At 34.2% G+C, this 56,784-nt stretch overlaps 4 protein-coding genes across 4 annotated transcripts; all 4 read right to left on the reverse strand.

Annotated features, from left to right (window-relative positions):
- Positions 1-1,871: 1,871 nt before the first annotated feature.
- Positions 1,872-10,468, reverse strand: LOC110370486 (proton-coupled folate transporter). The gene is made up of 7 exons (XM_049847384.2): positions 9,242-10,468; positions 8,354-8,516; positions 7,449-7,550; positions 6,310-6,447; positions 3,024-3,107; positions 2,503-2,659; positions 1,872-2,084 (listed from the first exon to the last, which is right to left on the reverse strand). Exons 1-7 carry the CDS (start codon positions 10,088-10,090, stop codon positions 1,994-1,996), a joined length of 1,584 nt encoding a protein of 527 aa, XP_049703341.2. The 5' UTR covers positions 10,091-10,468; the 3' UTR covers positions 1,872-1,993.
- Positions 10,469-13,553: 3,085 nt separating this feature from the next.
- LOC110370511 (lysosomal proton-coupled steroid conjugate and bile acid symporter SLC46A3) lies at positions 13,554-22,440 on the reverse strand. The gene is made up of 7 exons (XM_064034146.1): positions 21,423-22,440; positions 21,039-21,198; positions 20,541-20,642; positions 19,318-19,455; positions 17,028-17,111; positions 14,390-14,546; positions 13,554-13,781 (listed from the first exon to the last, which is right to left on the reverse strand). The coding sequence occupies exons 1-7, from the start codon at positions 22,242-22,244 to the stop codon at positions 13,715-13,717; spliced, it is 1,530 nt and encodes a 509-aa protein (XP_063890216.1). The 5' UTR covers positions 22,245-22,440; the 3' UTR covers positions 13,554-13,714.
- Positions 22,441-27,590: 5,150 nt separating this feature from the next.
- On the reverse strand, positions 27,591-45,030 carry LOC110370477 (proton-coupled folate transporter). The gene is made up of 7 exons (XM_049846774.2): positions 43,899-45,030; positions 34,802-34,955; positions 34,355-34,456; positions 31,091-31,228; positions 29,985-30,068; positions 29,423-29,579; positions 27,591-29,084 (listed from the first exon to the last, which is right to left on the reverse strand). Exons 1-7 carry the CDS (start codon positions 44,703-44,705, stop codon positions 28,916-28,918), a joined length of 1,611 nt encoding a protein of 536 aa, XP_049702731.1. The 5' UTR covers positions 44,706-45,030; the 3' UTR covers positions 27,591-28,915.
- Positions 45,031-51,323: 6,293 nt separating this feature from the next.
- On the reverse strand, positions 51,324-56,365 carry LOC110370513 (proton-coupled folate transporter). Its single transcript, XM_049846866.2, has 7 exons — positions 55,518-56,365; positions 55,279-55,420; positions 55,017-55,118; positions 53,856-53,993; positions 53,584-53,667; positions 53,048-53,204; positions 51,324-51,447 (listed from the first exon to the last, which is right to left on the reverse strand). Exons 1-7 carry the CDS (start codon positions 56,316-56,318, stop codon positions 51,339-51,341), a joined length of 1,533 nt encoding a protein of 510 aa, XP_049702823.2. The 5' UTR covers positions 56,319-56,365; the 3' UTR covers positions 51,324-51,338.
- Positions 56,366-56,784: the final 419 nt, after the last annotated feature.

Raw genomic sequence — 56,784 nt, forward strand, 5'->3', positions numbered from 1 at the left:
GTTGACGTTTGTTTTTTTATTGATTTTTAACTACTGGTCCGATTTGAAAAATTGTTTCAGTGTTAGATAGCCCTTGAGGCTACTTTCTTTGCTGAGGAAGTCTGTAGGATACTTTCTAGTCGTGTGCACGGAGTAGTTCCCATAAAATCATGTTTTCTGAAGCTGTAACATTGCACACATAGACACACAACGTGAGATAAAAACAATAATTTTCCGTCACAGCCATTCACTAATTCTTACCAAAACAAAACAATAACTAGAGTATTAATGGCGTTATATTCTTAGCTACTCAATAAAACAGATGTTTATTCAGAGGCAGAGTATTATAAGGAATTATGAGGATCAAGTGAGCATTTTCTCTATTATTCCTCTTATCATATTTGCATCTTAATATTCATGGTTATCTAATAATACAGTAATTATGTTATTAAGGCCAGTGGATCGTAAAGCAAGATAATGTTATTAATAGATAGTAACTCAATTTACTTAATGTCTAAATAGGATTTGATGAAATGGTCTGTAGCGTGGTAAATCCTGCAGTAATCTTGGTAGCAGGTAAACTAAGGTTGGTTAAAATAGTTGTTAATAGGGTCTTTGTCAAGCGTTTAAATAAGAAAGATGTATTCAAAAACTCTGTTCAGTGAACTAATTTGATAGTTGCTAGAATGTATTGATGTCTGACTTTCAACAAAAGAAAATTCGACGAAAAACCCACAAAACTGTCTATATGTAATATGTATGTTATGTGTATTATGTACATACACTGGATTTGATAATTTTTAACTTCATAGGTTGTATTGTGAATCTGAAAACGCTTAATTCCAAAAATATCTAAGTACGGCCTCTTTATTAAACTTCAATTCATAATGTAAACCCAAAAAGATATAAAATTAAATTAAGAAATACCTTTGACAAGCAAATCTTTTTATACAAAAATAAATCAATTCGGCGACCGTTAATTGGATAAAGTGGCAACGCCACGTCTAGGTTGAAAATATAACCTTTGTAATGACGAACTTTTTAGGCTATAGATAGGTGTAGAACTGCCTATAACCTTTGCAATGACGAACTTTTTAGGCTATAGATAGGTGTAGAACTGCCTATAACCTTTGCAATGACGAACTTTTTAGGCTATAGATAGGTGTAGAACTGCCTATAACCTTTGTAATGACGAACTTTTTAGGCTATAGATAGGTGTAGAACTGCCTATAACCTTTGCAATGACGAACTTTTTAGGCTATAGATAGGTGTAGCCCTGCGTCAAGTGAATGTGTACTTTATGACTTGGTAGCAGGGTGCAATTTTGAGAGAAATGCTTTACAAGTAGGCGAAGTTGAGATTTTAAAACATAATAATGAAAAGTTTTATCAACTGTAAAAAATCAAGCAATGATTTCGTAACTAAAGAAATTTTTTGCAACAAAAAAATACGACCTTGTAAACGAAATTAGGTATTCGATTTTTCAGTCAAGAAAACTTCAAGTACCCTAATCCCTCCTAACTAATTAATCATGAACCCCGAATAACGAGTGTCAAGGATTTATAATATTAGAAAAATATTTTGAGATCTATTTATTATTTATTGTTAAGTTTTGCAAATAAAGATTAAGTATTAAAACATAATAATTATAAACAGGCTATTTTTCAGTTCTATCATTAATTTACCATTTGACCAGCCCTGATGATGGATTTTTGTAATCATTCGAACGCGAACTTATAAATCAGTATAAGACACGAAAATACTTGCATAAACGACCTCTTACATTTCGAGCTTTCTATAAATGTGCACAAGTTCACACTGTAGCCCTTCAGATATGTAAATTTTATTTTTCACCCACCAAACTATCGCAACAAAAAAGAAAACAAACACCATATAAGTACATAATGTATTAACCATCGATGCGATTGATCAATCAATTCACTCCGGCTTACATAAAGCCTATGGAACCCAATACATCTTGCACCGTATATTTTTAAGCCATTTCCATTAAAATTTACTTTAATTGCTCAGCTTGTTGCTTTTCACTATCCTCGGCTAACGCGGCGTTTCTTAATATATCTTTTTTGTGCTCGAAATACAGCCATCTGGAAATAAATAGAAGGTTTTAATCTCTAGAGGGAATTTTTGAATTATTAGGTATAGAAAATTAAAATTATAATAGAAGTGTGATTTGGATATAAACGGAGCAATAGCCCAATGATTAACGCATCAGCAGTTAAAAGTTCATGAGTTCACATTGACATGAATCTTCTCTAGATGTAAGCATATTTAACTTAATTGAAAGATTAACAAATCAACTAAAAAACGTACAATCTACATTAGTAGCAAGCTTTAAATAAAATAGAGAGAGGAGAAGGATCTTAATTCGAATGTTTCTGTAGACACGGTCTTAACAGTCTAACTTTGTTAGGGGAAATCTAGAAAAAATGGTATCAAAAATATACTGATAGAACCAAATTTTGTACGGGACCTTAAAATTTGTCATAAACAAAGAACTCTTACCCAAATATAGCAATAGCAGGAAGCGTCAGTCCCGCTCCCAGTAAGAACACGGCTCCTGGTAGCACTTCTAGTGTAGCCATGTACGTCCTGGAGTACAGGGGGCCGTAGATCAGTGGCATTGTCGCTTCTGCTAGACCGAAGAGGGAGTTCACTTTACCTGGAAATTGAAATGGTATAGGATAAGTAATAATTATATGTATTTCTATAAATAAGACCTCCTGCCTCCGGTGTCAAATACTGTCAGACACACGGTTGTGTTTCGAGGTCTACTCGCTCTAGCAAACAGTAACAAGTTATGTCGAACATTTCTTAATGACCATAAAATTGCAACTTTTCTGCGCGAACATATGACAGCTGTGGCATGACTGACTACGCCGACGCGTATTAATTATTAGTTGGCAAATAAATGTGCGTGAACAATTTCGATGGGATCTCGCTATTAGCCTGAGAAAAATAAAAAAAACAACAAATACGCTAAATCTATATGAACAAACAACAGTTTTTTGTCAATGAATACTTACCAAATTCTTCTCCTTTCACCAGCTTGGTAGCAATAGACCGCATCGCAATGAAGGAGGTGCCGTTCAATATTTCCAACAGAGGTGCTGTGAACAGGAAACAAGTAGTATTATTATATTTTACCAAATGCACCTACTTCATATAATCTTCATCTACATACACATAATGCATTTCATAGACATGGTTCTGATATCAGTGATAGAAAAGCATACTAAGCTACTGCAGAGTAAACTGTCGGCCGATAGTTCGCTGGCGGTTTATTTTGAAGGTAATTGACAATCCATACAAACTTTTTAATAAATCCGGTTGAATACCTGATTATTGTAATGTGCGCAATACCATTCATCTCCATACTGATTTACGAGCCCAGACAAACTATCGGCTGACAAAAACTTAACCGTATTAAGAAAAAGAAATCTTGAAATATTTAAGCAAATAAAGCTCGCTATTGATTACACAAACGATTTTTATCCCCCTTATCAATGAAGGGAATGACACTTGTATTGTTAATTGTTGCCACTTTGATAACAAACTGTTTAATTGCTGATAACCTTCCCATCTTATCGAGAAACAAATAAAGCATGCAAATACTGGAAGATAATAATATCATATAAGAGGCTTCTTAGTTTTATAAGGTATACATTCTTTAGTTGGTACAAGATGTTGCATAAGTGACGTATAAGATTATGTACATAATATGTAGGTAAATGAATGAGCAAGTTTTTTTATTACGTAATATGGAATAACAAGGTAGACAGACGATCTTATAAAGGAGACGCTGGATGCAGGTCGCCTCCAGGTATCTATGGAGATCTAAGGGGGAGCCCTATGTTCAGCAGTGGACGTCCTATGGCTGAGATGATGTTGATGATGATGATATGGAATATTATGGTATAGTTTACTTTTAACATTCTAACATTTTAGCCGTCTTTTGGAACTCATTCTAAAAGATGATCCTTACACAGATAATGTACATACACTGTGAAATCTATTCCCTCTTAAAGTAACATATTATGCATCCTTTTTTTATTTCAGGTATTTTTAAGTTAAAAGACAAAATACAATAATGAATAACTATTGTTTTAAAATTACGACACAAAATAAACGTTGGCAATCTTTTGTGGGACAGTAAGCATCTTAGACATACTAAATTGACTTAGTTTTTTATTAATTAGTAATTATTATATTGACACTATTTCTCACGTCACTTCATTATCAATGTAAATAAATATATCACAATCAAAAAACTATAAAATCTCAACACACGTGTTTCAACATAATAACAAAATGATTCGTTAAAATTCACTGCAGTGCTATTAAACTGGGTAAATATAAAGACGGAGGCATTTACTTTATCTTAAATAAATTAATAGTTAAACAACACTAAAAAGGCTTGCAAAACGCACATAAAAAAACAAACCCGGCTTCATCATTAGATTTTAAAACCTATTCGTGGTTAAAGTTCATTAAATGACTTTTCTAAAAAGTCCAAACACAGTTATAATACGATGTTCCATGTTATTGTACAGTCTTCAAAACTACATACAGCTGTAAATTTTCTTGACGCTACGATCCTTGGAAAATGGTCAAATTAGTTGCCTTACCTCCCCACTCAGAGACATTTAATGAAGCCATTACTTAGTAAAGGATTTGTATGACATTCCATTACTAAGGAGTGACTGAAGTAATCATTAAATGTCTCTGAGTGGGGAGGTTAGATTCCATTACATATGTAGTTAGTTAAATAGAGGTCGATCTAAAAAAAGCGTGTTAAAAACAACTGAAAATGGATTACTTCTACATCATTACGGAGTAAATAAAGTGAATGCATATCTTTTACGAATTGTAAGTCATCAATCAATTGAAGCTGACATTAAGGATTCGCAGTCAATATCGAAATGGATTACATGAAAAAACTTACAGCCATTTATCCTTTAATGGAATGTATTGTAGTGTAATGCAAGATTCTTGTAATGTATTTTTTACGAGACCTATATGGGCTTCATTTGTTTTGTAACTTTAAGAGTACACAGACTAAAGTAAGTCGCCGACAGTTGACCCGATGTTTGGTCCTATGATTGACCGACTGAAAACTTTGACTGGAAAATCAAATAATTCATCATCATACTGATTTATAAGCCTAAATAAACTATGAGCCGACTAAAAGCTTGCAAGGGGGTACACCTTTAAGGTCCACCTTTAAGGTGGATTGCACTATATAACCATTTGACTAATTGCCGACAACTGGTTATGGTTTGGTTATCGTTATAGATACACGCAGTGTAGATACTTAGTTACATTTTATTTCATATTAACATATACCGTTAAATAATTCCACGCAACCTTAATTTCCTTTCAAGTGATTTTAAAATCTTGTTACTATCCCACATTATGTAATTAATGTCTGTAACACGATTCAACAGACGTTCTACATGTCTAAGAATAAAAAACACTCTCAAACGCCGTGGTATTTCCCATACGAAAAGTTAAACAAATGAACAATAAAAACTACAAAAAAGGTGTTAGATATAAAATAAAACAATTTACATATAAACTAAGCCTCGTAAAACAATATAAACTATGAATCGTTTACAAAGCCGTTACTGAGAGTAATTCATTTAACATAAAGCTGAATGCTGTTAAACTTATAACTGCCATTTAAAAGTTACGAGTCAGGGTTTACGAGTTCAGTTTTGTACATAATCCGGTTATGTACTTCTATGTTATATTACTTATATGTGGACCGTAGTTAATACCACTGGGACTGGGATGCAAGATACAAAGCGTAGAATATTACCTGAGTATAAAGGTACAAATCATTTAATTTCTCAGTTCTGTGTACAAGTATTTGTGGTAAAATGCAACTGTTACCACTGTGTCATTATGAAACTTTCAATTTTATAAAAACATTCGTGCTAAACTGACTTTCGTCACAAGAAATAGGTATTTTTTTTATTTACAAACCATCCTAAAAAAGCCGAATAAGAAATTGATAAGCAGTCCCAAAGGTAAATATAGTCTACCTTACAGTTTCTATGCTTTCTAGAATCTAGAAACTCATTGCATATCTAGCAAGTTCTTCATCAGTCTTCATTCGTCATCATCAACCTCTTGCCATCATCCCAATTCATATTATAGTTTAAGTGATCAGCGTAGCTTTTTTTTCCATACTTCTCTATTTGGCGTCTGATTAAAATAAGTTCCATCTACATCGTCTTTTACACAATCCATCCATCGTTTAGGTCCTTTGCTCATAAGTCCTAACTCCTTAAAAAAACATGTGCTTACCTAAATAGATTTCCAGGTCATTCCTAGCGAAGGCATAGGCGAAGGAAGCTATGATCTTGCTGGTGTTAGAAATTATGCCCAGGATCGTGTCATCCAGCTTCATATAGTTGCTGAACAGGGTGATTGAGAAGAAGGTTCCTGGAAAACAAAGTGTATATCAAATATTTTTCTACAGATAACTATGTGGTACACTGGATTCTTCGGAATACTCATCATCTGCCTTTTCCTAGCTATGTTGGGGTCGGCTTCCAGTGTAACCAGGTACAGCTGATTTTCAGTGCTTTACAATGTGCGACTGGCTATCTGACCTCCTCAACCCAGTTAACTGGGTTCTGACAAGATGTATATTCTTACCCATCTACGAACCGAACGTGCCACACGTTGTTTAACCTTATAATTTATCGGTCGTATTATATATGGGGGAATATTTTGGCGTCCTAGGTAGATAAATAATAAGAAAGTATCTACAAAATCGTGTCTATGTTCAATCTAGAACTTATTCACTTGAACTAATGAAGGGAATCTAGCTAACACGTCGTTAAATGACCAGTAGTTAATATAACAACCGGATTCCGTTTATTGCCTGCTTAGACCTAATAGTAATAAGGAAGTTGGAACCGTTTAGAGCTCCAAGACACATTAGCCATGACCTCAGGCTGCAAAATTTAGGAAGATCTAAATACTAACACAACCGAATAAAAAGTAAAACTAAATCCAAGTTCAATTTTTGAGTAATTGGTTGGTTAGTTTTTGAGTAAGTGACGATAACATAATTGTAACGCAAATTATTTATAAATATAAATGTTTTTAGAAGTTTCATCCATTTCCTGTTAAAACTGCATCCCCCGATAACATATGTATAGCCTATGTCGCCCGGAAATAGTATAGCTTTCATAGCTAGTACAGCTTCAACTTTTATTCAATTCGGTTTAGTAGTTACGAAGCCTTTAGGTGCAAACCAATAAACAATGTATAGTATTATACGTAGACGACCTTATAAAGGTCGCCGGAAGACGCTGGATGCAGGTCGCCTCCAACAGGTATCTGTGGAGATCAAAGGGGGAGGCCTATGTTCAGCAGTGGACGTCCTATGGCTGAGATGATGATGATGATGATGATTATACGTATGTTCTACTCACCAAATAAGTTTGTGACAATAGAGTAAGTAGACCACATGCTGTACTGGACCTCATCCCAATTGAACCTATACCTGGTAAATAGGTACATCACACTGAATTCACCTGAAATAAAGCATGTGACTAAGTATTGTATTTCCGTAGTAAAATCCAGGTTAATATATCAATCTAGGCTAACAATTTGGACGTGCTGTATCAATGCGGAATTTCGTTGATGACCGAGATATAGTAGAAGGAAAAATAAATACTATTGTGACGTTAGATTTTTCATTATCGTTTACGTATCATTATCAAATTACACACAGTATTGTTAGCATTGGACGAAAATTGTCTTCTTCTGGTAATTTAACACCATTTTTGTAATAGCGATGGAAATATAGGGTGATGATCTACTTTCCACTATTCCCATATTACTAACGAGCTTTCGCCCGCAGTTGTACCTGCGTCCTGAGGAAACTATTTTCCGCAAATATAAACGAAGTAGCTTCTATAATTCATCGCCTACCTAGATAACAATTTTTCCGACAGTTACCCTGGACGTCATTATAATAAATAAGTATTTTCTTAAACTTTCACAAAGCAGCCCGTAGTGTGGAAGTTGGTGATTGATTCACCCGTGCATCGGATCTCTTACCGGTCGTGTCGGATTGCCGTCCCATCGGGTTATGAGAGTGAAGGAATAGGGAGTGCACCTGTGTCTGCGCAAATGCTCGTGCACTATAATAAGTCCTGCGCAGCTGGCTTATCTCCTTGAATGGGAACAACCGCCGTGGCCGAAATCGGCCGTGGACGCCATTAAATAAGAATAGGCAATCCGATTTTCACTTGTTTTTGAAGCAGCAACTATCGTATAATTTTCTCCGGAGTCCCTTCAAAATGCTAGTTTCTCAAAAGCCTATGGTACTTACCATGAGTAGGTCCAAATACCACGCATACAACTATGAGCAGTAGGCAAACTCTCAGTCTTCTGTTCCCAGGGCCCTTCTTGAAGGCAACCCTGAAAGTTTCCATCACCAGCCCCAAGTCAAAGAACTCTCGGAGAAAGCTTTTCTTTTTGTGCTTTTTATTTTCCTGAAATTGTATGTAATTTTATCCATCTACAAAACAAGTATATGTAGTTTTAGTACACAAATGTGGGTAAGCCATACCTGTGTTTGCATGTACATGCCATTGTCTTTGTGTGTGTGAGCTACGGAACGTTCAGTAGTTGCCGAGTCACCGAGTCTTACAAAAAGAATGTGCATGAATTTACACACACACGTATGCCTCACCCGCTTTCGGCAGCTAAATATTATGAGTGCATTTGTGAAAAAAAAATGCTAACATGATGATTTTCTTCGAAAATAATATTTCTACGAAAAGCTTAGCTAGCAATATGGATGTTTCTTTGTATTTATTTTGCAGCTTTGTTGTATTAAAACCTTTTGATATTTTACAGTCATTTTGAAATTCTAATTCTCGGAATTATATTGTGTTTGACGTTCATGATGATACCGTAAATGTAATTCAGCTATTTTTACAAAAAATACCCTTGTAAATTATTTAAACCCTATATTAAGACTAAAAATGATTAAAACTATAAATAAACAATAAATCAGTCATCGACTGATAAGATAAAGGAAAATTACAACTGCGCTAAATCACAAATAAATCAATACGTTAACACAGTTCTTTCAGATTATCTATTGTCTTTATACCTAACGACATCTTTTGTTTAAAACAACAAAGCATTTCAAATGAATGCGATCTCTATTTACTATCTGCTAATAAATTTACTAATCATACAAGGTACTTACAAGTTTCTTTATAGCCCTTTGCTTCGGATCTTCCAAATATACGAAACCATAAACCAAACTGAAGATATAAAGACAAGAAGACACTGTGAATACTCCGTAGTACCCCACCCAGGATAGCATCACACCGCTCAACGCACTCCCGATGGGATAGCCCAAAGACATGAACATATTCACCAAACCCACCCTGTAGGTCCTATTCTCCTCCGTAGTAATATCCCCAATGTAACTAAACACACCGATGAAATTCGTGAACCAACCCCCAGTTATCGCCGGAAATATAGCCTCCGTAAACACAGTCACTTCCACAGGTAGCATAAAGAAATATGTATTCACGATGAACCCGAGGCAAGCAACAAATTCCCCAACTATTGGCAGCATGATACATATTTTTCTCTTCCCAGTCTTATCACTCCATGCTCCAACGAAAAGAATAAGTAACACAGGAATCGATGTTTGCACCACGTTCTTCCATACCCCTATACTTGCAATAAGCTTCTGCACTTCTTGTTCTTCGTAAGTGTAATTTTCCGTCTGTCTTAGGTTTAGGGCATCACACACTTCTGAACTGTAATTTAGATTGACTCTGCAGGCCTTTTCTAAATTTAAATTTGATATAGCTAACGATGCGAGTACACTGGGCATGACATAGCAAGCCATAATAGGCTCCACTGTAGTGTTTTCTTTAATTATTTTGAGCCGTTCTCTAAAAGTTATCTTTTTTTCTTCTTCATGTTTTTCATCTTTTACTTTTTCTTCTGGGTTTGGTTTCAAAGGAGAAGATTCATCACTATCATCTTTTCTGTCTTCGATTTCTACTTTAGTTTTCACAGGTTCACTGTCGGGAGTCATTCTTGCTACTTTGTGTTCACGCACATGTCAATGTAGTGTCTTTGTCGTCCGTGCTGTGATGAGTTTGTTCGACAACAATACTCCCGTGTTGCGTCTGTTTGTACATCAACTGTTTGTTGTGGTTCTTATAATATATAATATTTTATCCGATTCAATATTTATAATGTCTCGACTTGATACTGATAAGGAATATTACACGGGCCAATTGCGTACATCTCTTTTTATCAACGTTTTCTAATACCTGTCATAAAACAATTCCAGGTTTACAATAGTAAATATTCTTAGAATTCCCTCGGCGTGATTGTGGTTTTGTAAACACAGATAAATCTATTTTAGTTTGAGTTGAAAACAATGTGTTTCCTCGTTGCGATGTTAATAAAAATATGTGGAAAAGATGTTAATGAGGGAGTATTCAGTTACTTGAAGAGACCGTCACACGACTTGCCTCTCAGGGAGGTCTGAATGAACGCCGGGTCGGCTAAGTGACTGTATGAACATACGCCAGTGACGCGAACGCGACAGTTTCTGTCCTCATTAGTGTAAATCGAGTGTTCGTCTGCTTAAGGATTATTCTTATCAGTACTAACACTCATTTGAATGATGATCCGTCAAAGAATTGATGTTTGTTTCCATTATTAGGTCGTTTAGTTTGTTTGATGTTGTTTCCTAGAAATGTATGTTAAATTCCTACAAATTTTGCTTCTATTCGAACTGCGAACCGTGACATGCATTTTTTTACTATAAGTGAAAATCTTCTTAATACCTAACAATAACCTATACATTTATGCCGTAGTCAACGAAAATATTAAGCAACTATATTATGGTAGGTTAGGTGCCTTAGGCATAGATTCTTTCTTCTTTCTTTTAGCTTTCTACGATAAGAGGGCTTATGTAATGACGAAATAATTTTTCAAATCTGACAACATTCTTTTGTTTCTGATATTAGCTCATAACAAAGTCTTAACGTTTTAATGTTAGTATAGATATTAAAGATATTTCGTACCTACAACTAAATTATGAAATGCATATAGGACTTGTTGCAAAATCAAGTTACTACAAGTCTAACAAGACTTACATATTGTAAACAGTCGGAAAAATTGAAAAGAACAGTTATGTACAATAGCTTTTTGTAAACAGTGTGGAAAATCCGAAAGAAAATATGTAATTAGTTTATTACATAAACTATGTATATTAAGGAAAACGTTGTTCCATGTGCTGATAACGTGACATTTTTTATCATTATTTATTATTTTGCTAAAAACCCAAAACATTTGCTCATTAGTTTATCTCCGCAATTTTACAGCTTCTTTGTCGAACGTTACTGAAGCTTTATAGTAGCAAAGCTTTCACACTAGCTTATTTCTAACCGACTGCAAAAATGGAGGAGGTTTTCAATTCGTCGGGACCTTTTTCACTTAACTTTAGTTAGTTTTTAGTACCTATAGTATGGCTCACCCGCTTTAACGTAATAGAACATCTACAGCCTTAGGTAACTTAAACATCTATTGAACACATGTTTTAAAAAATGTGGCTGGAAAACGGACATTATTTCAACGTCATAATCTGCCATTTTTTAGACAAGTGTTCAACAGACCTTTAAAAGTTTATTTGGTACGACGGCTAAGTGTTAGTCCTAACCTATAATTACACACTGATAAACCTACTACAAAGACTAACTCCTATAGATGTATCCAGCCTTGCGGTCAGTCTAACATTACATTATGACGTGGAAGATATAGTTACTAAAATTAAACTAATTACGTCAATTAATGTTCGAGTTATACAATAAGTACATTATACCTTGTGGCGTAATAAATAGGCCGTTGTTGTTATTTCTATAATTATCTAGGTTTGGAACTACGCAAGCAGTGATACACGTGTAAAATATATTCAAAACAAATATATTAAATCCATTATTTTACGAAAATCATCGAAAAGTACCTACTATTACTATTTTAACCCACTTCCAAAAAAGGGAGGACTATTTTTGGCTATATAGGTATAGCTTTAGAGATCGTACAAAGTAGAAAACAATTGACAAGTATCGGTTCAATCGATGACACGTGAAACCGCACAATACTTTTTCTGTCGATCGTAGTCTGACGTGCGTGTAAAAAACGGACCGGAAAATCCGCTAGTATGAAGGTACGATCTATTTTTAAGCACCGTATGACATTGTCCGGTCTAGGTAATGAATGTCCTTAATTGGAGGCTAATTTTGTAATTACGACTGTATTGATCCAAATTGTGCTTTTCTAGGCCAAGTGGAATCATCAAATGTAAGAATATGGTCATCATTGTTTCTTGAAGACTAGCTGTGCCACACAAGTTCACTCGTGCAAACTTCTTTATGTAATACTAGACGTTTTCCGCGGTTTCACCCGCGTCCCGTGGGAGCTACTGGCCGCACCGGGATAAAATATAGCCTATGTTACTCGTGGATAATGTAGCTTTCGAATAGTGAAAGTATTTTTAAAAACGGCCCAGTAGTTTTTGAGCCTATTCATTACATCCAAACAAAGTTTTCCTTTTTATAATATTAGTATAGATTTGAATGCCAGTAACTGGATAGTTTCTGTATTTAATCTATATTAATGTCATAAAGCTGAAGAGTTTGTTTGTCTGTATTTTTAACCCTATTGATAATAAGCAATGTTTATCCCGATATGCTAAGTAGTGCCCATGGGACGCTGGTGATAACTAGATCCATAGTGTATTTTTCCCTGTCTACGACAGTAGTAGCAGTAGAGATCAGTATTCATATATAGAATTGACTCAAGTGATTAACGAACTCATACGTACATACGTTAGCTGAACATCTCGTAGATATTAAAAACTAAAAGTGTTCCCTATCAACACACACTACATAGAGTTAAAATCGTCTCCACACGTGAAGATTGGCCTCAAGGCTGGCCCACATTCAGGTAAAGAATCAGCAATCAACGCAGCAATACAGCCTGCCTTTTGGACACGACACCCGTTTAAAGAAATACGGGCGAAAATCTTGATGCTCAACTTTTTATTTGGAATGCTCGTAATATTCTACTTATTTTTTGTTTTACATCAGGTATTAGAACTAACTTTGAAAGGGAGTGTTTTTCTCTTTACATATTGAGGTGAAAAATTGCCAATCTAATAAACCTACTCTCAATAAATGATCTTGACTTTGACATTTCTGAAAAACTACCACTTAAAGATACTACTACTGTTAAATAATACTGCGAATTAATTAATGATGTTTCAATAGTACAATTATTCAATAGTACAAGGTTTCAGATCTGCTATGAATATTTTCTTAAATCTTTAGTTCTGGACTAACTGTAAAGAAACCCACGAAAAAAACAGAGTTTTGCTGAAAAAAGCTGCATCTTTGCTCAAAAGGTACGCCATTTAGGACCAGTAGCTCCTTACAGCTAAAAGCTAAAGTTTCCAGAAATAGTTGTACCTAAATAAAAGACAAGCATTATTTAAAAAAGTATAATTTAAATTCCAAAATTAAGGTACAGGCGCAACTTTATATACCTACTTATAACACAACAATTTAAATCTATTAATATCTAGATTGACTACCTAGACTATATTTATACTTAATTTATTCACTAACTACAAGATAATAATTCTTCATTAATCCGGATACTTCGCCATTTTCTTTTCTTTCCTGACATTTTTCCTGTGTTCGTAGAATAACCAGCTGAAAAATAAATGAAAGACATATTAAATAAATAATAAAAGAAATAAACATAACATATCTTTTCCTCGAATATAATTACATACACCTCATATGCCTAGTAGGTACAAGCACATTCATACCTATTATTATTGTCTTCTGTTTTAGGCCCTCAAAGTCAAACCACATAAAAAGTTACCACTCAATCTGGGAATCGAACCCAGGACCATATCGTATATCCATAAATATTTTACAGATTGTTTCAATAACCTATCTAAGTAGTTATTATTCATAATTTATTATTATTTGATGTCATAAGGTGTCAGGGGCATGTAAGACATTCAAACCTGAAATCCGTGAGATAAGAAGAAGTAGAAGATGTTTTGTAACTGATTATTATTTTAAGGACAGAGTAAGAGGTTTTTATTTAACCTTTTACAGGTGTTTACGAAAGGTATCTCTTACTTATATAGTTACCATTCGTCAAAATGTTTTTTTCACGGATGACAGCTTCTACCATTTATTCTGGGATATATAGGGGTCTATGTAAAAACCTTCTTATGTACGCTCGTAAGCTTAACTAATGTTTTTCTATACATTGGAACCGGGTATTAAGAAGTATTTATACTCACAAGAGTACAACCACAGCTGGGAGCGTCATACTGGCTCCTAAGAGGAACACAGCACCAGGCAGTACCTCCATGGTAGCAGCATATACCCTGGTATATAGAGGCACGTAGATCAGAGGCATCAGGGTTTCCACCATACCCACTAGCGAATTCACTTTACCTGGAACGTTAAAAAGTTGGTTAAAAGGGGCTGCGAGATTGTTCGAAAGAGTTACCGTGGTCTTGATACATAGAGGGTTTTAGAAGGAACAAAGCTTAAGTCTGCAAAAATCTGTCATTGTCTCCCACTGCACTCGCAGCGGGATGTGTCATTTGGTGAATTTCCACAAAAAAGGTTGATTAGGGGGCCTATGTTCAGAAATGGATGGCTAACAGTCATTTGTTTAGCCTTTTAAACTATCTTGGAATTCTCTTCTATTTCTTAAGAGAAGTATTCGTTATGGTACCAGTAGATATTATCATTTCCAGCAAAATATACACTCTTTTGCAAAAAAAGCGGGCACCTATGCGAAAACTTGGTTTAAGGACTTTACGTGTATTTCAAAGGGTTTTAATAACTGTAGGATGTTACTAGCATCAAAAGGGTTAGACAAGCATGCGTGAGAGTGTATTCTAAATTTGAATTTTGGAGAAATGTTAAGAAAATGGTTAAACCTTGCTTTGGACTAGTTCCTGGTAGAAAGTTCGTCGGCGTTTTGAAAAGTTTTTGACGTGAATTTCAGAAAACTGATAATGCAGTTTTAATTAATGATTAATGGACTTTTCTTTTACATTAAAACATTTTTTAAGAACTATGCGTTTTTGATAAAATGTTCACCTGCTCTAAATGATCTATAGTGATGATTGATGGCAATGTCAAGAGTTTCGGTATTTTTGTGTAAAGTGTTCTATTGTTTAGATATTGTACCCACGCGGTTTAAAATATCCCTTTCTCATAAATAAACACAATTTAGAGTAGTCTCAGTACTTCGGGCTGCGACAAAACCAATTTAAAGTTAGCAGTGCCGATCACAACTCGTCTCCTATCAGGCTTTGACATTTAAAAAATACCGAATTTTGTGATAAATGTTAAATTAACCATATGAAAAATTATGAGGAGGGTTAAAGCTATCCAAACAGTCAAATTATTGCCGCGTTGAAGCTCTGGATGTCGACTCCATAGATGTCGGGTTACTAAACGATGATTTAGCTGAAAGGGAGTCATGAGTTCAAAATTATTGGCCAAAGGTATGTTTCTTAAGAAATGAGCAGGTAGCCAATTATTGTTATGATCTAAGCAGGAAAGTACTGTAGATATACGAAAACCTCGGCGCAGGCAAGTTTATTTAACAAAATGTCCGTTTGATGAAAACACGTTATTTGAACGTTCAGACTCATAGATCTTCAGAGGTATACGGGGTTTCCCCAGAGGCGAGGTTGTTTAAAAATTAGTGATTACGAGACATTAAGACCTTACGCTTACAGTCTATCGGTTATTTTCTGTATTTTGTAGAATTTCAAGATTTTTCAAAATTTCAAAGTCTGATAGGAGACGAGTTGTGATCGGCACTGCTAACTTTAAATTGGTTTTGTCGCAGCCCGAAGTACTGAGACTACTCTAAATTGTGTTTATTTATGAGAAAGGGATATTTTAAACCGCGTGAGTACAATATCTAAACAATAGAACACTTTACACAAAAATACCGAAACTCTTGACATTGCCATCAATCATCACTATAGATCATTTAGAGCAGGTAAAATTTTTATTAAAAACGAATAGTTCTTGAAAAATGTTTTGATGTAAAAGAAAAGTCCATTAATCATTAATTAAAACTGCATTATCAGTTTTCTGAAATTCATGTCAAAAACTTTTCAAAACGTCGACGAACTTTCTACCAGGAACTGGTCCACAGCAAGGTTTAACCATTTTTTTAACATTTCTCCAAAATTCAAATTTAGAATACACTCTCACGCATACTTGTCTAACCCTTTTGATGCTAGTAACATCCTACAGTTATTAAAACCCTTTGAAATACATATAAAGTCCTTAAAACCAAGATTTCGCATAGGTGCCCGCTTTTTTTGCAAAAGAGTTTATATTATTCGATTATTTAATTGAAATGGTTTTTAAATTTCAATATAAAAAAAAAGTTATAATTTAAATCTATGTTATTTCGAATGAGAGACATTAGTCTATACAACTCAAACATGTGTGAAATATTAAACTTATCTTTATAGGTACTTCAAAAACACGAGTGCTTAACGTTCAGAAAAAAAAACGAAAACGAAAATTCATTATATTGTACCTATACTTTCTTGATATAATGTCTTGTTTACTACTTAATTGAATTCATCAATAGATTAATGACTAAAACCGCTTACTAGCAGTTGCTACCTACTTGAGTTTATTTTACTTGCATGACACAGGATTATTCGCTGATTATTTTCTGATAACCTTGAATTCGTTGCAAAATTTCCTGTATCAAGAACTTAAAATATAAGAATTGAGAATTTTATTTAGTCTTAATTTTATATTATAGTTATTCGGTTATAAACGTCCCCCGCACACCAGCGAGGGCCAAGGGACTGTCACTAACGAGCTTTGAACAACTGCCATTATGTTAATGTTTTTTTTTTAAGTATATTAAAATTAAAAACTTACCTAATTCATCAGGTTCAACCAATTTGGAGATTATTGACCTCATAGCCAGCAGAGAAGTTCCATTCAGAATTTCAACTAACGGTGCTGAAAAGAAAATGTTTGAGCATTTTTTGTTTATTCAGTCAATATCATTGTCATTGCGAATGGAAAAATGCATTAATACATAATAGTAATAATATCGATCCTAAAGAAAATATGTACGTATATGGAAAAACCAAATACAAAATCACATAGTCATCAATCAGTACCTATAGGTACCTAAATATTGATAAAACACGAGGATAACAGATCTAAACTATTTTGACAAAAAGGCGTGCCGTGTGTCAAACATCATATCTTGACTTACAATCTTCAAAAAATATGTAAAAAATTCGAAATAAAACTGACATCAATAATGAAATCTAATTAGGTCATGCTCGCGCGATTATTTTTATTTTCGTTCATAAAACCAATAGAAACTATTTAACCATAATCATAAAATTGCGAAGATATTATAGATTAGAACGGAATGGCCAAGTCGTTATCCGTTGTACTATATAAAATACTATCTATACTAACAATATAATAAAGAGAAAACATTTTTGTTTGTTTGTTTGTACCCTAAAGGCACCGAAACTACTAAACCGATTTGAAAAATTCTTCCACTGTTGGAAAGCTACACTCTTCCCGATTAACATAGGCTATATTAAATTATATCTCGGTACGGGCAGTAGTTCGCACGGGACGCGGGTGAAACCACGGGAAAATGACTAGTTATCGATACCGTTAAAAGGTTATCGAATTATCGATATGTAATCATTCGAGTATAGTGTATTTCGTATCGAGTATTATCGATACAATGATAACGATTGTTAGATGTCACGTCACTTTGAGATAAGTTAATAATAATTACAACGTGTTTAGAACCACTGTTAGAACACATACAGTTTATTAGTTTACTTAAGCAGGCAGTTTCTGAGATAAGTGATCTCAGATACAACCAGATGGATCTGGAAAATTGTTCCTTTTGATAATGAAGTTCACTATAAAGAGAAAAATTACATATATGTCCTAAGAACCCTAAAAGAAACTGCCAGACATCGTATTGTGTAGGCCTTGACCATGGTCTAGCCTTGACTACGTCCATCTTCGGCATTCTTAGAGGAGTCTCATACACTTCTAACTTTTTACTATAGTAAATTATGGAAGGTGAAAGAAAACATCTACCGCTATAAAGTCTAAAATCACCAACTGGCACTGAGCTTTCGTGGTGATTACTGCACCATCCTTCTTTGCATGGAGGCAGCTCTAAATCTTTTGTAAGACGAAGTAACCTAACGTTAATATAATATATTCTCATGTTTGCAACGATTGCAAAGAATTGACATAAAATAACGACCACTCCCACCCAAAATCGTAATGATTTATTATTATATAAAGTTTTAGATTATAAAAATCCTTCAATGTCATAAAGATTATCCTTTAACTTGAAGGGCAGATATTTTCATGTCATATTTCCGCTTACTCATAAATTATTTCTTTGAAAAAACTGATAACCTTATTTTTTGTACGATAAGTCAATAATTCAATGGGTACGTCATATCCAAAAAATGCATTATTTTAACACAACTTTGATTAGTAAAATAATATCCAATCAAAGAAAATATTCTTAATTTAAATTAAAAAAAAGAGTCATATACCTACGTGTGAATGTAATATTGCAAAATATCCACCACTATTAAGATAAAAATAACCCTTAGTAGATCAATATGAGCTTAAAAGGGTCCTACGATCCTTCAATGTCAGTATTGTAGGCTGCGTTTGGACAAAAACCCAAAAAAATGGTATTCGTTTTCGTATTTATAGTTCCTAGCAGCCTTGTTGAAAAGCTTTTACCTCCATGATAACTATTTTTTGCATTTTCATTAAAACTTTGAGATTCAATATCATCCTGTATGCTTATACAGACGGAAGGAGTTTGGAAACCACAGGCATAGCATCGTCCAGCGGAGCCCAGCAGGGCCAAGGCCTGCCGGGGCTGCGGGTTGTTCGAAAGAGATACCGCGGCCCTGGTACATGAAAGGCCTATGACGGAACACGACGGTTTTTAGTCAGTACGAGTCTGACACTCCCTCACCGCTGCTAACCCACAGCGGGAGGGGTCATTTGATGATTTTTGACGTCGGTAAAAAAAGGCATAGCATCGTGGAAGTTCTTCTTAATACAATTATCCCCTTGCTTTTAAGGGTTCCAGGTTTCACACACAACATCTGTCTATCACTTAGAATTGCTCTAGTCAAGAACTACTTACCAAGATAAAATATTTTCTCATTCGGTGCAAAACAGTAGACGAAGGACGAGGCGATCTTGCTCAAAGTTGACACGATACCCAGCAAGGAGTCGTGCCATTGCAGGTACTTGGACAGCACTAGTATGGAGAATATTGTACCTGGAAATAGTAATTTACGACATAAATAAAAGACATGGTCATAATAGACCGTCGCTGGTCTTGCTGGGGAGTTTGTTTTCTTCTTCTTCCCAGCAAAAACACATAGGAAGCGGTGAAGGGTGGGCGTTTTGGTGGCTGTCTTTTGTAAACATCTGACGTTCGAAAAGTGCTGATTTGCAGCCTAATTTGAATAAAAGACTTTTGATTTTGATTTTGACCGTGGAGAACCAAATTACGAGTACTACTGTGGCAAGAGTCAAGAGTCATTTGTTTTAATTTTCAAGTCAGCTTTCAATTGCTTTTAAATATAATAGGTAGTCGCAAAAGCTTATTACAGAAAAAGCGCTTTACAGATTTCTCATCAAAGGATACAATTAACGTAATAAATCCTCTTTTGAAATCTGTATGACCTCTTCAAGAGCACTCGAAGAGGTGCAGTCAAATTAATGCAAGTGACTACTTTCAAGTATCGATAAAATCAAAATTGATAAATTTAAATGCTGAGGTGTGGCTAGGTTTAATAACGTCATCAAAATGCACCTTGAAAAAGTTCAGCGAACTCGTAAAGAGGATTAGCTAAGTATGTCATTATATAATATATCAGTAACATCCGATTTGTCATTCGATTCGATAGAGTACGCGATGGATCGATAATTATCATACTTGTAGTATACCTAATAGTGTTTTCCTACAATCACGGGAAGTGACTAATTAGAAGTTTACACATTCATTAGTGTAATGACATATTTGAATAGTTAAATGACAAATAATATGTATTTTGCAAGTCATTACAAAAATAAAACTGGTTTTCTTGCAAGTTTGTTGAAAACAACAGAAGTGTTTTAAAAGCTATTTAAAATCTTTCGATTAAAGTGTATGACAGGCCTTCACTCTAAGATTTGATGAAAAATAATTATATTCTCTGTTGACCTTTATAAGGCCCACGTGAACAAAACTAAGCAGATTACTTATTCTTAGAAAATGTATCGTTTAAAAGGACCTGATATATTTTTTTTAATAATTAGATACTTCCAAGTGGTGATTGGGTTTCCAAAAAACTAGTAGAATGAAAAAGATGATCTTACCAATAGTGTGGGTGATAAAGTTGTAAGTCTGGAAAATGCTGAACTTCACTTCATCCCAATTGAATCTGTACCTCGTGTTCATGTACATAACTGATATTTCACCTGAAAGAAAAAACATAAACTCGTTTAGATTTCGACGCTTGAAGAGGCTGACAGACACGTGTAAACCAACCACGCTAAACTTTGCTTAACCTTATGATCCATTGTTCCGCATGATTGTCATAGAAGTTCCATCTCACAAAAACGGGAGAGCCATCCTGATACCAGAATGGCACATTTAGATGCTGATTATTGTCATAGCAATTGGTAACGACTAATGGTAGTTGGTAGTAATAAGGTAGCAACACTCTTAATGTATTTCGACGGGATCGGTGAGTAGCGACCGATTCTGAAGGTCACCTTGCTTGTTCAAATGTGGATAAAACATTTATCTATGACATCCTCAGTTCTTCAAACCTCCTACTTCTTTAAGCTTAAATAAAAAGTGTTATTACTAACCATACATAGGTCCAAAAAGAACGCTGACGACTCCAAGAAGAACACAAAGGCGTACTCTTCTGTTCTTAGGAGCCTTTTTAAACAGCACGCTCAGGGTGTCCCTGACATTCCTGAAGTCGAATAGAACTCGGAAGAAGTGGCAGCAGTTTTGACGATCATGCTGAAAGAAGTAAATAAAGTTTTAATGGAAAATAATCTGAGAGAGTCGATTTGAAATGACAGAGAAGAAGTAGAGGATACTTCTTTTACAATTAACTTCGTTTCTTCTGAAAATGTTTTAGTTAATAGGTATACCATAATTTATATGTAACCTATAATGATAAAAGAATTTAACACAAAGGTTCGTTTGCAATTATACATCGGAAAATAAATGTCTGCACTTACCTTTTTCTGTTCAGGATTTCTCTTCGGATCCTTTACTACCAAAATGATATACAACAAGTTGATCAATTGTAAGCACGTCGTCAAACCGTAGCATCCGTAGTAACCAAAGTTCTTTAAGAGAACACCACTAACACCCATTCCTATAGGGAAAGCCACCGTCACACTAAAGCTAACCAGTCCTAACCTAAAAGTCCTGTTCTCATCCGTTGTAATAGAACTGATAAATGCAAAAGCCGTCAAGAAGCAAATACACCATCCGCCAGATAACCCCTCAATAATGGCTTCAGAGAAAACCAGGACCTCCAATGTCAGTTCACGAAAGAAATACACATTGATCATATTGTTGATACCGATGAGCAATTGACCAATGATGGATATGGCAATGAAAAACTTTCTGTGACCAGTTTTGTCGGAGAATGATCCCACAAAAAGAGCTAAAATGCATGGAATTGTAGCTGAAAGGTAAGTCTTCCATGACATGGCTCTTGATAGTAACTTCTGTGTTTCTCTTTCATACTCGTTTTGGCTTTCAATGTTTTGTGACTTCAGCGAATCACAGATTTCGTCTGTAAAGTTGAGGTTTACACGACATGCCTTTTCAAGGTTGAGATTTTGTGAGGCAGTCACTATGATCATCGCCGATACCACGAATAACAATAAGCTTGGCTCTAAGGTTATATTTTTGAATACGTCAACCAATTTTTCACTAAAACTGAGCGTAGGTGCTTTTGCTTCATTTTGCTGTAGAGGTTCCTCTTCAGTCGGTTCCCTCGTTGTTTCTTCACGATACCTCTCTTCATCGTTTGGATTTACTGCAGCCATTTTAAAATCACTTTTTTTAACTAACCTAACATTTAACTCTTCTGCTTCAATTTCACTTCTAGATCTAACAACAGCTGATTATGAACTGTTTGTTACAACACATTTGTTCTCAATAAAATTACAATTGTTTGCGATACAAATATAGGGAGCGTACAGCGATACGGACACATAAATAATACCCGCCTACATTGTGACTATCTTAATAGACTAATCCAATTTTATCTACTGCGTTGATTGTAAATTCGTAATCATTATCGGGGTGATTACTCTAAACGCCAGTATATTCAAGTATATTAGGTATATTTTCCATAACCTACTTCTCATCATTATTATTATTACATATTAAGTTACGTTTATCATTAATTGTAAGTTTACTTGTTTTCGATGAAATAAAAGATGTTATCACCCTCCGGTGATTGGTAACGTAGATTATTTAAATCCTTTAGTCAATATCGTTGTCTGAGGTGATATATTTTGACTTTGGACTACATTCCAGAGGTTGAAACACTTAATTGAAGCTCACTCAAATTACTTTCACTCTAAGCTCATTACTTACACATTTAACTTTGCCCATACCTTTCTTATTTCTGAAGGGAATTCCTTTCCAAAAGTTAAAAATCTAAAATGAACAAGAAAACTTAACAAACCAACAAACAAATCAACTTTCTAGCTTATTATATAAATAATTAGGATATGCATGTATCATATTACTTCATATCTATTCCGGTGAACAGTTTTTTGTTTTCCTAGTAAAGTTAAATCGTCACCATTATTTTAGTGACAACTAAGGACGGTTGCACACGACACTTTTTGAGAGACATCGTGGCACTGGCATTTCGTTAACTATAATTGAAATAAACGATTAAGAATATAATATGACACATTGTAGCATAGGCCTTTTTTTTAGTTGGAAATCATCAAATTAACTTGAGGTAAAGTAAGGTGAGGGAGTGTCAGATTCTTAATTACTCAAAAGAAATAATAAACAATTTCAAAGTCATGATCATCATCATCTCAGCCATAAGATCTCTAGTGCTGAAAATTGATTAAAAAAAGATTGAATATGTTTTTTTTTGAGTGGTCTTTGTTACTTGAGAATAAGTGTTGATTTATCATCCTGGTTGAAATGAACGATTTTGAATTTGAAATTGGATGCGACTGAGAGCTAATTAAATTAATAAAACCTTTAGGATATAAAGCCTTTGGAAGAGTTAAATAAGGCCCCGGCTGTCATTGAACATCCTGGGCAGTCGTTACGGGTAGTCAGAAGCCAGTAATTCTGACACCAGTCTAACCAAGGGTATCGGGTTGCCCGGGTAACTGGGTTGAGGAGGTCAGATAAGCAGTCGCTTCTTGTAAAGCACTGGTACTCAGCTGAATCCGGTTAGACTGGAAGCCGACCCCAACATAGTTGGGAAAAAGGCTCGGAGGATGATGATGGAACAGTTAAATAAGGTCACACAGTTGATTTTTTATTTGGAACAAATAATTAATCAATGGAATATTTAGTGAAGGTTGCCTTAACTGACTGTAAAAATATTAAGTGCCCTAATCACTGATAAGGAATATCCACGCGATGATATAATTGCTGAACTATTTTCAATAAATAGATGGTCTAAACAAGGTTATGATATCATTACTTTTTTCGAAAATATTAAAAGTCATTCGATTTTCAGAATTCGTTAAGGTACTAGTCATCTTTTGGGTGGAAGGAAGTAATAAATTTGATTTTAACGAAAATGTCGTTAGTTATCAATATCGATTATTGTATCTCTAGTATTGTAAGGAATGTGACGACATTTTTATTGTTTTTACATCATCAATTTCCAATTAACACAGCTGAAAAGAGACCTCCGTAGATATTTAAAAAAAACACCACTAAGGTAAATTGGAAATAGTTACTCTTTCTTAATTTACGTTATATGAAGATTTTTCTAAACACATCATTTGCCTACTTTTCTCAACTATTTTGGTGTCGGCTTCAAAGTCTTAACTTTTTCAGCGCTTTACATGGACGACTGTCTACTATTAAAATTTACATTATGTACAAGGATGTCCTTTATTGACACGTACTATTGGCGCGCGCGTGTAAACAATATTTATGTAATATCGAATGATATTTTATTACATAAGATAATCATAATCTTAAGTCTCTGCCACGGTGCATTACGGCACGAAATTGGTCAACTATAAACCAAAGGGTTTTATTTTCCTTTTCTTCTATTTTTCTCCCTTATCACAGTTAAAACTTTTATTTTATTTGTGACCCAAATATGCATAATTACCAGGTTTCAAAGTCACGTATTTACCGCTGGACTTTTGAGGCGCGATCCTGTCATTGAATGATTTCACGTGACATTCGTCGCGTGTAGGCAATACCCGCTTGGAAAATCCGCTGGTTTGAAATTGCTGTTTATATGTTCGTTTTCAATTACCTACTTTACCAAAAAAATACAATCCACATACAACTTGCATAATGATTTTACTGTTTCTTTAAAATTACCACTTTCACGCGTCATTATTTTAAGCGGTTTAAACCGATACTTCCTGGCAGAAAGGGTAGTTCCCATTTACTCCAACCCATTGTTTTCTCTTAGTAAAGTTTTCATACATTTCTTCCACTTGGGTCCAATACCTTCAAATTCCGTTCACATAGCTCCAAAAAAAATTGTGCATCGTCAGGAAAATATCAAAATTACGTACGTACTTAAAATCTTTTGGAGACCGAGGGAAGGCTTTTATTATTTTTAAAGTATTTTTTTTCGCTTTGGACCCGTTGAGAAGGAATTTGTGGAGCAGATGGGAACGAGCCGACTAGGGGCTTACCCTTGTGACGCCCGAAGTTTAAATTAAATAATTGTTCTGAATATTTACATTAAGTATAAAGATATTATCCTTACGAAATATTGTGCAATCGGTTTACTGCAAAGGTTTCCGCCATTCAAAAAGTTGAAGATAGGCGCCGCTCTGGATATCTTCATTCTCGATATACATTTACGCTTAAGTATAATACAAAAGTAGTTCGTCCGCGCACGTGATAGCTAGACCTATTAAAGAATAGACAGGGCAGTATTTGAAAAGCTACGAACTCGAAGAAGATGTTCAGGACAGAGCGAAATTGAAGAAAAGGATAGAAAACGGACCTTGTCACGAGACAGATCATGGGCTAGAAAGATGAAGTAGAACAAGAAGAATAGACAGTGCAATATTTTAATGAAGATTTTTTGAAAATGTAACCAATATTTAAAAAGTGGTTTATTTGATCCTGAACACTCTTTCCTAGTTTTTGAGCATTACATTTTAAGAATATTCAGTTTCTAAATAAAAATAAAACTTTATTTGGTCATTTGTAAAATTAATTTTGTTTTTAAACCTTTCTCGTATAGGAATATACAAGAGAAAAAGATATAACCTATGTAGACCCTACGAAACTAACGACTAAATGAACTAAAAACGTATTTTTAATAGGTAAAACTTATACTTCAAACTATTTTTATTAGTATCACATTTCACTTGATTCTTACAATACACTTCATGTCATCGCGGCGCCGTTACATCCTAAATTAAAAGCAGTTTATTTACTTTTAAGAGCTGATTGCATTGTTCGCTGATTACAAGCTCATAAAAGGATGTTAATAAGTGACGTATATTTATTTATATGTGATGCTAGTTGATAACCTTTGGGTCTAGACCTGTTAAGTTAAAACTATAAAGCGTCGGTTTTCAGACAGAAGATATTTATGACTTTTTCCACTTGCGCTATATTCAATTAAGGAAATTATGGAAAAAACAAAAATCAGTTTTAAAGGTATTTTATCAACCAACGTGCACAAAATATATTTCCAGGTAACAAAATGACAGTGTTTTTTTCAGTTATTTACTATTAATAGATAATTACTTCTAATGACTTGCAATTTAAACTAATTAACTACAACGCCATATTTTTATCATAATATACTTTATTACTTAAAGGTATCAATGTCGGCTCGGAATTAGATAGATTATAACCACGATTTATTTATGTTTTCATTGTCAATGTATGCTTGTTATTAGTCTAGTGATAACCGGAAAAACCTCATCACGATGAGCTTAGTAAAATTGATACTTTAACAGGAAAATAGCATATAGTGTATCCTGAAAAATATCAAGCCTGTGGCTCCATTGCTGTGGACAATTTATCTCAGATACAACTACATATTAACTCGTTGGGTTCGATAAATGCATTTAGTATTAGATAGCCCGAGCATCGAACTAGGTTATGTATTCCTTATAAAATCTATACTTAATACTCATCATCATCAAGAAACATTTAATTAAGACAATAAACAAAGTTAAGTTTATCGAGGAATTATGTAGGCTATATTTTATCCAGGTGTTGTTTCTTCACGGTGCGGATGAAACTGCAGGCGAAAGCTAGTTTTTATGGTTCCGTACCCAAAGGGTAAAACGGGACCCTATTCTTTTCGCTGCTCTGTCCGTCCGTCCGTCCGTCCCTCTGTCACCAGGCTGTATCTCGTGAACCGTGATAGTTAGGAAATTTTCACAGATGATGTATTTCTGTTGCCGCTATAACAACAAATACTGAAAACTAGAATAAAATAAATGTTTTGGTCAAGAAAAAACGTGCTTTTTTGCTCATTTTTGCTCGATAGTGGTAACGGCAAATGGTACGGAACCCTTCCTTTGGTCCGACTCGCACTTGGCCTGTTTTTCTGATATGATACCTGAAATTTTCCTTGCCTTGGCTGCACTCGAGGTGTCAACAACCTTGTGACATTGATAATATCAGTATTGCAATGATTATTGCATACAACACCCGAGTGATATTGCATTTAATCGATTAAATATCTATTAAAAATGACTAATTGATAAAAATAGCGTTATCGAAATAAGTAGAGCGCCGGACTTTTCTTATATAACATCATATTTATTTCGTATATTATTTCTAGAAAAACCCCGTAAACTCGCTCTATGTCAACGATGGATGGTGATAAAATATGAACCTTTAAAAGCCGCTGAAGGTCAAAGTTTTCCAAAACACTGTCACACAGTCGCAGTTTTGCACTCAAGAAGGAGCCTCTTTAAGAACCCGTAACTCTACGAGTTATTTGATTGTTTGAACGCGCTTACCTTAGGAACTGGATTTTTTAATATTTTTCTGTGTTGAATAGGCTGTTTTACTTTAATCCAGGTGCGTGAAGTTGGTCCCATGGATGGGACCGCTAGTAGGAGCCAGTATAATTATTAATTTGGGGAATGTAAAATGAAACCTTATGTCTCATTTAACATATGATTTTTTTTTTTTTTTAATTTTGGCGATGGAAGTTTAAAAAAAACAAGCCCTAATAAAAGTTACAATTTTATTGTTAATTTATTATACTACATTCATTCTGTACATTTATCACAGCACTTTTTCTATGCAAGACGTTTTGGCTCGAACATTCACACACTACTTACTAAATAATTGTTAAAATTAACTACAAACTACATATACAGGCTTTCAAAACATATCTCATTTCATAGATTTTACAAATCTCACGATTTTACGAAATATACACATGTATAAGTATGACATTATAACCATTTCTAGCAATAGTATAAGAACGTACAGTACATTATATACTAGAAGTCACGTATATGAATCAATTTGGTCCCAAAAGCTTAGTCAAAAATTTTAATTTATACTTAAAAAGTACCGGTTAAGTAGTGTGCTTGGTTTAAACGTAGCACTCAATCGTAGTTTTTAATGTACAGAAAAAAACTCAAACTAAAGTTTTAATAATTCTTGCTTAATGTGAATAACTTACATACATCAAGCCCTTTTGACACTATAACAGAAAAAAAATGAAGCTCGTACTCGTGCAAGTAAACTAAGCACAAAATTAGAGACAAGCTAAATTAAATCTTGTAACAGCTGCAATAAAGCTCATATTACAAAGATACCAAATTAGACCGGAAAATATGAAGCTAATCATAGCCTTTGGGAATAGCAATTAGCCTTAATAAATTATTACGATCTGTAGTTACAGTCCATTTCTACGAAATATCCTGTTATATGCATGTTATTTACGTCAATTTATTACTGTTATATTTACAAATATATTTAAAAAAAAACACTCAAAAATGTGTTAACATTTTTCGTAGAATTCGTCAAAATATGCGTTTTCAGTTACAGTTATGTATAAAACTAAAAAAAAAACCTATGAATAAAAAATGTTAAAGTGTATTATTTGACAAAATAGCAAGTTCTTTAATATTATTTACAAGAAGATTTATATTTTTTGTCGAATCAATGCATTCATACTATAAAAATATATATTATATACTAAAAATCTTATAAAATATACATTATGAAAATATGCCTAAAAAAACTTAAATAACGGTGTGCGTATTAATTCGATTTTATTCTTACCTTAACTAATTACAAATTTTGTACAACCAAAATTAAAAACAAAATTTTACAGCAGTACTTTCAAATCCATTTGGAAAACCATTTCATCCAGTTTCAAAGAACCTAACCGTCGATTGATTTCAATATGCTAGCTATCTATAGATTTGCTTAATCAGGATAGAATTTCGACATCAGTCCCATACAAGGCACGTCATAACCTTCTCTTGCAAGCAAATCAACGGATCTCTAGTCATTGCAATCCAGTTATTTCACCTAAATGCTAACTTTTTTTATTCATTTCAATTCTTTCTATTTCAGCTGGCGATGGTATGAACTGTAGAGGATCATTCTTCTTAGCTTCGGCCTCCTTCGCGTCTTTCTTCTCTTCTGCTTCTAGCGCCTTCTTTCTTGTACTCTTTACGCTTGCTCTGTGCTGGGCGTAGAAGAACCTAGAAGAAATCAAAGTGGTATTAGCAGGTAAATTCTAAAAAGGCTGTGTTTCGACTTAAACGTGACTGAAAACTTGATTGCGAAATTAAAACGTAAGTATTTAGACTTCAATAAAGATTTGCTGGACCAATAATCTTGTTCTAATATTTTAGAGCATTATATTTCTTTACACAATACCCTACTATGGCTCTGGAACACAAAGAACTTCAAAAGGAACATAGGAATGCATATAAGACTATTACACTCCATTCCATTCAACTAACAGTAGAAGTAATATGAGTATTTCAAATCAATTTTCTCACAAAAAAAAATATAAATCTAAAATAAAGTTACTTACATCAATATAATAGACGGTGGTATAGCAATAGCGGCACTGGTCAGGAACACAGCTCCAGGCAACACGTGTAATGTCTTCATATACATCCAAGAGTAGAAGGGGTGGAACACCAGAGCTGCCACAGTCTCAGTCAGGGAGAACATCGAGTTGACTTTAGCTGGAAGTGGTAATTGGGAGTTATAACTTGTAGTATCTATTCCGATGTTTGAGGTGGTAAGTGAGTTTGAGTGGTATGTGACAGATCTCATGATTTTTAACGCATTGTAGTAATAAAATTGGTATGTACAATTCCCTGGAACTAGACTTACTAAGTTACTGTCTAGTTTCTTAACTAAAGTTAATCACCGGTTTTTTTATGAAAACCTAATTTATGTGATACAACATTTTTAAATACTACACACAACAACATTTCTTCGTAAAACTTTGAAGGGTAAAGGCCAGAAGAGATTTTATTAGAAAAAAAACAGTACTTTTGCACTTTTTATTATATTACTTCTACTTTCTTGTATTTACTTTCTACATAAATAGTTAAATAAATAAAAAAAAGCTTCCTGCAACCAACCTGTTTCCTGCTTCTCCACCAGCTTCGAAATGATGGATCGCAGTGACGTAAACGTGGTAGCATTCAGCAGCTCAGCAACGGGCACTGCAATTGTGAACGCAATCAAATTAATAGCCGCCATTGAACCAACCTTTATTCAAATGCACATTATCATAATAAAACTGGAGTATGAAGAGCCGTCAGGGTTTTGTATAGCAATGGTAATTGAGGATCCATTTCAGTTTTGTAATTGCAATTCTGTGTTTTACATGTTCTATGATAGGAAAATATCGAGTGTTGACAGTGTGATAAATGTCGATGAAACGAAACATAAAGTTAAACTTTAAAGGTGTTACAATTCATTAAGAGAAGGTCTAAAGGATAGTCTCATATTGAAAATACTGGTAGAAACTTCGTGTTTGTTGGTAAAGACAATTTTATAGGTAAAATCCTAATAACTGTGGGTCCGTCTTAGAGGCTAGCCCAGAGTTTTTTAGAATTACAGAATAATAAAGTAAAAATATCGGATTTAAAGATTTTCATGATCAATCATGAAAATGACAATTTTATACTCAAAAAACGGCGGTCAACAAAATAAGATACACTAAATGGTAAAAGATTAACTAGACATATAACATGCTAGTTAGTTTATCTAACTAAAACATTAGACCAAGGACAAGATAGATGGAACTTAGACTTCTAATAGTTGTGACAAGCTGTGGTTTGCGGCGAGTCTATCGAGTATCGACCACCGCTTGCTCTCACTTGCTTTGATTATTGCGTGTGACCTGTCTAAGAGTGCTTTCAATCTGTCAGATATGGTAAAGCATATGTGTGGCATATTCCTCGTGGCAATACATATTAAGCATGTGCATATTAACCATTGTCAATGAACGTTGCCAAAAAAACCGAGCATATAGTCTACAAGTTCGCTAGTAAAGCGCTCTCATGTTCAAAAAGATAATACCTACCTAGTAAAGTAGGGGTAGGTTTCACAAATGTCACTCGTGATAACCGATGCGAGAGAGAATGGTTAGATGCCACTATTTGGCTACCGTATACCATATACACCTTCAAGCAATCGTGATAGCTTATCAGACTATAGTGACAATTTCTAAGACACTCACCAAGGTACATTTCGATGTCAGTAGTGACGAAAGCAGTCCATATGGAGCCAACGAACTTGCTGACGACAGACACAAGGCACAGCACGGAATCGTCAATCTGCATGCGCTTGCTCAGCACTGTTATTGAGAACATTGCACCTGGAAGCAAGAAAGTAATTGTCACTATTTGGTAAATCCAAAGAATGGTGATTGCGAGACTGAGAACTCAGACGACTGCGAGAATTCAGAAAACTTCAGATGACTACAATCAAACTCCAAAATTTCAAAGAAAAATCCACGAAATTCTTAAAAGCCATTTTAAAATGCAATGTGGTTAAATTATCAGAGTACTGCTTATACTTACTAGTAGCAGTAATTATACTTTTAATATTGGAGATTAAGTACCCCAATTCTTATTGTGAATGTATATAATAAATACGCCTTTTCATCATCGTCAATAACTGTTAAATAATTTGAATAAAAAGTCGCTCACTGCAATTTATACCCAGACATCATATTTTACAAAACCCAACGTAAGCGATTTTTCACTATAATTCATTTTGCTCTTGTTACACCGAAAACCTTTGTCATTACCTCTTAATGTAATAAAATTGAGAGGCTTTTTTCAAATCTTTCGACGTTGCACGAAGTTTATAGGATTAACGTTTAAAGTCCCTTTGAAAATCAGGGGAAGTTGTCGGCACTCCTGGGTGATTCTTCGAGACCGAGTGTTTTTGACTCATTGATCTGGCTCAATTTTTTTTTGCTCTTAGACCTAAATTGACGTAATAGTTTGACCCAGTGCCTTATGTGCAATATCATATATCGAAGGCATCGAATTGCATCACGTAGATTAGGATTTAAAAGGTGCTGATTAATTGCTGGGCCAGATTAATTGTGACAGTACAGATTAATGATACTTCCTTTATTTTTCCAATGATCTTTATCATAAAACTAGCCGTTTCCCCGCGGTTTCACCCGCATCCCGTGGGAGCTATTGCCCGCACCGGGATTAAATATAGCCTATGTTACTCGCAGATAATATAGCTTTCTAATGGTGAAAGAATATTTAAAATCGGTCCAGTCGTTTTTGAGTTTATCCATTACAACCAAACAAACAAACAAACAAAGTTTTCCACTTTATAATATTAGTATAGATAGTATAGATTTTACCAAATATTGAAATAATTACTCCTATTACTACTTAATTTATCACTTTTTTTGGCTGACACAAGAAAATAATTATGAATTAATTAAACAGTAACGCTTTCATTCAAATTAATCATTTATTAAACCTCTTACGGTTGTTAAATCACACTAGCTTCAACGCTATAATAATTATATGAAATGGTAAACTTATCTTAATAACACAAAACAAAAACGAATCTTAGCTTAAAACAAAAATAAAATTCACCGAAATCAGACTTAATTTTTCAGTACGATAGGAACTCTAAGCTTGAGATAGTAGAAAACTAATTAATATCCTACCTAAATTAATAAAAAATATTAAATTTTTCATTGGATTTATATTTTCTAAATCGACACTAAAATGTTTACTTCCATCTCTTAAAAAAGTATCTATTGATCGAAAATCAGGTTAGATCTCCCAAACTTGCAGAACGCTGAAGAATTAAATTTGAGTTTTTCAGGAACTTTTTATGAAAATGAATCAGACGTTGAGATTAATTTCTCCTATCAGTAGTTTTTTGTTTTCTTCTTTCCTGCGTATATAGTTTTGTCTATTCCTTCTTGTTTTTCTTTCCATAATGCTTCATTATTATTTATTCTGTCATATCTTCTCTTATCCGCTAGTCTTTTTTCTTAGTATTTCTTCTCTTGTTTATAATTTTCGTTATGAAATTTTGAAATTATGGATCTAAAAAAATATAAAGCTATTCTAGCGACAGAAATTGAACTTCAGAATAAAAACCAACAGCTTTATTTTTTTGTATTCCTTACTTAAGTAATCTTATTGAAATTAAAAAATAAGTATAATTATTTCCACGGTATTTGAACAAAAAACAATGCACTAGAAGCCAACACAAATTAACAAATAAGTATACAAACTACAATTAAGAAATGTCTTCAGACATACCTGTAACATATGCCCGAATTTGAATGAAATCTAATTCATATGTCCCGCTCAAATTCATCTGGCTTTAAGAGCCAGATGAATCCAGACTAATGGGGGACAGAAAAATGAGGAATTCGCATATTATCAAATCCTGCTCCTTTATTTATAAACGTAAAGCATCAAACATGCAATTAATGTTAGCAAAACCATCTCATAAGACACTTTGCCTTGGCAACAAAACGATAGCAGATACACACTATCAGTTAATTAAGACAGATTGATATGACTACTTGCCTTACAAACACCAGATGACAACTTGCAATCGTATTTTTTTGGAAAAATACGTCCGCTCTGAGCACTCACTGTCACCGTTCGGTGCTGACCGGTGCGATCACTTACAAGTAAATATTACTTTTTCAAATATTTTTTATTTACGTATAGATAATGATTGAACAAATCGAGCCAGCTTAATGATGAATTTAGTCGGGGACAATTTTTAAATTTATGTAATTATGAAAATACACCATTTTCTTTTATTTAAATGTTAAAATATTAAGAAACACATATTTAAAGATCATTTGGATTCATTAGTTTTATTGTAACGCGACCGTAGCTCGCAGAAAGTTAAATAATGCAGCAAAAACCGGCGTTGGGACACACCAGATTAATTAGGTTTTACTGTTTTCTGCTAACTTAATTATAGTTTTTTTTTATAAATTCTAATTAGTTACATGAGGCGTCGATAGACCTTTACCTTTTACATAAAACCTGAAACTTTCATTCCAATCGAATGATATTTTCATATGTTCTTCGGTCAAAAACACGTAAAAACTGTGTTTCGAAGAATCACCCTCCTGGCTTCTCATTAAAGGGAAAAGGTATATCATCGTCATCGTAGGCGTTATTAAAGGCTTTTATGAATTTCAAATGTGCTAAAGAAACTATTAGTGATCTCTACCTAGGTAACTTTAAACAAGAAAAAAAAAGATTTACATGGGTATTATAAGAAGTAAAAATAGGAGAAATTGCCGACTGTCTATGCTAAATGTTAAGGTCAGCAGCCTATGTTATTAACTTTACTAGCAGAATTATTTACGGCCAGTGTTTTTTTGTTATAGATTTATTTTAGACCCACAGTTTGGTGATAGGTTTTGTACCAAAAAGGCGAATTAATTCCTTCTTAATATAGTTTTCTTTGTAGATAAACTTACCGAATGAATGTAGCACGATGGAGTAGCTGAGGTAGACGCTGAACTTCACCATGTCCCAGTTCAGCCGGTTCCTCACGAACAAGTAGAAAACTGTGTGTTCCGCTGTAATAGACAAATTGTACCATTTAGTTTTTGTTGCAGTTCCATCATTAGGAGATCAGGTCAGCATGACATATGACTAGAATTCTGACAAACTGCCTTCTGCCCGTGGTTTCACCCGCGTCCCGAGGCAACTAAATCCCATACTCGGATAGCGCAAAAATATTGTACCCTATTCTTCTCCCGGATCTAAGCTACCTCCCCACATTGATTCAGAGAAATTTTGAAAAGTATCTACTGCACATAGTGGCACTAACACCACACTACTGCCACGTATAAATATTTATTTATTTAAATCAGGCATCCAAGGCCCATAGAAATATAGGCAGATATATAGGTTATACTCACATGAAGTAGGTCCAAACAGTAAGAACACCATGAGCAGAGTGAGGATGACCTTGACCTTCCTGTCAAAAGGTCGCGGCCTGAACGCCACCGACACAGTTTCCACCACATGCGAGAGGTCGAAGAATGATACATTTGAGTTGCCAGCTCTTTCAATCTGAAAGAAAAAAGTATTTGAATTTAGAATAGGCTGAAGATTGCCATTGTTTTTCTTTTTTAGAAAAATTGCATGGCATCCAATTAGCAATTTCTTCTTCTTTAAATAAATGAATTGGATACCTATTTTTTTAAACAATGGGTCTCTAATGCTATTGTTCACCAATTGTTTTTTTATTACTTTTTCCGGAGCGGTTATCGAGTTGAGCATGTATAGGTATGTCGCCTCGAACAGTGTGACAGATTTACTGCGACAAAATACGTTCATGTGTCTAACAATGTGTCCGAATCATTATTTTAGCTTCATTTTGAAATTCTGAAGAATACAATAGAATCATAATTGTAATTTACAATCGATAACTACATTACAATCACCGAAAATCCAAAACCTATTCAATATCTATCAAAATTAAAACATTTTTAAAAATCATTTGCTATTTCACAAAAAGGTCAAAAATTCCTAACTCTATTCAATATCTACTTATAGACAATAATGCATATTCACAATGGATGGACGAAACTCGGCCACTACGTAAAGGAGCTAATACGGACGTGTCTCCTCCCACGAAAGTTTATATCAGTAGCTATAAGTAGTCGTAAAGAATAGACTGTATCCTGTTGTTTGACCTTTGACCTTCGACTTCCTTAGTCTTGAAATTCTATACTAAAATGTAATAAGCAGACATGTTTTGTTTGCTTAAATTGGCTTATCTAAGGAATTTCTTCACCAATTTGAAACATTCTATCAGTGAGCTAATTTACCGAGTTTCATTTTTCAAATTGGACCAGTAGTTTCTGAGATGAACAAGTTCAAGCAAACAACTCTTTAGCTTTATATAATACTAGCGACCCGCCCCGACTTCGCACGGGTTATCAATATTTCCCCATAATTTAATGGATGTTATCATACATATAAACCTTCCACTTTAATCACTCTATCTATTTAAAAAACCGCATGAAAACGGGTTGCGTAGTTTTGAAATTTAAGCGTACAAAGGGACAAAGGGACAGAAAAAGCGACTTTGTTTTATACTATGTAGTGATTAGTATGATGCAAGAAGAATAATTTAAATCTTATTCTTTCATAGACTAACTTTGAGTTTCTATAGGAAACCTATCTATGAAGTTGTTGCGATTAGGGATTGATTTTTTAAAACTAGCTCCAAATACATAAATTATGTATGTAGTTTTGAAAATAAATAAAATATAATAACTAGGTATCAATTATTATATCAGTGTTTCTCATCTATCGTTGAATACTAGCAAACAGAACCTAATTCAAATATTTGTAAGTATCTCTTAGAAAACTATTATATTATATCGTACAATTGCGTTAAACACATACCTGAGACTTGTATCAAACAAATAATGTTGTAAAACAAAGCGCATTGTATTGTATCAGGTATTGTAAATTATTATATCAGGTTAAATCCCTGTTGTATTTACGTGAGATATTTTCGATATTATAGTTAAGTCTAGTAATGAAACGTCACGAATGTTTTTTTTTTTATCTTAACTTGCGGACTTTATAGAAAAACGTATTTTTCAACCGACTCCCCATAAGCAGGAGGTCCTCAATTCGGATGTTCGATTTTTTGCCTTCGTTAAACTTGTATAAATTAAAATTGGCAATCAAAGGCTCTTAAGCCAATATTTTTATTTGTTTTTTTATTTAAATAATAATCTGAAGGCAATTTCCAGGTTTATTTATGTCAGAACAATTCAGGAATTTCTTTTTACTTACCTATGTACTACAATTGTTTATTTATGTATAATTTTACAATTTATATATGTTTATGTCAATGTCAATAAAGATCCATAATTCAAATTGTTTTCGCCTTTCTATAGTAAAATTCATCTGTGGAAAATTACTGGTCACCATCATCGTCATCAAATAACAATCCACAAAATCCGGCGTTTATCTTAAAAAAAAACTGTGTAACTGTCTAAGCTTAACACATATTTACAAAAGAAAACAATTGAAAAATTGTCTTATTCAAATAGAAGTAACTGGTCAAAGCTAACATTAGAACTATCTTATCTGGTATTAACAATTATCTCTTTAATTTAGGCAAGGAAAACCGAAATTAAAAATATACTACTTAGCCTAGATAATAGACATTAGTCATTCGCTAAACTATCTGTATTATAAAAGTTATATATTATCACGAAATACGAGAAAATGTATATATAAAAGTTATATATACATTTTCTCGTATTTCGTGTATGTAAAAATGTTCAAATGTACCACGTAAAGGCAAAACTAATATATCAGATTGCCGTGGTCAGACAGGCAGTCGCTCCTTGTAAAGCACTGGTACTCAGCTACATTCTGTTAGACTGGGAGCCGATTCCAACGTAGTTAGGAAAAGGCTGGCCAACGATGATATGTATAATATGTACACTATTCTACGCAAACTGAGCGGAAATATGAAACCGATAATTTATAGAATTTTAATGCTATTTTCCGCCACAGCTTAATTATAATGGACGGCATTTTTTTGCCAAGTCATAATGACAAACAATTTAACTCGTTTAAGCTTACGCGCATACTAAACACTAAAATGTCGGCCGACTGTTGGCCAGGTTATTGAGAAAAAATCTGAGGGCACGGCAGTGCCCCAGCCAAGACTCGAGCAAAACGGGCACGGCCGAACTATCTTTTCTCGAAGCGTTTCGCGGCTATTTCAGCCCCCTGTATCTTCCATGTGAACAAAGCTAAGAGTTTAAGTTTTCGACGACCAAGAGTAAGTATTAAAACAAGCTCAGTCTCAAAATTACAAGACATTTGAATAAATAGTTTACGAGTTATGAGCGATCAAAGTTACACCATTTTGTCACTGACTCACTCACTGACCGATCATCAAAAGTCTAAGGTACTTCTAGCAAACTTAGAACCTTCAAATTTGGCACCAAGATAGGTTATTAGCTACATATAAAGGGAAAATTATAAAAACCTTAAAACTTAAAAAAAAATAGGAAACAAATTTATATTTGCGGTTTTTCAAGAACATTGTGTATGTATTTTGACTGCATTGATAACTTTGTTATTTATTTATGTACAAAATTTTACTATTTGTTTTATTGTTACGTAATAAAATATACCACTATTGTTATTATGTATTAAATATACATACATATGAATAAAAAAGCTAGGTTAAAATGAAATGAATAATCATAAAATCCAGATAAAATCTTTCATATTAATGCAGTGCAATAAATACTGCATGCTCGCTCGATAGATGGCGTTGTTCTGGTCTAAATCGCGCTATGGTTTCGTTACATAGCTTAGTATAAGTAGTACCTACTTAAAAAAAAAACAAATAATTGCATGTCAATGTGATAGCGCCATTTACCTCTGAAATAGATCTCTTTTATTCTAAAAGATATTCGATTCAAGAATTCGAAATGTTTTAGTTAAAAAAAATGTTGTTTACGTGCTACTTTAGGTGTAAATATTTAGTTTGTTATATATTTAGGTACTTGCATGTAAGTTAATTTAATTTGTTATATACTTAGAGAAGAAAGAGACCTACAAAAAATAAATTAGATCCCACCAAAAACATTGAATGTAAAAAAAAGCCAATCCTCTACGCAATTCCTCCACCGTAAAAAGTTTTGAGATCGCATAGAAGCCAAGTCCTGTCCAACATTATTTGTAATAATAAATCAATATTTTTGACTATAATATCAATAGTTTTGTTCACATTACAATAATATTGTCTTGGCCATGAGCACAAGTTAAAAGTCGCTCCTTGAAATAATGTGTTGAATTGATAAATATATATTATGGACATGATTTTACGATTGGACTGATTGGAATTTGAGATCACCATGGACTAAACATGCGCCATAGTACATGTGCAGTTCATTGATGTTGGATGATACTCACTGTCGGTCATTTAGTAACAATCGAATAAACTAAAAGTATTTAATTATTTGATTTTAAACTTCATGTTTGACTTTCACCTCTCCAAGATATGCTGTATTATATTTGTAGTTTATTGTGCTCATGGCCAAGTCAATATTAGTGTAAAGTGAACGAAACTATTGATATAGTCACAAAATATTGATTTATTATTACAAATAATGTTGAACAGGACTTGGCTTCTATGCGATCTCAAAACTTTTTACGGTGGAGGAATTGCGTAGAGGATTGGCTTTTTTTTACATTCAATGTTTTTGGTGGGATATTTTTATTGAAAATCGTACATTCAATCAAAGATTTTATTCGGTCTGATACCGGACAATTGATGCCTGATAGTTGTTACGTGTGTACTTCTATTCATCTTCGTACTGATTTATGAGCCCAAACTAATTATCGGCCGACTAAAAGTTTGTAGTTTGCAAAGAACACAAGTGCCATTATTCCGTAATGTGGGATCGTAAATGTGTCGAATTATCTTATAAAGTGCTGATACGAGTAGATATAAAGAAAAATAATACAATGCCCGATTATCGAGTTGACTCTTGCGCAAAAGTCAATGAAGGAGCCTACTATGTGTATGACAATAAATACTTTTTACGGGTGCATTGCAATTTAAGCCTGGCAGTATAAAACATTGTAAATAATCGATATCTGATAACCTTTATGTGATATCGAAATATGCAATCAACGCCTGAGGACATAAATGTCCTGGCTTACTCATTTGCGGGTACCAAATATACCTCCATACTTTTTATTCTTTAAATTGTGTTTAATATGCAGTCTTTAAATCGAAAGAAGCTTTATAAGATCAGTAATCGCGGAATTTTATAAGCACAAATAATTACATTCTCAATTTAAGAAATTCATCGCAGTATCGAAATCTTCAATTTCAATACTGTTAATATAATAACAAATTATATTTCTCCTCGCTTTATAGGTCTTTACATAAAATAATAGGCATAAGACTTGTCCACTCCATATTGTGACTTAACTGAATAACCATAGAGTTTATATTCAATAGCCAGTGAAAGCAAATTGCTTGATAAATTGGCCACTATTGTGATAGCTAGTACTGTATATACAATAGCCGTTGGACAGAACATTTACCTATTAAGGTAATCGGTGAACGCACGACGTAACGTTAGGAAGAAATTATGTGTTAAGATTTGGACTGACTTGTTGATATAGATAGATTATAATGTAACTGTTGAACTTCAAAAGTGTTATTGAGTCATGCTGTTTTCAAAACATTATTATTTTTATATTTTTTCGATGAAAATTCTACTGCCTATACATGCATAGCTGTTTTGTCTTTTCTTTTTTAAATAAATCCTAATAAACTTCAATTATTTTATCGACAAAAATTGCTTGTTTTATTAGAATCTTCTAACAGGTCTAAGAAAGCACATAGCTTTCAACTGATCCTTATGAAATCAATGGAGAATACATATACTCAACCGTGGACGTCCTAAAACTGAGATGATGATTTGTTAATTTTATTCAGACAACTGCTAAACTATGGAAAGTAATTAAACTAAGATAATTACGAGAACAAAAATAATTATTGCTTTTTGTATCCTACATACATACACTGTACCTATTTCCAATATTTTAAATAAATTATGTTTCCCTATTTCTAATATTCGTTTCCCTAATACATATTAAAGAACAAACAAAACCATTTGTAGGGTGAGATAACAATTTGTAGGCCATAGTATTTAATGTTATAATGAGTAATGTCAAATATTAATGATAATGACTTCATTATCTAGTAATTGTGTGATTAATTCTACTAATTACTATTATGTGATTAATAAAGCTGTCAAGTTTTTCTGATATATTTTGGTTAATAATATTATTAAATCATTTAGTTGATAGTTATTATTGTGGAAATAACAAATTTGGTAGTTAAGTATTTGTTATAATGGCGTTATTGTTGTCTTTCCCACACTTTTATTCTCGGTTTGTATGTGTATGATGGACTAATTACTTACTAACAATTACATATAAGAATTTTAATCAGTCAACGTGAGAAAATTTAAGTATCTCCATAATAGGAGATTCAATTTTAGGTTTAAAACATATTGTTGTCAAACCTTCTAAATTTGTTGTCTAACGGCCAGTTTCTTCATCAAACATAAAAGTCAAAGTAATGTCTAAAGTAAAAGTAACGGTCAAATTCGTTTTTTCAAGGCTAAAGTGACAGCAAAACTAATAGAAAAAGCGAATTTGACTGTAACTTTTACTTTAGACATTACTTTTGATGAAGAAATTGGCTGTAAGACATACAAACAAAAAAGTACGAGCCACAATGTATAAAGATTCTGTCAATAGAAAAATCAGACAATGCGACATAATACTAATTCTTCTTCTATTTCTAAAAATATTTTCAACATTAAAATAATGTTACATCGCACAACTGTTGAATCAACCTTACTATGTATATCTAATTATTATTATCTTCACCTAAATTATTGACAAAGATAACGGCAGTATCCATAAAAATAGAGGTTTTGTGTTATCTTATTCAGATTAGCTTAACATTCACACTCTATACATAAACTAATCACTTTAATACCTTGTGATAACAAAACTGACTACTAACGCGAAATTATTTCAACAATTAAACAAAGAATTTAATCTTCTAAACTCGGTTTACTTTGGTTCTGGTAATTGGGGTTTTTACCCTACTTCTGCTGTAGTTATGAGAAATTGGAATGTACTAATGAAAATTCTCTTTTACTTATACCTACAGCGGTTTATTTTCCGCTCGATTCATAAGGGCGATACAAAAGAAACAATTGTTGATAACGACCTGTTCAAACATGCCGTTTAAACTGAGCGACCGATTTTTGCCGCTGGGAATTTGTAGCGTATAGGTATGCGTTCGGTTTTGATACGCGCAACATAAATCCGCAATGTAATAAGAAAGCAGCTAGCCATGCTTGTATATGAGAACAGATCGAGTGTCCCATATTCAACATTCTATTATAAATAACACTACAAGACAAAAAGTATGAAACACCTAGAGAGTGTGTCTAAAATAGATTTTTAAGCAAGAAGGGGGTTATCAATTCGAATGAGATTTTTTGCCCACTGAGCTCATGTACCTACATTATTTTTCCATACATATTTCACAGTTTATTCTCGAAACAAATACCAATGTTTAATGAATACGATACATAGATATAATTACTTATCTGTCGCTAGCAACTGCTTGTCTTGGATCTAATGAGGACGATGATTGCAAGATTGCGAAGCAGTCATGATTGATAGCAAACTGCATTTTTCGCAATAGCATTATTAACTTAAGTATCTGTGTGTTTTTTTCTTTATAGAAATCTAGAGAAAAACTGTCTGAATAAGGTCACATTTGTAATAGTTGCATAACTTATGTTGCAAAGGTGTTAATTCAAACCTAAGTCCGATTCTACAAATAGCTGGAGTTTTAATTCCAAACTATCAAAATTCTATTTTCAACTTACTGTTTAAATTAGGAACATTCTACGTTAGGAATAAGTTATTAGTTTGAAATCCAAAAAGCACCAAATAGATTTTTTTTAGTTTTAGTTTTTTTTTTACATTTTGGCGCCAATGCCACTGATCTTTTCCTTTTCTTTTCATAGGTAGCGATTTCTCGCAACCGTATTTTGTCGCGAAAAAATCTGCGTGGAAAAAACCTGTAAACCTATATAGTCCAGCATAGAAAACACTTATGATTTATTCGTATAAAGCTTGTTTTGAATATTTAGAAATGGCATTGAATTCTGATGTTGATGTTGTCAAAACAATAAATGGAATCTTCGTATTGTACTGTTCACTGTACACTATAGAAACGCATTTGATAGACTATCGAGATAGCTATTGCTAAAATAATCTGTATATTGCGTTATACGAAAGGTTCCAAAATGTCATTAAGCACGGGAATTACATCAGCGTTTAATTTAATATTAATTATGATAATATCGATCGATGAGCTTCTGTGATCGTTTGTTGCACACAAATAAACATTGTGGCGCTAACAATATCTAGATACCTATACATATGTAAGACTATCAATATTTTACGCTAATAAGATAAAAGAATTCGATTACTACCTATTTTTTCGTTTTCCCAACAAAATATACGGAACATCTATTTTTTCTTAATAACTAACTTTCCAAAACTTTTTTCGTTAATGTTTTAAATACGTGTGTGTTGTGTTAAAATATATGTTGTGCTTCGTAATGTGTACTTTTTAAAAAAGTGTCTTAAGAACGGTTTCTCTACTCGATAGTTACTCTCCATTTGCGCTCTTTCTCAACACAAGTCTATATCTTTTATTTCATATAATTCTGACATAACTGAGGACATACTATTACTGGCCCGAACTATTAAAATACTTATGGCCAATGTGACTGGGTTGATACTGTTGATAGACAGTAAGAAGCGGGTAAAACTGTGAAGTTGAAGTAAATTCCTATATTCAGATTTTACAGGTTTTACCGACCACCAAAATATTGTTAGTTACCTATCTAAATCCTGCGATAAGCTTAAAAATATAGCACAATGACTTTGTTATATGCCTAAATATTTTGTGAATATCATACCTACTTGAAGCAGGAGTTTGTAACATGATTATTGTATCAAATACATGATATTTTGTTCATTGCTCTAATCTTAATCCTTTAATGCAATCGAATAATTATTACTACCTACAACTACGGTTTTTATTATCTACTCTGATATTTGAAAAACAACTATAAAATACGCCAGCGAGAAAAGAATGAGTCAGTGGTCAAAAGGCTACTTCTATTTTACAAAAACAATGCAAATTTTTAACATACGTAATTTTTAAAAATACCTAAGTATTCAGAAAGAGGAAATTATGTCATGACAGTTGAGACTTTAAACATCTATTCTGTATTGTTTTCAACAGTCCAACGTTTTTTTGCTTTCAACAAACATAAGAACCTACAAATGGGCACAGTGTTAGTTTTGCAAAGTAAAAAATATGAACATAATAAAACTACTCACCGGCGGCAATCCTTTATCCTGAAGCCACTGATCAGGCTCCTTCAAGCAGAAGGTACCATACATAAGTACCAAGATGAACATCACAGTTGTCATCGAGAATATTCCATAGTAGCCCATCTTCTGTAGCAGGAACCCACTCATGCCGATCCCGATAGGCAGACCAGCAGTCATGCAGAAGTTCACCAGACCCACTCTAAATGTCCTGGATTCCTCCGAAGTAATGTCACTTATATAACTGAATACACCCAAGAACATAGTCACCCAGCTACCAGTTATAGCTGGAAACAACGTCTCTAAGAACACAGTAACTTGCACAGGAATCTCATAGAAGAAATACACGTTGACCAAATTGTTTAAAGACGTTAAAACTTCTCCGTAAATCGGCAGCATTATAATTATCTTCCTTTTTCCAGTCCTGTCGCTCCAAGCGCCCAGGAACATTATTATGATGCATGGCAAAGCCGTTTGGATCACTCCCTTCCAAATGTCTATAGAAGAAATCAATTGTTGAACCTCTTTTTCGTATTCCGAGTAGTTTTTGCTCGTTTTCTTAATAAGTGCGTCGCAAATCTCGTCTCCAAAACCTAAGTTAACACGACAAGCTTTGTCCAAATTAAGATTGCCCATAGCAAATCTTGATATAACACTGGGTATAATCAGGCCCGCTAACAAAGGTTCAACAGTGATATTATCTCTGATGTAGCCCAACTTCTCTCGAAAACTTTTGTCTTTATATAGTTTCTGGATAACATCTTTATTTAGGGGTTTTTCTTCGACGTCCACAGGTTTAACTTTTTCCTCCGCCATTTTCGAAGTAATTCCAATGCACCGTTTATTTAAAGTTATATCACGTCCATTGTTTATAAACAGCGAAACGAACACGACCGTCTGTCACTGTTGCAATGTTTGATTTCACATTATGTCTGATACATTGATAGGCAGAATGGGTGCCTTATTATTTGTCTTACCGATATTATAGTATCAATTACCCGTTCATAATGATAAAGTAGAATTCCAATTAGATAAAGTGCTTTGTTGTTAATGATTAAAGGCACTAATTACTTTTGTATTTTTTCAGGTAAACGTATTATTGGTAGTTAGTGCTCCATTGTTCGGTGAAGCCCGATCAAGTCAACTGCTGTGTCGATACTGGCATCTGTATGGAAAATCAGTGTTAATATAAACGAGGATGTTTTCAGATTACGTTGAGTACACAGGTGAGTTTATTTTTTAACCGCGTTGTTTCAGTCAACGGAAGCAAAGGTTTGGTTACACTTTGGACTCTAACTGCTAAACCTATGATTCCAAAGTCTGATACCATGATGATTTGCGAATTCATGCAATGACAGGTTAATCTATCTGTTTTAGTCGAGGCCCGATTAAAACAAAAAACATTCGAATAACTCTACATCGTAAATTGGAAAATTAAATAACAAAATATTGAAGAATAAACACCTCGATGGAAACATTATTTTCTTTCAATCCAATTTCCCATAGGAGTCGTAAAGTATAGAGAATTTATCTTCTGTTTTTTAAATTGATTTTACAAAAAAAAATGTTTTACCTACCTGTAAGAATATACCCACGTATCTAATTCTTTAAAGTGCTTATTTACTCTACTTATATCTGCACTGAAGAGTTTGTTTATTTCTTTAAAAATAATAAATTAGAAAAACAATATATTTTAAGAAAAATAAAAATGATTTCATCTCCACGATGAAATCACTTTTATTTATTGTATATATCATTATATTTAATATATCAATAAGCATGATTTTATCTAAACAATTTCTCATCTATTCGCACCATTTTAACTGATTTGTTGGTCTAGTAGTCGCTTAGTGCGACTGCTGTGCACGAGGTGTCGGGCTCAATTACCAGGTCAGGCCGAAACTGCTTTATGTGTTTTAGGAACTATCACAAAGCAGCCCGGAGTCTGGAAGTTGGTCATTAATACACCCATGCATCGGAGAGCACGTAAAGCCGGTCTCGGAATGCAGTAAGCAGTCGTTTTTATAATTTCATATCAGAAGCCATCAAGCGAGGAACTACCGAGGTGTTCGGGTTCCTTGTCAAATCAAAACTAACCTGTCAAAGATAACCCTTTATTGTTTGGTGATTTGGTTTTCAAAAACATTGACGGCTTCTAAAGACGGCGTAGGAGAGCGGAGTGAGTAATGTTCCTTGTCGTCCGAACAACCTACCTGCTGTCTACTTTCTTTTATTCTTTCTACTTTCTAGTTATTTTGTTCTCCAAAAGAGAAAATTGTACTTTTTCGAAGAAGTACAATTTTCTCTCTGCAGTAAGAAGAGCAAGTACACAATAGATAATATTATTACGATCATCAACTAAATACGATCTGTCAGTCACGTGTGTTTGTAAAGGATTTCATTGTGTTTAACTGGTGTCTCGATGTTAGGCCTTGTGTTATAATTGGCATGCTAAGAGGAATTACCGACGATTATGTTACAGGACTTTAGATATGTAAATAGGATTTGCTTGAATGTGGAACTGGGTATACATATGAATAGCAAGGAATAGTCTCGATTATAAATTATAGGATAAGAATATCTGTAAAGGAAATTGGTGTGATGATGTGCTTAATTGTGAATGGTGCTTTTTGTAGTTTACGAAAATAAATATTTGCTCTGTTTCAATTTTTGGTTTTCTACTTAATTTTCCTTACCAACAACGGATTTTCACCCATAAACAAAGGACATGGTAGGCAGGCTTAGAATCAAAGGCTGTATAGGATCGTTCCCATCCAGCTTTAGTTTTCAGGCCTCTATTTCAGACAATCCCCCTAAGCTTCATTCATAAGAGTCTATAGCTTGCAATTGCTTCGCATATTCACTAGTTTCTCATACTAGCCTGGTTACGGCTTTCATTTGAACAGCAATCATCTGCCTAGCCCTTTCCCAACTAAGTTGGGGTCGGCTTCTGATTGGATGCGGCTAAGTTCAGTAACATGAACAGTCACACGAAGCGACTACCTATATGAGCTCCTCAACCCCAGTTCCCAGTTACCTGATACTTTCTGTCTTCTGACTACCCATAACGACTGCAAGAGATATTTAAATGAAAGCCGAGACCCACCAATTCAAACACGCAGGATGTCAGGATGACATGACAAGATATCCTCCCACGGACCGACCGCACCAAGCTTTGATTTACCCTATGATTGATCTGAGCTCATTAATTTGAACAGCAATGACATACGAAATTCGCAATACCAGAATCCACGTGAATGGTGCTAAACATATAATTACTGTACATTTATCTCCACGCGACGGTCACAGAGCTATGAACCGGAAAAATACAGGAAAAGCGCTTCAAGAAAATTGTTTAATGCATGTTTTGTGTCAATTTTTTGACATGTAATGTACAGTCGCAGACTTTTACGGTTGAACTACTGGACACTCATGATGATGGTCGAAAGAAGTCGAATGTTAAACACATCGATAAAAATGACCAGGATTGAGCTTTAACCACGCTTGCTCAAAGCGTGCAAAGCAATTTGTGTTAGACGAGGTCTGTGCCCTGATAAAAAGGCTAATGATGATGATAATCTTTCTGTCCTTTCTATCAGAATCATAAGTCTGGGGAATTTAAAAAATCGTGTTTTCTCAATCGAATTTTTTAAACTACAAAATGGCGAAAGTGTTAAAGTGATTCAACCTCTAATGTCAATGACTGTACCTACCTACGTCAAACTAAGTGATTATTTGATAGAAGTTTAACTAATGGTTGTGTTAATGGGGTGTTTTTGGCAGTTTATTCAAAATTGTAATTTGCATGTGCGAATTTATATTGTTGTTATTCTTTTGTTAGTGTTGTGATAAGTGTTTAGATAACTGCAGTAGTGATTGTTAACTAGTGTGTTTTGGTTTGTATTAATGGTACTTGATTCGCGACTTTTTGGTTATAGTTTTTTTATGGCTGTTTTTTTATTTATCACTATGTACTTTGTTTCTGCCAGGGGTGAGCCCGCAGATAATAAGTAGTCTATATATTATTTTGATATATAAGCTATATTACTGCTGAGTTTCATCAAAATCCATAAAGTAGATTTATCGTGAAAGAGCAAAAACTTTTACGAAAGTACATAATATAAGTAGGATATATTTTACCTACTAAATTCGAATAACCGTAAATAATGGTTATTTCAACGTTCTTTTAACTAATGTCTAGGTTTTCAATTTCACCTCATTGAATAGTAACTGACGGAATAACGGTGATCGCCTTGAGCTGATATGCCGGTCGTCCTATTCAATAGGTCAATCTCAAATGGACCGAACAACATTGTAAATAAATGGTTAAATGATGCTACGTATAATATATTGTTAATTTTACAAGTTTAAATTGCAATAATTTAATACTCCTTTGTAATCCTTATATGAGAACTGAAACCGTCGGTTCGGTTCACCTGTATTCACCACACCAGTTTTCCTGGGAAACTACTAGAAAGAACAAACAAACTCTTCAGGTTTATACAATTAATATGCAGATTTGCTAAATCCGTAATTTCTAGAGAAACACATTACATGGACTTTATCATGATTTGTCAAGTAATTTCGAAAAAAAACGGGAAACGGCATTTTTCTTCATTCCAACCAAATATACCATACTTTTGCACACAAAAATAAACCTTAACTTCATAACCATAAATCACAATTTTACTAACCTTTTCTGCATCTTATTCACAACCCAGATGACCACATACTATGTACAAAACGGGAAACAAGTACACTCGCGTACAGTACGCCAATGAATGGTCATTCCATCCATTCTTATAGCAATTACCTACTTGTAACGTTTGTCGGCTGGTCATTTCGGGTTATACATATGTCATACGTTAGGCTTATTCGGGTACTCTCGTGTTTTTGCACGTGACTGTACCGTTGGGCTAGTATCATCATCAACAGCGATTTAATAGCGCTTTCACATTGGAAGATTTTTGTCGTGCGTAGCAATAACATAGGCCTGCGATACAAACCGAGCGGTAAAAATCTGTCACTCTGTTTTAAACGTCATCGCGTCATCTTTGGTACTGGTAGTAGTCAATTGTTTTCACGACACCGCCCGTACGAAATGTGTGTCGCTCGGAAAATCAGAAAGTGTGAAAGAGCTGTTGTATTAGCATTTCAGGGATTAGGCTAGCATTTAGGCTTCTCATACGCATATATTTGCCTGACCTGTAATCGAACCGCATACTCACACTAAGTGTTATATAAAGAAGTCTATTACCATAAAGTCTAACCAAGGGGTACTGGGTTGCCTAGGGTAATTGGGTTGAAGGGGTCAGATAGGGCAGTCGCTCCTTGTAAAGCACTGGAACTCAGCTCCATCCGGTTAGACTGGAAGCCTACCTCAACATAGATGGGAAAAGGGCTCGGAGGATGAAAGCAGTCTGTAACCATGCCCAGGGTCTCACTGTCACGAATTAGTTACCAATATCAAAATTAATCTTTCAGACACATAAAACGCATTTAAAACATCCCACTTTAACACAATTAATATGAACCTGCATCTCCTCAAAAAGGTACCCACCTGATTTTGTCAACATTTTTTTAACGTCAATAAGTTATATTTCAAGTAATACTTACACTTTCACTACACTAGAACCACGTTTATCTGTGTCGAATATAATGGACATACTGCGACAGCCACATTGCAACCTGTTCATCGGACCATGAGAGCCTGTGTTGTAACTTTGTGACGAAAACTGGTCATAAAATCTTGCAAAACATTCTAGTGCTCTATTATCATAACATATATTGTATATGTTTTGTTAATAGATGTTTTCTACGATTTTACTCACATCCCGAGGAAAGTAAACCTCACATCAAAAGTACTCAACCTACATCTTGTGTTAAGGTGCGTTTTGAAAGCCAACTGCCGATCGCAACTGCCGACACCATGCCGCGAGCGTATTAATTCCGCCGCAGATGCACTACTAGTTTGTATGTAGCAGCAGCATCTGCAGTTGGCAGCTAATCTTTAAAAACGCACCTTTTTGTACCTATGTATACTCACAAAAATTTAAAAAAAATGCGGAACTATGTCTGCCGTGTGATCGAGCATTCGTTTAACGTGACAATAGGCAGACGACTGTCTGACAAAGGTGACATAATCCATTGTTTAAAACATAAAAATATTATATTTTTATTATACCTGGCTAATAAATTATGATAAATCGATGCGCCCAAGCTTGTTTAAGATTATTTACTAATTCCATTATATTTTATTGTTCAACAACTATAAATATTGCCGAGACTTCGATGGGCCAACATCCCAAGTAGGTAAGTATACAAAACAAATATTTTTATCAGCTGTAAAACCAAACTTACAGCCGGATTTACTATTGTTGAAGTCGTGATCAACTTGTTTTGCATTAAATAAAACCTTATATTTGAATTTACGTAACAATTTACAATGATATGCCAAATCAAACTGAATGTGGTTTGGCGTTGTGTAATCTATCTCGTAAAATTCCACTTTTACCTACTCTAGCAAAAATTGGCATTCTAGTTCAACTTACTTATGTATAAAAATAAACATCTCGATGTGAACATTTGAACCGGTAGTTGTCAATTGTTTGCCGTCGCGTATACGCGCGGAAAAACGAAGCGGAAAATCCGCTAGTTCAAAAGCACCCATACAAATCCACCAGTTATAAATTATTCCAGAATTTCATATACGTAATAAACTCTTTAAATAAAATATAAACAAACAAGCTTATTACCAAGAACTTGTTAGAAGTTATTTAAACAAATACTGTTGCTGGAAAATTCCGCACATTGTATGTATGTTTGTAATAAAAAATCACATTGAATAAGTTATAATGTTATAAAAACATGCCTGTTGTGAAGACATTACAATAATGTCTGCAATTTATTTTTCTTTGCATTGTCAGTGGATTACTTAATTATATTTATAGTAAGACATGAGGCGCCCGCGCCGTGCTTAGCCAACTTTGTTTAAGAAAGTTCAGGAATATCTTACAATGGATGTTTGTTCGTATATCATTTTTCTCCCTATCCCTTATTTTACTACACCCATTTTAAGTGTAAACTGAGTTTATTCATCATCCATAACATATATTAAGACGCCACCTATAACTATTAGCAGTTAATAAAAAAATCTCACAGTTAGTTCCCAACTATGTTGGGGTCGACTTCCAGTCTAACCGGATGCAGCTGAGTAGGTACCAGTGCTTTACAAGAAGCGGCTGCCCTATCTGACCTCCTCAACCCAGTTACCCGGGCAACCCAATACCCCTTGGTTAGACTGGTGTCAGACTTAGTAGTCAGTAGTTACTACTGCTAGACGTACTAGTTAGAACCTAGTTGTCCATCGTAATTTACAAATATAAAGGGCATATTGTGCAGGTCACAGTTTACTAAAATTTAAAACAAAACGACGTTATTATGAACAATTTATTTTCCATCCTTTTCTTTTTCAGGAACACTTTCGTATACAGTTTCAACATCTTTAGCTTGCCGTTTCTTCTGCGCCGTCTCTCGTCTGTGCTGGACAAAAAACCATCTGAAAACAATTTAAATAAATTAATTTCCATTATCTTTATACAAAACTAAAAATAACATACTATATACAAAACATAAAACATAAATATAAAAGATAAGTACATAGTTTAAGTTTGTATATATAGTGTGTACATATTGAACGCAAAATTTTAATTCATTCTTAATGTTTAAAAACTAAAAGGTGTAGTGCACCCCAAATGAAATACTTCAGACAACTTAATATATCCGAAATGTGAAGGTACTGATCATTTTTTTTTTTCGTTTGAGATGTTCATTGATTAATATCCTTTTGGAATAATCTTTTTCATATAGTAGACTATACTGTAAAAATTATCCAGCTATAGTACTCACTGATGACTATCTAAAAACTTTATCACTTTTTCAGGCAGTGATATCACGGAATTTACGTGTGACCGATTATTTATTTACTTTGATAAACTCTGGTCATTGTTGGAAATCCCCCTTTTCAATACATTACTTACATGGAAACTTATGTAAAAACGTTACTAGAAAGTTTTTCTAAAGAGCCTTTTGTACGACTAATCAACGTCTTTCAATTAATTTAACATGGCTGTCAAATCAAAATGTGATGAATAGTTTTTCTTTAAAATTTTGATATTTATGAGTTTTTGCTGAATTAAGTAACCTCAAAGGTTAAACGTGTTAAAAGAAGTCGTGGTGGCCTAGTGGGTACATAACCAACCTCTCAAGCAAGTACCAATTCAACTTTTCTGAGTTTGTATGTACTTTCTTAGTACACCTTAGAGACCAATGACTGTGTTTCGGATGGCAAGGTCATTGAACATGCTTGACAGTTGTAGTCGTCGAGGCAGGCGCTCCTTGTAAAATACTGATACTCAACTGAATCCGCTTGGACTGGAAGCCGACCTCAACATACATAGTTAGGAAAAAGGCTCGGAGGATGATGAAAGGTTAAACGTGCCAACTGACCACAATGACATGTATAGTATACGTTAATGGTACTTATATATATTTTGTGCACGAATTTTCCCAGAAAAACCAAAATATTATGATAACAACGCCTGTCGGTACTTTCCGGTAGGAAACGTAGAACAATGTTTGTTGTTAAGATTTCTTTAACAATGATATGTGATTGTGAAAGATGATTTACATTTCACTTCGTTGTCATATCAAACATAATACAGTCGATAATTTGAAAACTTTTTATCTGCTGGATTTTAGCAGATCTTTTGATTCAATCATAGTTAAACTTTCTTACACCAGTCCCTAGTTTGGACTTGACTAGGTGTATCGAATAGAATTTTGTGCATTTAATATGTTAATATAATTATAAAATTATTTAATGTATTTTCTTCTTTTTCTGTATGTGGACCAATATTATGATTGTCGGCTACAGTCAGTGACTGCACTCGTAGAAGAAGATCAGCCAGCTGCTCAGGTCATATTACAGAGCATTCGCGCAGACACAGGTGCACCCACTAATCCTTCACTCTCATAGCCCTATGGGACGGCAAATCCTACACGACCGGGGAGGGATCTGGCGCAAGGCCGACATTTACGTGCTCTCCGAAGCACGGGAATAATCAATATACACCAAGAACCAGGACAGTATAACTTACATGAGCATCCCAATAGCAGGCAGTGTCATGATGGCGCTGAACACGTACACAGTGGCACTGAAGACTGTGATGGTGTTGGAGTAAAGCTTCGAGTATGTGGGGTCGAACATCAAGGCTGCTAGCGTCTCCACTAGACTGAAGAGGGAGTTCATTTTACCTGAAAAAATACAAAAACACGAGGTGTGAAATGTTTTCTCCAAATCCAAAGTGTGAAGACACCTTCACACTTTGATTTTTTAAACAAAACACTTTCTTTAAGGCCGACTTACAACACAAGAGGTGACTTTCAGCTAGTAAAGACGTTGGTTACAAAAGACTCCAGTAGAAATAGAGGTAGGTTTTAGTCAGTAAATGTGTGATACTAGCCCATTGCGCTCACAGCGGGAGTGGTCATCTGATAATTCACAAAAAAGAGGGCTGATTGGTCCATTCAAGACTGCAAAATGTTTAGAAACTAAGGAATAACTTATAAAGTCTTAACTAATTCCAGGTTAATCAGACATCTTAAAGGAAAATCTAATATAAACTCAACTCACCCATTTCCTCACTAGGTACCAATTTCGATGCCATTGACCTCAGAGACGTGAACGTAGTCGCGTTCAAGATCTCAATCAAAGGAACTGGAAATATAACATTATTCTTAATTAATTATACAATTACCCAATTCTCACAATTTCAGTAACTTGACATACATATTATTATGCGGATAAAATATAGCTTATAGCAAAACACTGCAAAAATAAGAGGAACTTTTTATGGGTAAAATAATTTACATATTTGGTTGAACAGCCAATAAAAACATACATACCCATGAACATATGAAGATCAGTCTGCACGAAGATGATCAGTATGGAGCCAGCCAGCTTACTGACGATGGAGATGAGGCACAGCATGGAGTCGTGGAAGCCCCAGCGTTTGCTGAACACGCTGATAGAGAATAATGCACCTGGAATTATCATACAGATACATAATTTTTAATTCTTGAATTAAAAACCCATCTCGTTGATTTCCAGTCAGAGTTGCTATTTTTTAAGGATATCATGCAGTGCTTCTGCCCCATGTCCACAAGCGATAAAGGTGCACTCTCTTGTCCCTCACTCTCACGTTCAATGGGACGCGACTGCAGAGCGATCAAAAGCAGAACTGATAACTTAACGTGCTCTCAAGACACGGTAGACATCAGCTATAGCAATATTTGTCTACGCAGATCTTGAGTTTTCATGGCATAGATATTTATAATTCTTAGCAATATGCATACCTACAGCTCAGAAAGCACCATTCAGTAGTTTAGTATCGTTACTAAATATTTTTTTTACATGGACAAATTTTTCGATTTTCTCTTTGCTTAAAGCCTTATCCAAATGTGTTTGGACAATCAAAAAATAATCCTCAAAACCACGATAGTTTTTATATTATCCTTTGTTGTTTGGCACTATATTGAATCAAATAGAAACTTGAAGGAAAAATGTTTTATCCAACCAAAGGTTGTCTGTAAGACATCGATATTGGTGATAAGACCGTCCATTGTACTTATTATTTATTTTGTTATAGCCACTACGAAGTTATCTACTCTATATTATGTATGTTTGTAAAGTATAGTTGTTTCTGTTATATGCCTTAATTGATATTTATTCGTCAACACAGGATCGTTATTTCAATTTTTTCTACATTCATTAGGTCATCTAGAAAAGGCAGTCAATTCCTTTTTACATTCCAATAGACCCTCTTGCGTCACTTTCATCTGTTAAATGGAGGAGAGTTTTTTCAAACCCTTTATTCTTAAAAAAATATTATTTAAAAATAATGCATTGAAGTGGTCTCATACCTTTTGTTAAACAAACAATTGAATATACGGTTCTTTAAAACCCTTGTTAATAAACAAAATCGGATGTTGATTTAAATTACGGTATTCCAAGTTTTCTTTTCAGCAAAGTAATTGAAATGATGCTGATGCAATAATTATACTAACCCAATGAATGTGTGATGATGCTGTAAGTGGAGTATAAACTATACTTCAGAGCATCCCATTTCAGCTTGTACCTGAGATACATGTACGTTATGATGTGTTCACCTGAAAAAATGGCAAAGGGTAAGAAATGAAAAAATCGATAAACCACGTAGTCATAAAGTGATTCTAAAGTCATGTTGGTATTCAGCTAGCGCTTACGACTATAGAAAAACATCTTGGACAATAGAAATCATCTTAAGGGTCAAAATTGTGTTCTACTCACCATGGTTAGGACCATAAACTATGGCTACAACCAGCAGTGTCATGATGATTTTCTTTCTGAAGTTTGTCTCCCTCTTCTTAAAAGCTACATCTCCTGTTTCTTTCACTAATGTCACCATGTCAGAACAAGTTATTGGCTTTACCTAAAAAGCATATTCAGAAATGAAGTCATCATCGTAAGGTAAAAGTTTTCAAAAGCACGTGTGCTTATTTTCAAAGATACAAAAAAAATATGTTTACCTTCTCATCCTTATCCTGGCGTGGTTTAGTATTACTCTCCAAATAGATAAATCCGTAAGTAAACGTCATTGTATAAATGACTGCCGAAATTATGAAGATACCATAGTACCCTAGTACCTTTAACAGGATCCCACTCAAGGCCGTTCCTATAGGAATCCCAGCAGTCATGCAAAGATTCACGAGACCCACTCTAAATGTTCTGGATTGTTCGTCAGTTATGTCACTTATGTAGCTGAAAACTCCAAGATAAACCATAACCCAACCGCCAGTGATAGCCGGGAAGAAAGCTTCAAAGAACATTGTCACTTCAACACCAATTTCTTCAAAGAAGAAGGTGCTGAACAAATTACTGATGCACACCATGAACTCCCCAAAGATTGGTAGTAAGATACACAGTTTTCTGTTTCCCGTCCTGTCGCTCCAAGCTCCCATGAACAGCACTAGAAGGGTTGGAATCGACGTTTGTATCACACTCTTCCATGATTCTATATTAGAAATGATCTTCTGCACATCACCTTCGTATTCCGTCAAGTTTCCTCTCTTATCGATCAGAGCATCACAAATAGTTTCATTGAAGTTTAGTTTGACTCGACACGTTTTATCCAAATTCAAATTCTGTATCGCCAACCTGGCCAGCATTGAGGGTATGATTAGCCCCGCTAACATGGGTTCTACAGTAATATTTGACTTTATCCTCCATAGCTTTGATATAAAACCTTCTTGTTCAGTTTCAACTTTTTCGTTATTTTTCTCTTTTAATGGTTGCTCTTCAATTGTTTCTTTTTTTTCTGAACCTGACATGGTGTTCACTCAACGAAAGTATTTCTTAATCTAAACGTACTGTTGTAATTAAATAACTATAAGTTTATTCGTTTCATGTAATCATAATTACATATTATTTGTCATGTCTTAGAGGGGTGTCACGTACGGTATGATCCAAAAAATATTTTAGACAAAAATAATTATAATAGGTGTTGTTTTTGTTGGGTTTGCAGACATAGGTCTAATATCAGGATTGTCGACTATGCCATCACTAATGTTATTTCATGCGGTTGTGTTAGTGGAAGGTTCCGCTTTCCTAGCCAGGTTTAGACCAGCATGCAGTCCATATCGGAATAAAAAATATTTATCCTTTCTTTTCTTGGAACACACTCTTTTCTCTAGAAATGTGATACTTATTTTATAGAATCTGTTGAATGAAATGAACAATACTTTAGAAGCTAAATATTGTGGTGTGTTCAGGATATCATTATAGTAAGTTAAATCT

Source organism: Helicoverpa armigera, chromosome 4, assembly GCF_030705265.1.
Source record: "Helicoverpa armigera isolate CAAS_96S chromosome 4, ASM3070526v1, whole genome shotgun sequence".
In the NCBI taxonomy this organism is placed as follows: domain Eukaryota; kingdom Metazoa; phylum Arthropoda; class Insecta; order Lepidoptera; family Noctuidae; genus Helicoverpa; species Helicoverpa armigera.

Excerpts from the sequence above, each read along its gene's own strand:
- LOC110370486 (XM_049847384.2), bottom strand. The coding sequence starts at position 10,090 with ATGACTCCCGACAGTGAACCTGTGAAAACTAAAGTAGAAATCGAAGAC. Across the intron at positions 6,448-7,448 it reads TATTGTCACAAACTTATTTG|GAACCTTCTTCTCAATCACC; the intron begins GTGAGTAGAACA and ends TTTGTTTTCCAG. Across the intron at positions 3,108-6,309 it reads TGACCTGGAAATCTATTTAG|CACCTCTGTTGGAAATATTG; the intron begins GTAAGCACATGT and ends TCCTGTTCACAG.
- LOC110370511 (XM_064034146.1), bottom strand. The coding sequence starts at position 22,244 with ATGGCTGCAGTAAATCCAAACGATGAAGAGAGGTATCGTGAAGAAACA. Across the intron at positions 21,199-21,422 it reads GAAATCCTGAACAGAAAAAG|CATGATCGTCAAAACTGCTG; the intron begins GTAAGTGCAGAC and ends TACTTCTTTCAG. Across the intron at positions 17,112-19,317 it reads TGAGAAAATATTTTATCTTG|CACCGTTAGTTGAAATTCTG; the intron begins GTAAGTAGTTCT and ends TTTTCTTTTCAG.
- LOC110370477 (XM_049846774.2), bottom strand. The coding sequence starts at position 44,705 with ATGGCGGAGGAAAAAGTTAAACCTGTGGACGTCGAAGAAAAACCCCTA. Across the intron at positions 34,457-34,801 it reads ACTGTTTGGACCTACTTCAT|CGGAACACACAGTTTTCTAC; the intron begins GTGAGTATAACC and ends TGTCTATTACAG. Across the intron at positions 30,069-31,090 it reads TGACATCGAAATGTACCTTG|TGCCCGTTGCTGAGCTGCTG; the intron begins GTGAGTGTCTTA and ends TCACAATTGCAG.
- LOC110370513 (XM_049846866.2), bottom strand. The coding sequence starts at position 56,318 with ATGTCAGGTTCAGAAAAAAAAGAAACAATTGAAGAGCAACCATTAAAA. Across the intron at positions 53,668-53,855 it reads TGATCTTCATATGTTCATGG|TTCCTTTGATTGAGATCTTG; the intron begins GTATGTATGTTT and ends TTATATTTCCAG. Across the intron at positions 53,205-53,583 it reads GGTACCTAGTGAGGAAATGG|GTAAAATGAACTCCCTCTTC; the intron begins GTGAGTTGAGTT and ends GTATTTTTTCAG.